Raw genomic sequence first — 72,089 nt, 5'->3', positions numbered from 1 at the left:
ACATGCAGAACTACTCTGGGAAACACTGACTCTATCTCAAACATGTGGAAGACAGCGTTCAGAAAAAAGCACTGTTGTTCCAAAGACAAGAAGTCAAATAAATACTTTTTATCCAAAAACTTTGTTATGCTACATATTGTTATTTCAGAAATGCATAGCTCTATATTAATAAACTCAATTGCCTTGTTTACTTGATGTAAGAAGTAACTATAAGCTTGAATTCCATTTGTGACTGATTAAAAAGGCTGAAGTGCAACTAAATTTATTCAGCTGAGACCAATGTAACATCTGCTTTGTCTGCAAATTACTTGCTTTAACACTTGTTCATAGCCACCTGCTTTTCCAGGATGAGTCTCTAAAGTATGTGTATGAACAGTTTGTTTTAATGAGGTGGAGCTTTTCACCTCAGCTATTGGGCTTTTATTGTTGTTTTAGTTTGAGGTGGGGAAGTGATACTTTATCATCTGATGGTATCTGGCCAATCTATTTTTTCCTTTAAAACAAAACTGAGTGATCAACAACAAGACTGGTGACAGAATGAATTCTCTTTCCACTTTTTTGCTTGTTTGATATCTTTTGTTTTCCTATTGAGTAAAAAAATTACATAGGGAACAAAAACAGTTCTCACCCTAAACTGCTTGGGAGTAGCTACTGCGGTGGGGCCAAGAAACATAAGAAGGACAAACTTTGGATACTTTGCAGTTAACAGCTGCTGTAAGTCACCAAAATGCAAAGTCTAGTGAATGCCGACAAGAAAAAAAAAATAAAATAAAAAAATCATAGTTGTCTTCAGTCAAGGGAAACCATCACTGCAAAAGACCTGATGTATATACTGAGAGAATGTTTTTTTAGATATGTGAACAGAAAAAGGAGAACCAAAGAAAACATAGGTCCGCTACTAGATGGGGAGGGTCTCCTCACAGACAATGACATAGGCAAAGCAGAGACGTTTAATGCCTTCTTCGCCTCTGTCTTCAACACTGATGATGGACTTCAGGACCCAGGGTGCCCTGAGCTGGAGGACCATGACAGTGGGAATGACAAACTCCCAACTGCCCCTGAACGTGTGCGGGAATTGCTGCTCCACCTGGATCCATACAAGTCCGTGGGTCCAGATGGGATTCATCCCAGGGTGCTTATAGAGCTGGCTGACGTCATGGCGGGACCTCTCTCAATTATTTTTCAATGATCTTGGGAATCTGGAGAGGTCCCATTGGACTGGAAGCTGGCAAATGTTGTGCGAATTTTCAAGAAGGGTAAGAAAGAAGACCCTAGCAATTACAGGCCCGTCAGTCTCACGTCAGTGCCTGGTGAAATTATGGAGAGGATGATCCTTGAAGTTATTGAAGCGCACCTGGGGGACAATGCAGTCATTGGTCCCAGCCAACATGGGTTCATGAGGGGTAGGTCCTACCTAACAAATTTGATTTCCTTTTATGATAAGATCACCCATCTGGTCGATCAAGGGAAACCAGCTGATGTGATCTTTTTGGACTTCAGCAAAGCTTTTGACATGGTTTCCCATAGGATCCTACTGGACAAAATGTCCAGCATACAGCTAAACAAAAACATCATCCGATGGGTGAGCAATTGGCTGACGGGTAAGGCTCAAAGGGTTGTGGTAAAAGGGGCCACATCTGGCTGGCAGATGGTCACTAGTGGGGTCCCTCAAGGCTCCATTTTAGGGCCAGTCCTCTTCAATGTTTTTATAAATGATTTGGATGTAGGACTAGAAGGTGTTTTGAGCAAATTTGCCGACGACACCAAACTGGGAGGAGTTGTGGACTCGGCTGAGCGTGGAAAGGCCTTGCAGAGAGATCTGGACAGATTGGAGAGCTGGGCGATCACCAACCACATGAAGTTTAACAAAAGCAAGTGCCGGGTCCTGCACCTGGGACAGGGCAACCCTGGCTATACGTGCAGACTGGGCGATGAGACGCTGGAGAGCAGCCCCGCAGAGAGGGATCTGGGGGTTGTGGTTGACAGCAAGTTGAATAAGAGCCAGCAGTGTGCCCTGGCAGCCAGGAGGGCCAACCGTATCCTGGGATGCATCAAGCACGGCATCACTAGTCGGTCGAGGGAAGTGATTGTCCCGCTCTACTCTGCGCTGGTGCTGCCTCACCTCGAGTGCTGTGTGCAGTTCTGGGCACCACAGTACAAAAAGGACATGAAACTGTTGGAGAGTGTCCAGAGGAGGGCGACAAAGATGGTGAAGGGCCTAGAGGGGAAGACATATGAGGAGCGGCTGAGGTCACTGGGCCTATTCAGCTTGGAGAAGAGGGGGTACCTCATCGCAGTCTACAACTTCCTCGCGAGGGGGAGTGGAGAGGCAGGTGACCTATTCTCCATTATCACCAGTGACAGGACCCATGGGAACGGTGTCAAGCTGAGGCAGGGAAAGTTTAGGCTGGACCTCAGGAAGAGGTTCTTCACCGAGAGGGTGGTCGCACACTGGAACAGGCTCCCCAGTGAAGTAGTCACTGCACCAAGCCTGTCTGAATTTAAGAAGAGATTGGACTGTGCACTTAGTCACATGGTCTAAACTTTTGGGCAGACCTGTGCGGTGCCAGGAGTTGGACTTGATGATCCTTATGGGTCCCTTCCAACTCGGGATATTCTATGATTCGATGATTCTATGATCATAGAGAGGGTTTTATTTTGGACTAGTGCTCAACGTGGTCCCAAGGGTTCAGTGACCATTAGCAGCTGGATTAGATTAAGAATGAAACTTCTGGTCAATTTTATGAAAGCAAATCTGTTCATGTGCTCTGAAAGGACTAACGATGTCAAGGAAAACAGCAGTAAAAAAAGGCCAGCTGGGATTCACTTGAAAATTACACACCTGACCCTACCCGGAAATGCAGATGTAGGCAGACCAGTAATCTTTCTCGGTTTTTCATCCCAGAATAATGGCTGAGAATATTATTTCTTTTAAAATCATCTTCCATTTTTGAAGTATCTTTCCTTCCTGAAATATTTTGTTGTCAGTCTGACTTCTGGAGTTGTCTCCAAGAAATACGAATCAATTAGTTTCTTTGAATTTTGAGAATGTTTACCTTTGATGGATACAGTTAAGGTTAATCAGTTTAACAGGATACATAATCTTTCAAATACTATAGACCAAGACCAACACACACACAAACACACACAAAAAAAAAAAAACAGACAAAAAAAAACACTTTTTAAGAGGTGACTTTAGAGATATCGAAGTTAGTACACCATCTACTGATGGCATTGATGACAATGGAGTTCCAGCAAAAGTCAGTGGTAGTTATAAGGTACGTTTTTTTTTCCTTAATTTAGTTGCGTCGTGATTCTATATGAATAAGTATGGTATATATCTATTTTTTATTCCAGTGCAGGTTTTTGTTTTTGTTTTTCTCCTAGAAAGTTGTTTACAGTTACAGAAGGAGTTGAGAAGTGCAAAACGTAGTGGTCTGTTTTTTTTTTTTTTTTTTCTGGTTAAAAATTTTATTTGACATAATAATTCCTGAGAAATTATATTTCCTAAATAGTATGACATTGTCCTTAATAGTATGAATTCCAGTCCTTATCTCAGAGAGTTGTCGTCGATCTACAAACTGTTGTCAGACACAGACTTACGCACAAAAGAGTAAACATATACAACATCTCATCTAGTAAGGGAAGTTTAACTCAGTTCCTTAAGATACCTCTGCAATGCACTATATTCTTTATTCTTTTACTCAAGGGATAGTACACTACTTAACTAACAACATGATTACAATACAACCAAAGGTGAAGAAAACATGGTAATTGTTAGTTTTTGTGGGGTTAGTTGTCTATTGAGAATCAGCTAGCAAATATTATTTGTTTTCAACTATTAAAGAACTCAAATACAACTGGAATTTTGTATATACAAAAAAAAACAAAACATTTTCTTAAGGGGCTGGGAAATTCTCTCAAGAAACTCAAAGCTTCTCGGGAACGTTCAGTGCTTTGACAGAGACTAATACACATTTTGAATCTCATTCTGACTCTAATCACTTGCATGTAGTTAGGCTGTACTGCTTTGTATATTGCATGAAAGAGGAATTTGCCACAATAATTTCAGAACTCCTCATCAGTCTGGATTAACTTTTTGGCTTCACGAAGAAGACTAATTAAGATTCTCTCACCAAAGTCCTCTTTAAATGAGCTGTTACACTTGGCTGTTAAAATTGCTGTGAAAGCCTTCTGTCAAACTTAGCAGGTTGTTTATGGACAAGACAAGCAATGATGTCTTTTATTCATAACTTTCTTATTCTGTTCTTTCAGGAAATACTGTCAGGTGATTAATAAAGAAAATAGACTGCATGCTTAGTGAAAAAAAAAAAAAAAAAGAGTGACAAAGTTTTGCAAAAAGTGAAAACGCAACCAAATATGGTATATAATATTTTCTTGTCTCCCCTGTGAAAAAAATGCTGTCTTTTAATTCTATACAACAGCATATTTATAAAAGTGTTAACTTCATTTACTAGTTGCCCCATTCTGTCTTACTCCAAAGTTCACGTAAGGCAAAACCAAATTTATCTTTTTCATGACTATTCAGTTGAACTGTATATGTAAGAATATCATGGTATTTTTTCATAGAGAGTTCATGGTTACTAGAGTAAAGAGATGAACTATAAGTAGGACTATTAATCTATCATCTTTTATGCTGAATCCTAATAGATTTTTTTATGTTGGTTTTGTCTTGGGTTCATATTTTACTTAATTTCAAAATAGCTATTTAAATTCCTGAGCTTTTATAGAAATCTTCACCTAAGGTGGCTTACTGTTGTATACATTCTGATTCTGGATTCAGACCTTTGATGAAAAGAATAAAATATTCACTATGAAATTAGCTGCTGTCTCAATTTTATGCGATTGTATTATTATTATATTTTTTCGATAAGCCAAAATCTGGCTAGCTAAAATATAAAATTCAATGTTAAATGCTGAAGGATTCAGATACGTAATGTTTGTTTGTTTGTTTGTTTGTTTTGTTAGTTTTTGTTTTGTTTTGATTTGGTTTCCTTCTTTTTTTTTTTTTTTAAGATTTATTTCTTATTAAATATAGTGCAGATAAATATAAGATTATTCCTACTCTCAGAACAAAAAAGAAGGCTCAAGGTGACACTAGCACAGCACTAAGATTAAGCTGATGGACTCAACTTATCCAGAGGCTTTGCCTGTTTTCCTTCTTACAATGTCTTTTCAACCAAAAACACAGACAAAATACCAGCTAGATCTGCATGCGGTAAACAATATACAAAACTTTATTTTAATGTCCAGCAACGTATCCAGTTCAGTTACTTTAAACTCAAGGTATTTTAATCAACATGTTAGTTGTAGCAGTGGAAGAACTAAAACAAAGAAAATGTGTAAGCCTTATAAATCGTAAAAATCGTAAAACTGTATCAAGGCTACTCTCTTCATTTCACAGAGAGCCATAAAGCCAGAGACAGCTATCTCAGCTGAAGGGGACATTGCGTCCATCAGTGATTCAACCCTTGATCTCCTGACTGACGGGACCCACAGCCTCCACCTCTGTCCCACCTTGTGCCTCTTCAGCAGTTCCTAGGGGAACAGCAGCTTCCACTCAGTTTCCTCAGGGTTCAGTCAGACCCCAGCAATCTCTGAAAGGACCAGAACACAAACATGGGAAAAAAGGGTAAAACCAAATTTACAAATGTTCTGATCAGACCAGGCTTTAAAACATAATACTGAAAACAGTATTTTCAACTTTTCTCTTAAACGTACACATAGGTGTGTAGCTCTCAACAAGATGTCTAGTGACCCAAAAGGTCTCTAGTAAAAGCAGAGTTAATGTGGCCTTACTGATTTTTAACAGAAGTGATGTCTATATCTAGCTAGCTGGCTTTTGTCTTGTGACAAATTATACTGTTTTTTTTTGTTGTTATGGCAAGTCTGTTTTATGTTGTCAATAAATCAGATTACTAAGTTACTAATAATTTTGTTTGTGGCTTCCACCAATCTTTTATGCAGTATGCTTTATTATTTGTTCTTTCATATGACTTAAAAAAACTCTTGGTTATAGTTTTAAAATATCTCATTTGTCTTGAGACCTGTGCAAGTCATTTTCCTTCTCTATTGGAAAGGATACTTAAGTATAGTTGTTTTTTCCACAAGGGTAAAGTCTCAGTTTTCATTAGGTCTTTTTTACTTTTACAATGTCATTTTTATTGTGATAAAACAGACTTTGATTTAAAAAAAAAAAAAAAAAAAAGGTTTTCTTGTTTTTACCAGCCTTAAAATTGCTTCACGGTACATGAGGGAAAACAGATATGGAATAACTAATGATGAAACAATGCATGGTTTGTACCCTTCACCTTTCTTAGAACAAGAAAAACTCCAAAGCAAATAGATGTATTTTGTGGTTTATTGCTCCCTGTTTTGTTTCATTTGTAACTTCTCAATAAGTAATACTATCCCAATACTTTCATGTAATACTTCTGAAATTGTCTTGAAACCGAAAAGAAAAAAAAAAGAAAAAAAAAAAAGAAAAATTAGCAATTAAAGACCCAATTCAGCAAAACATCTAATTAAACACTCACTTTAAGCATGTCTTTAATCGATAGACTCTGGTGGGATTTAAGTATAGGTTTTGAAGTTAAAAAATAGTGGGCCTAAACAAATAACAGCGCAATTGCTACAAAATGGTAAAATAAAAATGGACTTTCAAGGAAGCTAAAACAGAAAACAAAACAAACAAAAAACAGAAACACTAACAAAGACAAAACAAAATAAAAACATCCTTTTTTCTGTCTTGCTCAATAAAAAATAAAAATAAATACAGATAAGGTTACTTGTGTCTCGTATTTTTGTTTACTTGTGTGATTCATTTTCACTATAGTAAATAACAGGCCTATGATAAAGGATATGAAAAATGGAGAAAGATCAGAATTTCACTCTAAGTTGACTTAAATTGGGGCACTATATATTCATTCTGAATTTGGAATTGCACTAATATATTCAACAGCAAAATTTTGAATCACAATAGGATCAATTTTTTTAATTTTTTTTACTATTCTAGAAAATATCCTGATTTTTACAAAACTGGTTTGTTTGTGGAACCCCAGCTGGTTAAAAATTAAATTTCCACCAGATGTTTTAGGTTCAACAAGCTTTTCATAGAAGGAAAAGACATAGATATGAAATGGCATATTGTTTTCATCCAAGGAAAATAAAATAAAAACTACTGGTTTTATGAGTAATATATTCAATTGCCCATCTGCTCTGAAACATTACAGGAAAATACAGACATCAGCATTAAAATATTGCAGTGCCTGGAAAGTCACATTATTTTTGGATTAACCTGTTAAGGCTGAAGACCAGTGGAGTGGTGCAACGAAGCTATACCTTGTAATGTTGGACCTAATTTTTAAACTAGTCTTATGGAACTAAAGTATTCACACTCTTCCTGAAACCAGCCCTACTTAACCATCTGATTCACTTACATGCCAAGAAGTGAACTGAGACTTCTGCAAGTGCATGCTCATGTTTGAAGGTTTGGCTGGCAAGTAGGAGTTCAGTCCAGGAAGACAACTGAAAAGCTAATTGTGGGAGTGTATTATATTCCTCGATAAGGAATATAATAATGAAGTTATGTCCTCAATATGAGAGATGAAGTTAGGCCCTCAGTAAGAGAGAGCTGAAGTTATGTCATCAATAAAGAAGTAGCAGTTACTGATCCTAAAAGAACCATGGTGTCCGTGTGGTCATTACGCAACAGCTAAGGAGAAATATACAGATTTCTTGTCTGCAGATAAATGTTCATTATTCAAGCACAGCTCATAGAAAATCTGAGCAGCCTGTATCACAGGGTGACAAGGCACCTAGCTAACGCTTCTTTCGTATGAGATATTTGGTATCTGTCATTATAAAATCCACACCTGCTGCAACAGCAAATTTGTCCATATGTTCTATTTTATAACCTGTTTTACTTTTATTGCCCCTGGGACAAGTAAGCATAGAAAGCAGGGTAAACATTCTGGTTGGTACATGACACTTCAGAGGCTCCTCCACAGCCCATCTTGTTTTACTACAGTTATAGATGGAAAACAGGAACCCCTCTATAAACATCTGTAAGTAATGACCTCCATATGCTTGAATAGCTTAAGCAATATTAGCTTATTAGTGAAGATGCTTATACACTGGCATATGTAGAGTAACTACTATTTAGTAAATTATTAGCAAAAAGCTATATTGTGTTTCAAGTAACAGAATTATATTCTATACTGTTAATAGATAAAAGAGCAGTGTAAACTGTAATGTATGTTGAAGCTTTCACTTTATACTGTTCCTGGCCCTTAGTCAGCTGAAAGAAAATGAAGAAGAGGAGACTCTAGGAGAGGGTACTCGAGGGGAGGGGAGGGGAGGGGAGGGACAAGCCCATTTGCATGACATTCAACAAAGTGCTGGGTCCTGCACTTGGGTCATAACAACCCCATGGATGGGTATAGGCTAGGGTAAGTGGCTTGAAAGCTGCCCGGCAGAAAAGGAACTGGGGGTGCTGGTTGACAACCATCTGAAAATGAGCCAGCAGCATGCCCAGGTGGCCAAGAAGGCCAATGGCATCCTGGCCTGCATCAGAAATAGTGTGGCCAGCAGCACTAGGGAAGTGATTGTCTGCTTGTATGCAGCACTGGTAAGACCGCACCTTGAGTACTGTGTTCAGTTTGGAGATCCTCACTACCAGAAGGATACTGACTTGCTAAAACATGTTCAGAGAAGGGTGACGAAGCTGGTGAAGGGACCAGAAAACAAGACTTATGAGGAGCAGCTGACAGAACAGGGGTTGTTTTGTCTGGAAAAGAGAGGAGAGACTGTGGAGAGACTTTATCACTCTGACCAACTGGAGAGGTTGAAAATAAAGCCAGAGAGGATAAGAAAAGATAAGAACCAGAGAGGTTACTTGAGTATTCTTTACAAGACTTTGTGATGTGTTTCTCTAAATGAACAGTATTCTAAAGGCAAGTCAGTCAACAAAAACAGCATGAAGCCAGGAAACCTTACAAATACCTTTAATATAACACTAGCCAGCTAGTGCAGTGATATGACCTCTTAAATGACAGCTGTCTCATTGCTTTCATATAATATGCATTGTATATTATTCTTGTTACTTGTAAACCAATTATGTTATATTTCTCATATATGTTTCTTTATAGAGAGAAAGCCTAATACAAGCAACAATTACAAATTATTATATCATCCTTACCATCTGTTATTACCCCAGGGAAAATTCTCACCAGCAAGGCTGATAATGATGAACAGGAAGTCAGTTGTGCCCCTTAAAGAGTGAATATCTGACTTAACGGTGAACTCTAATTTTACTAGAATCCTTGCAAATGAGCAAAAAAACCCAAGGGGCAAAAAGCAAGCTAATAGAAAACTTTGCTATTATATTGCATATGAATATGCAGTATTAGAACTAGAGTTTCTAACATTTTAACAATTATTTATTTAGAATCAATATAGAATGGTTCTAAACATTTTTCCAGCTTATTTGTCCTCCCTAAAAACTGACATAGTCACAGATAAAATGTTATATTCAGTTTCTTATATAGGGTTCCTCTTTCAGGGTAAGCCTTGTATCTCAGAGAGGATGTTCAGCCTTCCAGCACACCCTCTGTCAGGCTGAGATGAAAGGACATTTAAATTAGTGAAGAAATCCAAATTTAATTCTTGGTCAATGAGGAAGCACTACAATTTCAGATAGCAGAGTGCATTTATATCAATATATGCTAATATATGACACAGATAAGGCATGGATGTGAATAATTAATACATGCTAATAAAGTTAAATTTATTCTTTTTTGGTTAGTGTTAATGGGAGAATAAATCTGGCACTTGAGAATGCTTATAATAACCAGAACTGTATAGAATAGAATAGAATAGAATAGAATAGAATAGAATAGAATAGAATATTTCAGTTCGAAGGGACCTTCAGAGACCAGCTAGTCTAACTGCCTAACCTCTTCAGGGCTAACTAAATGTTAAAGCATATTATTGAAGGCATTGCCCAAATATTTCTTGAACACTGACAGGCATGAGACATTAAGCACCTTTCTAGGAAGCCAGTTCCAGTGCTTGACCACCCTCACAGTAAATAATTTTTTCCTTATATCTAGTCTGAACCTTCCCTGGTGCAGCTTTATGCCATTTCTGCATGTCTCATCATTGGTTACCAGGGAGCAGAGACTGGCACCTCCTTGTCTACTTCCCCTCCTCAGGAAATTGTGGAGAGCAATGAGGTCACCTCTTGGCGTTCTTTTCTCCAGACTAGACAACCCACGTGTTCTCAGCCTCTCCTCACAGGACATGCCTTCCAGCCCTTTTACTAGCTTTGTTGCCTTCCTCTGGACACTTCCACAGACCTTAACATCCCTTTTGTATTGTAAAGACCAGAACTGCAAGCAACATTCAAGGCTGCACCAGTGCTAAACATAGCACAAGAATCACCTCTTTTGACCAGCTCGCTATGCTGTTATCCCAAAATGCAGTTAGCCCTCTTGGGTACCAGGGCACACTTCTGAGTCATGTGGACCTTACTGCCAACCAGCAAACCCAGATCCCTTTCTGAGCTGCCCTCTGGCCACTTGTCTCTCATCCTGTACATGTGCCCAACATCACTCTGTCCCAGGTGCGGAACCCAACATTTCCCTTTGTTGAGCTTCATGCCATTGCTGATCGCCCAATGCTCCAGTCTATCTAGATCCTTTTGCAAGGCCTCTCATCCCTTCAGGGAGTCAGCAGCACCTTTCAGCTTAGTATCATTGGCTGAGGACACAGTCCATTCCTTCTTGCAGATCTTTGATAAAAATATTAAAGAGAACTGGCTCTAGAATTGATCCCTGGGTAACACCACTGGTGACCATCTGCCAGCCAGATGTTGCTTCATTTACTACAACCACTTGAGCTCTACCATTGAACCTGTTCATCACTGAGCATAACATGAACCTGTTTATCTCACAGTTGGACAATTTGTCCAGAAGGATGCCATGAGGGACAGTATCAAAGTCCTTACTAAAATCCAGAAATATTGCATCTGCCACCTTCCCTTCATCAACAAAGCAGATGACTGTATCATAGAAGGAGATCAAATGACTAAGGCAGGACTTTTCCCAGATGAACTCATGTTAACTATGCCTGACGATAGCTTTGTTCTTTAAATGTCTTTCCATATCCCTCAAGACAACTTTCTCTATACATTTTCCAGGGACCGAGGTTAGACTAACAGGTCTGCAGTTTTGTGGGTTTTCTCTCATGCCCTTTTTGTAGATAAGTACAATGTTGTCTAGTTTCCAGTAAATAGAGACCTCTCCAGACTCCCATGACCTTTGGTAAATTATTGAGATTGGTCCAATTATAACATCCGCTAATTCCTTCAGCACTTTAGGATGAATGATAAAGTAGGGTAACATCACCCTGAATAAGATTAGTCTTATGCGTTTTAATTTATTTTTTTTAAATTATTTTTCTTTAAAAATATATATTATTTCTAATCGAGTTATTAGACACTGTGTCTTAGCAAAAAAAGTTGGCACATACATTTAATTCATTTATTTATTTTGAGAGGCACGACAACCATAAGTAGAAAGATCACAGAATCACAGAATCACAGAGTCACAGAAAGGTTGAGGTTGGGAGAGACCTCAAGAGACCATCTAGTCCAACCCTTCTGCTCAAACAGGGTCACCGAGAGGATGTTACAAAGGATGGCATCCAGGTGGGTTTTGAATATCTCCAAAGAAGTAGACTCCACAACCTCTCTGGGTAGCCTGTTCCAGTGCTCTGTCTCCCAAACCATAAAGTTCTTCCTCATATGGCAATGAAACCTCCTGTGGTTCAGTTGATACCCATTACCCCTTGTCCTATCACTGGCCACCTCTGAGAAGAGTTTGGCCCCATCCTCTTTACATTGTTCCCTCAGGTATTTGTAGAGGTTGATAAGATCCCCTCTCAATCTCCTCTTCTCTAGTCTAAACAGGCCCAGCTCACTTAGTCTTTCTTCATAAGACAGATGCTCCAATCCCTTAATCATTTAAGATGTATTGAAAATTTGAAACCTTCAGAAAATGAACACCAGCCAAGACATTGAAGCAGGTAATGCCAGTGATGGCCTTTAAAAATGTTAGCAACCACTGATAGCAGTCATTCAAATTCAATACTCTCCTTTACAGATATGAAAATATCATAATTTCCTAATTTCTGATGTATATAAATGTGTAAAAGCTGATAACTTTAAATCCATTTTTTTTTCATATCTTGCATAGGTGAATTGAAAATATCCTTTTTTCAGTCTTACTGAAATAGAGACAAATGGGAGTCTAACTGTTATCTAAGAATCGTTGCTAGTTTTGTGTGTCAGATTACCTATCAGTTTCGACTTGGCCATTAGTACCTGCTAGAAAGCATCAGTGGTTATCTGTGGAAATCACCGTCATGCATATAGATGCTGATATTCTTTACATATACTTATATGTATGCATATAAGTTAGTCTTTGAAAGTCGATAATGGAAACTCTTTCTGCAAAACCTGATTTCTCACTCTGGAATGTACTCTAATTGATTTAAAAAAAAAAAAAAAAAGGCATTTTTCTTCAGGCCTACAGAATATATAGCAAGCAAGTGAAATGCATACCTTTAAGTTCCTATTCTCTGATCATTCAAGATGTTAAGTTGTCCGTCTTGACCACAAGGGCACATTGCTGACTCGTGGTCGGCCTGCTGTCCACAAGGATTCCCAGGTCCCTCTCTGCAGAGCTGCTCTCCAGCTGGTCAGCCCCTAGCCTGTACTGGTGCTTGAGGTTATTCCTCCCGAGGTGCAGGACCCTGCACTTGCCCTTGTTGAACTTCGTGAGGTTCCTCTCGGCCCAACCCTCTAGCCTGTCAAGGTCCCTCTGAAGGGCAGCACAGCCCTCTGGGGTATCAACCACACCTCCCAGCTTTGCGTCATCAGCAAACTTGCTGAGGGTGCACTCTGTTCCACCGTCCAGGCCATTGAGGAATAAGTTGAACAACACTGGACCCAGTACTGACCCCTGGGGTCACTGCTAGCTACAGGCCTCCAACTAGACCACTGAACACAACCCTCATGAGCTCTGCCATCCAGCCAATTGCCAATCTACCTCACCATCCACTCATCTAGACTGCACTTCCTGAGCTTGCCTATGAGGATGTTATGGGAGGCAGTGTCAAAAGCCTCGCCGAAGTCAAGGTAGACCACATCCACCGCTCTCCCCTCATCTCCCCAGCTAGTCATCCCATGATAGAAGGCTATCAAATTGGTTAAGCATGATTTCCCCTTGCTGAATCCATGCTCTCAACTCCTGGTCACCTTCTTATCCTCCACATGCTTGGAGATGACCTCCAGGATGAGCTGCTCCTTTCCAGGGATGGATGTGACTGACTGGCCTGTAGTTGCCTGGGTCCTCCGTCTTGCCCTTTTTGAAGGCTGGTGTGATATTGTCTCTCTTCCAGTCCTCAGGCACCTCTCCTGTTCTCCACATCTCTGTTTTGAAGATGATGGAGAGTAGCCTAGCAATAACATTGGCCAGGTCCCTCAGCACCCATGGATGCATTCCACTGGGTCCTATGAATTTGTGGATGCTTAGATGATCTCTAACCCTGTACTCTTTGGCCAAGGGAAAGTCCTCCTCTCTCTGGACTTCCTCTCTTGTCTCCAGGGTCTGAGAATCCTGAGGGCTGACCTTAGCAGTAAAGACTGAATAATAAATTTATTTTAATAAATAATCAAACTATTTTCACTCTTACATAATGTCAGAAAAATGTGATATTTTTACTAGCTAAACAATTTCAGCAAGCACTGCCCATAGTCATAGTATGAAAATACAAGAAGTGGAATAATATGGTAATTCCCAGACAAAGAAAATTTTCAAAGCCTATACACTTTATTTTTTTTTTCTTTACCTAGAAATAATAGTGACAATTTAGACCAAACTTTGATGTTCAGAGGTGTCAGTATCTTAGCTGTTCAGATTGCTGATAATGCCTTTGGCTTATTATCTTTAATTTCAGTCATACTCATCTTCTCACTGTATGATGACATTTCCCCCTGCATTTGAACTAAATCAAACTAGCTCTCTTAATCTAAAGATAAAATGTTAACTGACTAAGACATGGTATAGAAAGAGTTATAACGTGAATGGTATCAAGAATCTTTTTCTTTTTTTTTTTTTTAATACAGAAGTGTAGAGCTCGTGAACTACTTTATAACGTAAATGCTACTATTTGAATGTTGTATATTTCTGCCCCTCCTATCATAAACTCAAAATTGCTTCATGCTGTGAAAAACATTATGCTAATAAATCAAAACAGAACTAATACCATGTCATAAAACTGTGAGCAAGTAGGGGATCATAAGTACTTCCACCTGCAAGAAGATAAAGACACATAGACAAACTGTGGGTGGTGAGAGGAGGATAGTGAGGAGTTGGGCTTGTTTGATTATAGTCTACACCATTAAAACACACTTAATAAGGAAAATAATATGCCATCTTTTATTTTTAAAAGTGGTTGTGAAATGACATTTATTTTATATGGCTACACAAGAAATAAATTAAAGTTGCTTAACGTAATTTTATTTGTGGCAGTTGGACTCTAAGAACACGAATTTTTATTTTGTGTTAGGTACAGGACGTATCATGTCAATTAACTAGTAAAAGTTGTAGGTATACTGGTAACAAAGACATTCCTAAAACATAAAAATAGCTGAGAATTTGTATTTGGAAGAAGATGGCTGGCTCTGTTTTGAGGTTGAAGAGTTAAGAATATGACAGCACGGAAGAAGAAGATACTTAACAAAATCTTATTAGCCGTTTGTTTTCTGTTTTCATTTTTGTCTGTAGTCATCTCTGCATGAGTTAAGACCCATAAGGCACAGAAGAGAAAAACTAAGGATACATAACGATAGAATATGCTTATCCACAAGGCAAGTGTCTTTCTGACCACAAATGAATTTCCATTCATTTAACTGTTTTATATTTTAACTGTGGTCTTAGACTCACTGCTACCCATCAGTAACCAGTAACTATTATATGTTACAGAGGTATTGAGAGAAATTTCTTTTTCTAAAATAATTCAATTTAACTCAAGGACTTTGACAATTTTTTTATATCATGCAAAATATTAATTCAAGTTTCATTTTTTGCCTTTTGGATTCAAGACACTTTTACAGTCCTTCTTATCTGGTTTGTAACAATCCTGATTTCTTACATCTGGATCGCTTGGGAGGACTCAGATCTATTATAATAATAATAATAACAGGAATTTAATAGCTTTATCTGATGATATAATTGAATAATATTCTCTTCTTATTCATATAAAAATGTGCACTCTTTATTTATAGTCCAGACTCACAGATAATTCCTTTTTTAAAATAACTAAATGTCTCAACCATATGGGAGAATTCAGCAAATTAATCCAACTCTGTAGAAAGTCTATGATAAATCTAACCCGGTTAAAAGCCTCCGTCAGAAGGGAAGAAAGATTGCCTAGAATAGACTATAAGCAATAATGTTGAATTCTTTCCTAAAGAACCAACTGTGCTACTTTTAGAAGAGCTCCTGAGAGCTTCTGGTTAACATTTTCTAAAAAAGTTCAAAAAGTTAGGTGTATACAGACATAGACACCTAAATAAGTGCTTTGATTTCCAGACTTTCCATCCAACACAACAGCTTCTGCTGAAATAAAGTGGGATTGACTGGTTCTTGTGTCTAGTTAGAAAAGAATAGTTTCTGCAACTTCATAATGGTATGGTTCTGCCATTTTCTATTTTTTTTAAATAGATTCATCATTATAATAACTTATTAATCATATTTACTACAGTGATTAAGTGATGCACTAAACATCCAAAACTGAAAGGGAAAAGATGGTTGGTTTTGGTTTTGCTTTTGTTTTTAAATATTTCTCAGGGCTTTAATTTGTTCCTTTAGTTTTTTCCTGAATCTTCATGTTATGATGTTTTATTCGATTGTTAATTTCATATAATGAAATATAGCCCATTATGCAAGGAATGATCCTGGTACTATTGTACTAGGATTCTTATCCCTTGGAAGGCTCAGCCAGTTTAGATACAGAAGGAGACAGATTTCTACATCTGTGAACATTCAAGACGGAGAAAAAAAAAAAAGAAAAAAAAAAGAAAAAAAGTATATTGATGATGATTGCTAAAATTAAAGGAAAAACATACATTTTTAGAGGAGTTCTTTTCCTCTAAGTGGTAGTGTGAATGTCACTGCTGCAAATGAAGTTATGTTAAAGTATGTTAAATATGTTATGTTAAGTATGTTAAATTAGATGATAAAAGAGTTCTGAGTGAATAAGAAGGAACTTTTACTTCTGAGGGACTGTCTTTCAAAAACCTTTAATAATTCTTCATATTTTTATCCTAGCATGCAAGAAGTACCTTTAGCTTTCTGTTTCTAATGACAATTTTGCAATATGTTCTATTAATTTTTCTTAAAAATAACAAAAAGTTATAACATCAGAATTGCAGAGTTTCTAACAATTACTGTCCACAAAACTATTCACAGTCCAAGAAATATTGATTTATAATGCTCCTACGCAAGAATGATTTTTTTTTATTTTCTCTTCTTAAAAAATAATCTTATATAGATGTACATTAAAGTTTGATTCATATCCAGTTTTATTCACTTTTTAGCACACACAAACCAGATGAACCACTTGGTATACATATACATTCTTAAAGTATGTACTTTGAGAAGTGTCTTTTATTGTAGTGATGGATACAACACACTCCTTATGTTCTGCTATAACAATTGGGTGAGAAATGACATAATTCTTTTACCACACATTTCATGTAATAAACCTTAACTTCAAGCAAATGTGAGCTATAAAATTCAATTGATGAGCTTCCCAGATGTTGCCAGTTGTAGTGTTTTAATAGATACCGTTCTTCTTTCAATACACTTTCTTTTTACTCTTTGGTATATATCTTGAATAGAAATACCTGTCAAGTGACCAGAGGTGCAGATGATAAACCCTGATATATCCTTTTTACTACACCTTAGATGCAATAAATTGTAGACAGAGATCAACTGATATATACAGCACTTACTATATATAATAGTGTATCCATGTACTGTTGATAGACACATAAATAAATAGTGGTGGATATTTTTTCAGTGCAAAGGTCAGCAGATTAATATACTGCAGTTTTGTCTTCTGTAGCTAGCATGTATTTTCAATTTGGTTATTATTCTTATTTAAAGCTGCTAAACAATAAGACAAGTTTCACAATAAAATTCAAGAGTAAGAGAAACTGAGTCTGTAAGGGGAAGGGATTGTCATTTTGAACACGTTACTAAATTTCACTCATATTAAGACAGAAGTTTATGGGCATATTTGATGAAACAAGGCATCTAGAAAGTGACATAAACCAAGGATGCCACCTCTGCATACACAGTCTCACATATAATGAGAATTATAAGTTACAAATTACATTTTTTTATTCTTAATAAAAGTTTGTGTTCAGGTAAGTTTCCCTCACAAAGAACACAGTTAAGTCTGTGCTTAAATTTAATGAATACAGTGGGATAAAAGTGTATAATTAAAAATAAATAGCATACTTCTTTGTTGAAAAGGGTTATAGCTACATAAGTGATCGGGTACTATCCTGAACAGAAAATAGATTTCCAGAACAGCTGCTAACAGGGCTTTCTTGGGAGACCTCTGGTAACTGTTCTTGATTCAAATCCAACAGTGCTGTGAATTCACAATAGTCTTACATTCTAAAACGTCAGTGATTTGTATAATTATGATAAATAATTACATCTCAAAAACTATAGTTACATCTTCTGCCTCCCTTTTTGAAAATTTCTTGTATGTTAGTTTTCTGCCTGCATTTAAGACTTTGGATTACTTATATTTTTTCTAACCTTTTCCCCATAAAACTCATTCTAAAATCTCTTAATCCCATTTTTGGTTTGAGTCTGTCCTCATGAAGGTATTTGTATGGAAAAAAATCTTCTTCAGACCTCAAAACCTTCAGATCACAAAAAATTGATTTTGTATGAGATCATGTAGAAAAACAACCATAACCATCAATGAGATAGCATGTACATAGAACTGGAGACTTTAAAATAAAAAAAAAAAAAAGAAAAGAAAAAGTTAAGTTGTTTTAAACATTATAAATAAACAAGGAAATATCTTCTAGCCCAAAGCACCTAACTGGAAAAAAATGCCCACTTGGAGACTGAAAAAATGTTCTTACCTGTAAAAGAATCAACTTTGTAGATACCTTTAAAATTAACCTCATCTGGCTGGTTACCAATACCATTTGGCAATGGAAAACAGAAATGAGATCTTTATGTAGGCATTAGTACAATTAATCTGATTTTTCAAAGCTTTTTGTCTTCTGTTTTTCCTACTAACACGTGTTCAGGCAGTGGGTGTTTTGTCACTAGAAGTGACACTGTTAGAAGACAAATCAGAATAGCACCAAAATATTATAACTTGAACTAAAAATTTACATTTTTTAAATTCTATTGTAAAGAAAAGTTTTATACTATGAATTTATAAATTTATGGACATATCACAGCAGATGGAACATTTTTCCTCTTCTGCTATCTATATGTTAGACATACCCTTGTATATACAGAAACTGCAGAAAAAGAAACTTAAATCTCTGAACAACAGTCTTTAAAGGTCTGAAAAACATTGTGACTATTTCACAGCTTATAATAGGATTTCCAGTGTAACTTACAGTTACATGTATACTTTTTATAGAGGAACACATTTCACATTATGTAATGAAAGCATATTTGCTATAGTAGTGATTGGAATTGCTTGTGGACATTTATATCCTGCGTCATAGGCTGGAAAAGTGTAAGTTAACTGGAAAATGTTGAATAACAGCAGTAATTACTAAGTAGTCTAAAAACAATGATGCTGTATGTCTCTTTAACTGTTAGTTCTTAGAGAGTGCCCATTACTGTGATGAAGGATCCTCAGATCTATATTTAGAAAAAATAATGAAGTTAATACTCTACTTTAGCTTAAAAGATCTTTTTGATAACTCAAAGTAATTTACTTCCTCATAATCCCAGAGGAAGTCTGTTACAAAGCAAAAACTAAATCTAGGTTTCTCCAGTCCTTATGTCTTGACTTAACCCCAATATCTTCTATACTCAAATCATTAACTGCCTGTGAATTATTACTTTTAATGCTGTAGCAGTATATTACTTCCTTAAATTGGACATTTAGACTCTTACTAAGCATCCCAGAGGTGTTGCTAATGTGTCTGACTTTTGCCCTTCTTACTATTATTTCAACACTGGTACTTGCAGTCTTTAAACAGTTCCCTGTGTCTTGCATCAGAGCCAACTTACTGTACTTTTACAACACTTTATCACCTTTATCTGTACACATATAAGCTATAGTTTAACTGCAGCTGTACCATAGTTTATATGGTTTACATACAACTTATCATACCTATTATGGGAGATAAAATTAATTCAATTTTCTACAAAAGTTTAAATTTTAGTTGAGGTTTAAATTGTCAGATATCTGGGGGGGGGGCTGGGGAGGGAGAAGGAGAAGGAGAGGAAGAAGGAGAGGGAGAGGGAGAAAGACAAAAGAAGGAAAGGAAGGAAGGAAGGAAGGAAGGAAGGAAGGAAGGAAGGAAGGAAGGAAGGAAGGAAGGAAGGAAAGAAGGAAGGGAGGGAAAGAGAGAGAGAGAGAGAGAGGGAGAAACACAGTGCACAGAGCACTTCAAGGAGAGATGAAGACCATTCAGTAGGTCCAAGGACTAAAGACCAGCAACAAGAACCAGAAACACATTCATATTTCCTTCAATTTCAGTGGGATTGAGGGCCCTTAAAAACTTTGTATATCTGAGTCAAAATTCTCCTGATCCCATCTAAAGGAGAACACAGACCTTTTCAATTGTGATGAGTCAGATAAATATTCCTTTGTCCTTTCAGAAACTATCATTACAATTTCCCTAAAATCTAGATGTATCCAGCTTGATGGTTGTTTTTATTTCTTCTCTGGTGCAACATACTTTATCACACACAAGCTGTGTATTTGGCACAAGGAGGAACTAAACTATTTAGGCAGCACACATTGAATCAGTTGGAGACATATTAATTACACATTCGGAAGTCATTTCTTCATTTATGATATGTGCTCATAAATGTATTTATACAGTATTCTTCATCTAAAATACAGCTGCAAAACAGTGACCTGATCTGTATACACTAAGCATTTTTAAACATATATATATTATATGTACATATAGAGGCATAACTCTGTCTTTATAGGCATTATGTCTTGGTATCCTTGGAGAAAGAGACCGGTGGCTATTCACAGGTCTTCCAATAAACTTTTTTATTCTTTCTTTTTCTAAATTTGACATGTTGACAACACAGTATAGCTTTTAAATGGTGCTTACTCAGCGCCTAGAACTGGGAGTTGAAATATTTAGCAAAATTTTAGGATAACAATGTGGTACCTACTTTCAAAATATATAGATATTTTTGATAGGCTGCTTATCCTTCACATGGTAAAAATAGGTCTTGTCTCTGAACTGCTATTTCATATGTGGTTATAAACAAAAAAGAACAGGAAAACAAACAAACAAAAATAAGCAAGAAAGCAAACAAACAAACAGAAAAACAAACAGGCAGCTCCTTTAGTGTCTGATTCAAAGTCAGTCACATTGTGTACATTTTTTTTTGTCCATGGTGAACTGGCAAATAATATTCCTATACTTCAAGACTCTCATATTTATCCTCCATTGCTGTTTTCCTTTTAACAAGTGACTAAGGCAAGTTTCTGCAACTCTGTGTCAAGCACATCTTAAGTATGATGACAGTGGATATAAAGGATGAGTTTCTATATCCAGAAAGCCACCATGGACTTAACCATTTTTATTCTTCTTGCACCATTGAAATTATTAGCTCCATGCAAGTTTACATTTGATATGAAACACAAAATACAACCTTTGAACTATGCTTATTATTAATTTTATAGAAATCCTATTTATTCAAGTGATTTTGCAAGCAGAAATTCTTTCAAGTATTTGATTCTAATATCTCTATCCACATGGGCATTTGAGCACTCATTTCTTAAAGCCTTGTATTCAAAGACATCCAACATTATGTAATTACAGAACTGTAACGGGATTTTTGCCTGTAAGTTTCATGAGCAACAATACAATCAAACTATTTGATTTAATCAGCAAACTTTATGTGTATCTGATTAATAAGCATTGAATTGCAGTGACAAGGTCAAGGCAAAATAAAACCAACATGAATTGCTGAAACTATTACTGGCAGATACTACAGCATAAGAAGTTTCAGTTTCAGTTTCATTGCTCAAGTGGACCTGATCCAATTCAGTGGGGGAGAAATCCATCTTACTTAACAGTAGGCATAATGAATATAGATCTTAAAACTAGCTGAGTTAGCCTCTTTAGACTTTTACTTTATTCACTAGAAAGACAAAGGCACCATAATCTCTGATTCATCTATTTCATACATCTGCTTAGAATGAGATTAAATCCTTAATTCTCTTCATGGTATGTAAAAGGAGCTTATCAGTTATCTGACAAATCCTATCCCAAAATTGTTTTTCTTTATTGTATATTTATGCCATTTTAGTATATTTATATACTAAATTATATATGTGTGTGTAATATTTCATATATATATATGAAATATTCAGAATCCTCTAGAAATATACAACTTTTTAATGAGAAATACAGACCATCCTCTCCCTTGTTAATTAATCTTCAAAAAGTCTGCTCTAGAATAGAGGGTGTATGGTGGAAAAACAGTTCTTGTCTGGGTAACTTATTTTTTGTTATAAAGGAAACTGTTATGTAACATTTTAAAAAAAATATTATTATTTTATTTCCCAGCAGAAACTCTCCGTCTTGGAAAATGAAATAAGCTGCCTTTTATCTCATCCACACTGAGACTCAGATTCATCTCACCTAAATACCACAAAGAAGTGTCTAAACAAGGTGAGCTGAGTCTGGCTTTAGTTGATACAAACCATTATTTAGTACACTGTAAATTAATACTTTATATCAATGTAGACAAGTCCTCCTTAAATAAACACCCTTATTGGGCTTCTTCTTTCATTAATCTCCCTTTCCCAACTTTCTTATTTGCATCTCTCAAAGTCAAAAATACATATTGAATAACTGGAAGACAAAGAATTCTCAGTATTTGTTTTTTCCTGTCTTTAATTATCCTAAAAGCACAAAACTTATCCTTCTATGCATAACATATCAATATCAAGGAAAATATCAAGGAATGAAAGGTCAAATGTCAAAAAGTAATGAGAGGGAATACCCTGAATTTCTCTCATTTTCTACCTCCAAAGAGAAGCAATGTCTCAGAGATATACAGGTGGGAATATAGAGGCTGGTTTGGAAGCATGCAGGGACACTCCTTTCCTGTTGTTGCTGGGGATGGCTCTCTATCATGTCAGGTTTGTGAAGACCACCCACTCTGCTCAGTATATGTCTATGACCTAGAAAGTAGGAAGCATGTCAGGCTGTACAAGGAATATGACAGAGAACAACACAGAAATATTTATAAACAGTAAATTATATACTGTAGCCACTCAAGGATACTCTACGTCACATTCACTGTTCAGACCACCTCAGAAATGACTTGGATGAAAAAAATTTCATCTGAAGAGACTGAAAATGCTAGACTTTTATTTTTAATTTTGGCCTAAAAAAGAAGTGCTAAAAAAATAATACAACAAAATTACAAGAATGATGAAAGCTACATGAATAAAGTTTTTATGCTTTCTCTACAATAATTTTTCTGTTTCATAAGAAGGTATCTGTATCAAAAGAGATACATATGAGACCATTTATCAAAATTATAATACAGCATATGCTCAAAGGCATATCAAAGGACACTCTTGGATTTTCATTTTGACATGATTTCAGAGAACAGAAACTTGGTAAATATTAAGAATTAAGGGGGAAATGGAGAAAAAATGCCAAATAATAAAATCTTATTTTGAAATAGCTTTAGGCTTCTATTTATTTATTTGCTAAGTATTATGAATTTTCAAAACGGATTGCTTAATCTAGATATCAGGAAAGAGTTATTTTTTGTCTCATTTTTTACATTCATTCCTATTTAGTATGTCATTTCACATAACATGATGAGTGGAAATATGAGAGTTTTAATAAATAACTCAGTGCTTCAGCTTTGTTTGTAATTGTGCAAAATCTAGCACATTTAGTTGTGAAAATGCATTATAAATACTCTTGTGAAAAACTGCTGGTATTCTCAATGCATAAATTTTAGCTTTGTTACTATTAGGCTCCCCTTCAGTTGCCTTTTAGATATAACCATAACAGATAGGATTATGTGACATAACTACCATATTGTAAAGTGTTTCTTCAAAGAACAGCACACAAGGGAAACAGAAAGAGTTTAAGTGACTTGGCTTTTACATATCCCTGTCAGCAGCAGTCTCTGGGGACAGCAGGAGATGTGTGAATGCCAGGAAAATGCAGAGCAGAAGAGAAAATTGTTAAAAGGAGAGAGAAGGAGACCCAAGAAAGAGATGGCTATGCCTTTACAGATCTCACTGCCCAGGGATGGACAAAGCTTTCTTATTTTTCAGTTAATTGCTCCTAATAACTAAGTCAAGAGCATAAAGTGAGGCAGAACGGTACAAAATGTCCTCTCTATTAGTCCCAAAAAGTACATAAGTGAAACACTTGGAAAATGATTCTTCCTGGTGAAAGAAGAGTATCCAAACTATTGTTGAAATGTAGAAGAATAAAATAGATATAAGTCCTTGGATCATTTTTGGAGAAAATGCATCATCTGCATTTGATATAAGGTGGTTAGGTTTAATTCATCTTCCAGGGCATGAGGGATATTTAACAGGCCACTGCAAAAATGTATGTCCCACAATATCTGAAAAGAAAATGTGTGCAAGAATAGCCTGAGAGTGCTTTAGAGTAAATTTTTCTATTTGTATAATTCCTAGAAAAAACAAATTTGTTGTGAATTCTTGTGAGTTGTTAAAGTATGAATAAACAATTCAAAAATTCCAAAAACAAGTCAAAAAAAAAGTCTTTCACCTCCTATTATTAAAGTGTGAAAATTACTGAAATAGTGGCAATGATTATGTACACCATTTAGTTAAGGAAAAAACTGTGTTACGCTTTGTTTTCTCTTGCATCAAATTTGTTTCCACTGTAAGACAGATACACCTAATTCATGAGTTTACATGAGGAGGATAGTGTCAGACATGTTCTGTGTCACTGAAAAGCTGTTCCACAGTCTCTCAGAATGCAAGATTCAAGAGAGCCACTAATGTATGTCCTCTACACAAAAGAGAAAGTGGCCTTATGAATAGTAAATTGAAAGTCTTTTATCTCTAATGTCAACTTAATGATTTAAATGTTTCATCTTATTGCAAGAAATCCAAGTAAATGTAATCCTATAACACGCTGTAAAAAAAAGCCTAGTATATATATTTTTTTAAGATGTAAGCATTTTTGTTGAGAACCAGGGACTTGAAGAGGGTAAATATGAATCATGACCTGACATCAGCAAGTGCTTTTATTCATTTGAAACCAATGTTAAGCTTCACTTAACCACCATATTAAAAGAGTTCTTGTCATAGTAGGTCACTTTTACTCTTCATGAACATAATGAAGTGCTCTTATCTTTGAAGCACTTCAAAGCATTTCTGAATGAGAATGAAAGAAAGTCTTTGCAGTGCTTTCCTCTACTATGGCAACACAGAAATCTAAGGCAGCATATAATATTATTCTGTGTGGATATTCAGACTGAGTGGACAGATTGATAAATGGTGAAGATGGAGTGAACCTTCATGTTCAAAATCCTGCATTAATAAGCAAAAGAGTCTGATGTATCATCTGGTTACATTGTGAGCTAAAGAATGGTTTCAATTTGAGAGGCTCCCCTGAACGCTCAAGTCAGTTTGCACAAAAAAAATGTGACAGAATTTTCTCAGAACCCATGAATGTGAAATATTTATAGTGGGGCAATACGAAAGCCATAATAACCTTTGCCCTCATTTAGATTGATTTCTTCTTCTATGCCCAGTGACATCTGTAATCATCAAATGAAACTTTTTTTCTTTCCCTTGGTCCAGTTCTTGAGAACAGGACTCTAGCCAAGTGCCAGAATTATTTTATATGAGCTAATTGTATGAAACTAATTTTATGAAATTATTTGTCACCCTTTGGCCAGGGTTCTGAGGGCACAAATGGGCCTTAACTGGTCTGAATTTGTCCTCTTCAGAGATGCTTACCCTAGTCCATGGCTTCTGTATACTTCCCCTAGTCCATGGCTTCTGTATACTTCCCCCACCATCATCACTGCTGCAAATGTGAGGAGCACCCACAGGACATCACCATATGATGTGTCCCGTTGAGCCAGCCCTGGCACCTAGGCATCCCTTGTCATGCACACCTGCCCCTTCCCTACCATCCCAGGCTGCCCTGGCTGTGGAAACACAGTCTCTTCCTTCACTGCCAAGTGGGAACCTTGTGCATCCCTCCGGGAAGGGGGCACCCAGAGCCTGAGGGCAAGAGCCAGCCCTGGGAATCTTGGGGGGCTGTTTTCCCCACTATAGTGTCTGAGTGCCTGTCATGGGTGAGATTTAAACTGTCAAAAGAATCACTGCCAAAGATAATAGCAAAAATGTTGTAGTAAAATATTGCAAAAGTGAGGCTTATCAGACTTCAATGGCAAGGTTCAACTTGTTACTTATTGCACAGAAGATATAATGACTCAAAATTACCAATACAAGATCTTAATGCCCTGTGATATAAGTTATGCATGATATCAGTTACTTACCAAAAATCTCCAGGGGTAAGAGGCCTCTCAACCTCAAGGAATAACCTTGAGAAGTATCCCAAATGAAGGGCAGATCACTGCAATGCAGCCAGTGGCTTACCAGGGAGAGCTTCAAAAAAAGCTCACCCATATTATAGCACAAAGTGTCATATTATAGAACAAAGTGGTTGACTTGTAGACAGATTGTGTAAGATGGAGAAGGTAAGCAAAAGGCTCCTTCTACCCACAGCTTCTTTTGTTCTTTGAAAATTAGTCTTGGAAGAACCTCCTGCTATTCAAGTGATAATTGCATGATCGATTTTCTGGTTTCCACACATGAATATGAAAGCACAATAGGCAACCTGAGCTTGTGTGCGTTTCAAATAATAGTTTGGAATTAAAGAAGTTCATGGCCCATTCAGGTTATAGGCCCACATTATAGGTTTGGTTCAGGCTCTTTACTTCCTTCAGAGCCTGAACCAAACTACTGCTAGTTTGGTCAAGGAGTTAAGTGCATTTGTCACAGTGCCCCAGGTACTGCCCCTTATGAGCAGCAGGCTGTCTGTGCCATTACCCTGACTGTGTCTGCTGCCAAGAGCACTTCTGAGTGTGGCAGTCCTCCTTCACCTGGAGGATTTCAAGCCAGGAACATAATAACAAAATTACCCATACCAAATGTAATATTTCCTGGTTGTGGCATGTCCTTACCCCAACACAGCCTCAGCCCTGAGATTCTTCAGTTCTGCCCAGCGCCACAGGCTGCAGCACTGAGTTGTGCAGACCCCAGGATCATCACCCTGCCCTAGACAAATGGGCCTCCCCCTATTCAGTGCTCCCAGATGAGTACAGCAACTTTGCTTATGTCTTCAAGAAAGGGGAAGAAACTCTGCTATTCCAATGCCTACATAACTTCCCATTGCATTGATTTCAAGAAAGAAGGAATTTTCTTTCTTAGGAAGAATGAACTTATTGGGAAGAAGGAACTTTCTGAGAAAGCGAGTTCCCTTCAGGAGCATCTGTGCTTTGTCATATCCTAAATTAGCAACCCTGGAGAAGTACCTCAAGGACAGTCTGTCACAGAGGCTGATGTGCTCTTTCACTTTTCCTGCTGTGACCCCCATATTTTTCAACAAAAAGATGGATGGATGGGGATCCCAGCCTCAGAGAAGACTGCAGACATGCTGTTGAAGAACCAGTGTCCCTTGCCTCTAACTCAGGGCCTTTGAATGTCTGCAGGTGCTCAATGACTCACAAGGCTGGACATGTGAAGGGCTTACAATTTGCTCCAAATCTGGCAGTGAAATGCATGAAAATGCTTCTCATACCAGTCATGGACTCTACAAGTATTATGTGGTGCCATTTGGTCTCCACAGTGTTCTAGCCACCTTCCAATAGTTTTTGATTTCTCAGCAGACCTGTTGACCTTGAAGGAAACTGCAGCATCCTAGTGACTGTAGACCTGTTTACCATTTAACCCCCTTCAGAAGGTGCCCATGGCCCCACATAACTTGTCCTACTGAGTAGTCTCATGCCATGGCCTCCCATAAAGTAACATCCTGTTCACAGATAGGTATTGGAAGGAGTTCATAGTCTTCCTCCACATGCAAGGCAGCTTCAGCTCCTGTCATTAGACCAACATCCAGACAGTAAGAATCAGATCCTGAAGCCATATCCATGGTATTACAGTAACCTTCTTCAAGATGCCTGGAGAAAATCATTCTCTTCCCACTGGCAGCCTTTTTCTGTAATAATTTCATTCACGTATCCACACAGCAGACACTCTTTGCTAATTCACAAAGTCATCCAATTGCCTCACGCATCTACTGGCAGCTAGAGACATACTTCAGCAAGTCAAAACCTTCCCCGCTACCCCAGCTGAACAATGCCAAAACCATCTTTAATAGGTCATCAGACAGACAGACAGACTAAACATGACTTTCTCCGCCATTTACCAGGTTTATTTTTCTGGTGAACAGCTCCAGACAGTTCAAACTTTTGCCAGACTGGACCATAGCCAACAGGACCTTTCACCACTGCTCACTGCCTTAGCTGCTGCCTGGAACTCCCATGAACCCTGAAGATTTACCCGCCCAATGTTCCTCATATACCTTGTAAAGCCATATCACCAGACTTTTTCACAAGCTAGCCAGAGTGCAGGGGCAGCCAGGGGATCTTCCAGAGGATCAAGTGAAGCAAATTTTGAAATCTAAACTCATTCAAGGAAGTCTTCACCAACATAGTGCTCAGAAGCACTATGGACCTAAGGAGCTCTGTATGAAACCAGCAAACAATTCTCCAGCTGAAACTAGGGCATTTTGCAGTGAGTATGTCCCAAACCCAGCCCTTGTAAGGTGTGAGAACAGGCATTGCTGACAGGAGAGGCTGTTTTCAGGGCCCCGAGGACACCAACTGTCCTTGTCCAGCCTCACATGGGGCTATCCCACACCCTTGCCCATGGCCCAAGGCCCCATTTCAGTGCAGGCCAGGGCTGTGCATACTTGGAAGAATAAGGACTAAAAAGGTTTTTATAGAATAATGCATATGTAACAGTCACCTTTGTGTTTGCCATAGTTACTGTATAATGATGGCTGAAGTTTACACTCTGTCTTCATTAAAGTATGAGATACTTGGAATGGAGAGAAGGGAAGAGTGTCTCTCCCCTACCTGTTTTATGAAGAATTGTACTTAGGAAATATGATTATTCTGTTTTAACCATTTTAATAAGCTATTATTTGAAGTGGACTGAACAAGCAAATAGCATGAGGAAAAAAATGACTGGATTTTTAATGTTAATATCCAGGATCTCATTTAATATGATTTTTTTTTTTGAAGATATGTTCGTGCAGGAAAATACCATTCACTATAATAATACTATGCCATAAACAAGAAGATTAAAGATCTTGTAAACAAGTGTTGCTTGCAATAAAGTTAGTACTAGATAATAGCTAACTAAAAAAAAAATAATAAATGGTTCTCAATTTGCAGAAACAAAAATACTGGCAATGAACTATAAACCACAAAGAAAGTCACTCTTGTATTAAATTTCTCCCTTAAGTACAAATTTTAAGCTGTTTTTGCAGGATTGAATATCTTTATGTCCTCCATCTATAGCGTTTCTAATTGTTTGCAGTTGAGGCTGACTTATAACAGAGTGAATAGTAATAAAGTGCCTACTTCATCACTACTAAACTCAATCCACAAGCTGCTCTCAATTTTATAAGATCCTTTTATTTCCTGCAATAGTTGGAGTGGAGGAAGAAGTGAGAAGAGGCTAGAGGGATATTCAGCAGAGGCCTTTCGTGGTTACCAAATAGATGTATAATTAACTAGACTGTGCCTTCTCAATATTTTCAGCCTGGGACAGTACAGAGAAGCATGGCCTCCCTGCAGAGAAAGCGGTAGGGAGAGATTGTAGAAATTGCCTCCAGGTACCTTTAGGGGTTGCAACCTGTTGCACAGGGTAGACCTGTCTGGTTTTGCTGAATGCAGTAGGAAGTTGGTTGGATTCTGTGCTTATACATTCACATGGATTCAGCTCTGACAATGCCCTGTCTATAGGGTATTGCCTAATTGCTGTTCCTGCTGGCACAATAGTGTTGTGCAAAGCACAACCACAGGATAGCGAAGTGCAAAAGGATTATAAAAATTGGAAAGGAGGAGGCTGTCCTAATTCAGACAAGTCATCCTTACACCAGCTGAAGGAAAACAGTGCAAAGCAGAGCCACACTCTCTTTGTGAGTATTAGTTGACACTCACTAATAGGTGTACTAGTTCAGATATGGGAGAAAACGAAAGAGTAAGTAGGAGGGAAATTGACTTTGTCATTTCAGCAGATTTCAGCAAATTCCCATCAGGTTTCAGATGATTTTATCTAATTTATATGTGCCTCTGCTGTGTATTACCATCCATCAAGCACGTTTTCCTAATAGGGTTGTAACCCAGAAGGAATATGTTTTGCAATGAAAAGGACCATGAGGGAAGGTGAATGACACCTGAGACACCTATCTTTAGTCAGACATCATAGCTGAAGAAAGAGACTGTATTTCAAAAAATACTCCTCCTCCATATTCCTTTTGTCTGACATAGTTGCCTTAGCCAGGAGCTATGCAGCACATTTAAGGTACCTGCTCTGAGGTACCATCTTACTATTCAGACCTTCATAAATCATATCCATTTCCTTAATTTTCCATTAGTTATTTTGTGAACTAGAGTGATATTATCACAAGGTGAAAGTCTTTGCATTGTAGCAAACTTCTTATAAAAATGACCTCATCTTTTAAATAACTTTACTGTAAAAAGGTTTCATTGTCTGCCTTAAGGGAAAGGAAACGATAACTAGCTTTATGCCATTTCTCAGGGGAAATACAAGCAGGGGTACAGAATATACAGGTTTCTTTAGCATTCAAAAGCAGGGAAATATTCCACTTCCTTGTTATGTAGGGACTCATATTCAAGTGAGCCACCTCAAAGCTCTCCAAAACAAAAAAAAAAAAAAAAAATCTTAGGATTTGTACTCTCTGCATCTGCTTTGGTTAAAATGCATGTAGTGTTTTGCTACCATGGTGACAAACTTGTCTATCCTGATTTTACTCTTGAGAGCATGGAGGATGAAAAAGCATTAAGTTACTATAGCTATAGGATGACAAGTGTCACAGAGAGGGTAAAAAAAATATCCATTGTTTGGCATTACAGATCTATTCTCAGGAACATACATGTATTTTATAAATTGTTTGCGAACACTTGCAGTCAATGCCTTAGGAGAATATGAAATTAAAAATGATCTGAAAAAAAATAATCAACAACAACAAAAAAAACAGTGACTAAGTAACTGCTCAGTAGTTGGCTTTTATATATTTTTTACCCACCAAAGAGTGGTTTGGGGGATTGGGGATGGGAATATGGGAACAAATGAGATATTGGCAAAGTTCCTTTTTACCTTGCATAAAAAGTAGTAATTCAGCTGGAAAACATTAAACAAATTGGAAACAATAGCCTAAGGTGTTCCATTTGTAGATTAATATGGATGTATTACACTATTTAGGTTGGCTGCTAATTCTGCAAATGGAAAACAAAATACTGGAGGGATCAAAAATAGAGGTGGGAAAGACTGATTTGCTTTCATTTAAAAGGAATGGCTTTTGTCTTGTTCTTGAAAGATAAGATATATTGAAATATCTTTTAAAGACCCTGGTTATTATTTGATATGTATTCTTTCTAATAAATTACGGATAATTACAATGTTGAATGTATAAGTATTGATGGGGTAAAGGATTTCTATGTGGGATAGACATTATCTAGCCGGAGCAGTCCACTGGGAGCCAGACACAATTTAATATTAATACAATAGTATATTATTCCTATATAGCATGTCAGGACTTAGATATTAAATGAAATAAAATATTTCCAAAACATTTCTTACCTGAAATACTGCCTGGAACAGTATTGTGAAGCAAAATAGTGATATGTAAAAACAGATTTAAGGTTATAATAAACAAAATATTTCTTTTTCTGTTGTGCACTCTTAGTTAATCTTTTCTCCCGGCCATATATCTTGTACACTTAACAAATGCGGAGGTTCTTAACTGAAATTTTATGATGTGTAGTATCACAGAGCATTTCATAACGTGACTTGTCCTTGTTGCACCCCGTGCCTCACAAAGGTTCCTCTTCGGTGCTTATTCTTGAAAAAAAAAAATAAATCTGATTCCCTGTACTGAAAGTGTGGATTTCACTGAAAAGCTTGACAGCTATTACTCCATCAGAAGCCAAGAATATCTGCAGGGCAGACTTTTTTTTTTTTTTCCCTCTCAAGATGTTCATTCTCTGTTTGTAGCTGCTCCAGATATCCTTTAAAGTTAGCTGGGATCAACCTCAAAGATGACCCTAGCTGACAGGTAAGTCCCCACCCAGCAACTTCTTCAGTCCCTCACAGTGGGATGGAGGAGAGAATCAGAAAGGCAAAAGTGACAAAACAAAACAAAACAAAACAAAACAAAATAAAAAATTCAGGGATCAAGATAAAGATATTTTTTAAGAAGTAAAGAAGAAAAGAAAAAAGTGATGCAAAAGAAATCACTTGTTACCAGTAGACTGATGTCCAGCCAGTTTCCAAGCAGTGGCTACTCTGGAGAAACTTCCCCACCACCACTACCCCACCCCCCCCGGTTTATTGCAGATCATGATGTTATACGGTATGGAATATCCCTTTGGTCAGTTTTAGTCAGCTGTATTCCCTCCCAACCTCTTGCCCAGCCCCAGCCAACTCATTTGGGCAGCCAAGTAAGAAACAGAGAAGGCATTGACACTGTGCAAGCATTAGTAGCTAAAGCACTGACATGTTATCAACACTGTTTGTCCACAAATCTAAAACACAGTACCATATAGACTGCTGTGAAGAAAGCTAACTCCATTCCAAACAGCACCAATGCAGTTAATTTTAATGTTTAGGAAAGCTTCTTTGAGCTTTCAGGCTCAAGTCAAGTCAGGGTGGATTCCCTATGATTCTAGAAAATTGAGACATTTTCTTAGCAGCAGGAAAGAATCTATTTGGGAAAGGAGATTGGAAGGTCACCCACCCCAAAGCACTGCACCACCTTTTCTGAGGTTTGTTTCCCAGTTCCTGTTCCTAATCCAATCCTCTTTAGATATGAACCAATAAATGTCAAGGTTAAAAAAAATGTCCATGTTGTTGCCAGAGGAAATCACTGATGTCAATATTGCATAGGTTTGACAGGAATTTATTTTCCAGATTTTTTTTTTTTTGTTGCTGTTCCCAGTGTAAAGGTAAAATTACAGATGAGCCAGAAAACCCACAGTCATAACTAGAATTTTCTTTGTAGATTTCATACTTGTGCATGGACATACCCAGATCCATAAATAACTTCAGAATACAACTGCCTGCCATGAAGTGGTACTGAAATAGAATATTTGTGAAGGGATGTCTTCTAACCAAAAGATGGAATATGACTGCTTTCATAATCCCTGGACTGCTTAAAATAAGTTATTTTGGTTGATAATCTCAAAACGTTTATTTTATAACAGAAGTTTCATATAGAATGGAATAAAGTAAGAACTGGCTACAAGTTATTTAAAACAAATGAAAAAATCTAAACAGAATAGAATCAATCAAAATAGCTCGGGTCTTGATAGCTCTTAGGGAAATCAAAGTTTACAGAAAGATAAATGTGGCCAGGATTTGATCTTGTGTCTCTTTGTCATACCTCATGGATGATAATCTTATGTTACATACGTAAAATGCATAATACCATTTTATTAAATAGGCAAAGAATTTTTTTAACCTTGTGAAAGCTCAATAATATATTGTTTCAGTGCAGTCTTCTATAAATTATTATTTCAGATAACATCCATTTTAATATTTTTCTCCCCCAAAATACATACAAGAGTGCAATTACTGTAACTTCAAAAGAATAGAAATGAGAATAGGCTTAAACAAAGTACAGAAAATATTTTTTTTCTACACATGAGTGTCATATACAGTTGTTCAATTGTCAGTATTCTGATACCACACTGAGAAACTAATAAAGGACGAAAACAACCATCCTCAAATAGAGATCTGATTTTTTAAAAGGTGCTGAAGAACAGGGTCAACTTCTTCATACTGCTACAGTTTCATGACCACTGATTAAATAAGAAATAATGAATAATTATATTCTTATTATATTACATAAATATTATAATTATTATACATTAAGAAATAATATCACAGGTGTGACAACAGTTTATGTGTTAGTGTAAGGAGTCCCAGAAGATGTTGTTTCTTTAAGGACTTACATAATTATGTTATTAAAATAAGAAAAATAATACTGTGCCCCCAAATATCTCCCCAATGCTTTCCTCAGGTTCCTTTCTCTTCACTGCTTTAAGGCAATTGAATCCCTGTTCTCCTGATGAGTGACAGTTAATCCAAATTCTCCTGATACTGGTCTGATCATTGAATGAGGCAGAAATATTCAGGCTTTTCATTTCTACTTCTGACTGCCTGGTTTTCTGTCATATTTCTATTCTCATTTTAGAACCACATGATTTTCATTCTCTGATTGTTTTATAACTTCACAAGCCAAAATATATTGTGTGTAAGCTTGATCCTCAATTGAAACTGGTAGATGAAACATAATTTCTGTTTTCTGCATTTTATTTTCAACCTGAGTTCTCCCAAGATCACAGTTCTTCTTTGGTCAGCTGTAACACATCAAGAAGGTATTAATAGTCATATTGAACAAATAAAAAACATCCTTCTTTACCATCATGTATTCTGAAGTCTAAAGCATGTTCCTCATCCAATGAACTAATAGGTTGCAGCATTTTCTGAGTGGGAAAAAGCACCTGCAAAACTGCAAAACACCTATAAAAAATCTACAGAATAAAGAACTCTTTTAATTTATGTATGACTGTGGAAATGTTAGTATTATTCCTGCCATTGGTCAACATTACACTGTACAGGAACCTATCATAGAATCACAGAATCATTGAATAACCTGAGTTGGAAGGGACCCACAAGAATCACCGAGTCCATCTCCTGAGTCCCCAAAGGACCACCCAAAAAATCAGCCTGTTCCAGTGCCCAGCCACCCTCTCAGTGAAGAACCTTTTCCTGACATCCAGCATGAACCTCCCCTGTCACAGCATCAAGCCATTTCCTCGGTCACCAAAGAGGCCAACACCTGCTCTTCCGCTCCCCCTTGAGAGGAAGCTGTAGACCACGATGAGGTCTCCTCTCAATCTTCTCTTCTCCAGGCTGAACAAACCAAGTGACTTCAGCCCCTTCTCATATATCTTCCCCTCCAGATCCTTCACCATATTCATAGCCCATCTTCATATCTGGTCATGATCATAATTCCCTACCATTGCAGTAGTAATAAGATGACTACAAGAACCTTTATATTTCAGATTATAGTGAGAGAAATACTAGTATATGTGGGATATTTAAGTTTACTTAAGCTTCCAGACTGACATCAGAAACTGATGACTTTACATCGTAGTTACATCATAAACCATAAATTAATTCAAGATTAAAAGCCCTGGACCATCTAATACCTCTTATATTTGAAACATTTAAACATGTGGAGACAACGCACAACTTCTAGACAAATAAAATCTCAACAACTTTTATCTCAGAAGGTTTCCACATATCTCTGATTTTAATAAAAAGAAATGTTGAATGATGCCGGAATAAATGTCTGCTCCAGGAGCAGTGCTCTTTAATGTGTTTATAACAAAGCACCCAGCTTAAAAAAGTCAAACACAACACCATTTGTATAGCAGTCTGAAAGAGTCATATTACCTTCCAACACCCAGGAATGTCTGCCTTTGTATTTTTTGTGGATTAAATTGTTTTTATCTTTCTAACAAAAGTGTTGTGTGTGTTTTAATAGCAGGATCCTAGAGAGAAGTCAGGAATTTCTAAATTCAATCATGCTTCAAGTCATATTATGTCGGTATTTGTTTGCTAAAGGTTGGGAGATTTGTTTCAAAACATTAACTAAAACATATTCTGTTAACTTTTCTTCTTATGTAGAGTTTAGAGAGACACTTGCAGCAGATTCTTAATGGGTTTTGATGAGTTCTTGTAATGGTTTAGCTGTTTTTAAACATGCAAAGTTAAATCTTTAGACCAAAGACAAAGTTTATGCTGACTTTATTTAGTATGAACTAGTTTCTAAAATTTACTGACTAAGCATTTATTTTTCTTTTCCTATGGCAGATAAAACAGTGGGTTATCAAAACAGGGTTTGTTGTTTTGTTTGTTTGTTTTGATTGCAATACCCTCAGTTTTCGTCAAAACAAAGTATGTTTTCCCTCTTGACCTTTCCTTCTAGTCCTTATTTCAGTACTAAAGGGGATAATTTACTCTGGAAGGGACCTCAGGAGGACTTTAGTCCAAACCCCTGCCCAAAGCACGGTCAGCTCTGGAATCATACTGGCCTGCTCAAGGTTTGGTCTATTTAGGGCTTTCTGCTCAATTCCAGTTGAACTTCAGCTTTTCTGATAGCATCCTTATATGCCTGAACAACATTTCTAGATTCCTCCTGTGCAGTCTCTCCCTACCTGTGTTGTTACCTGTCTGCCTCAGGACTCCAGCCATTGGTCCCATCTTAGCCAAGACAGTCCCCTATCAGGAGTCTGCTTATCTTTCCAAGTATCAGACTAGACCATCCTTGCAGTGGGACAAAGCTTTCCAGCTTTCTGAAGCTCTTAGCCTTTCAGAGCTGCCTGCTATTGTGATGCCAAGTACCAGTTTCATGAATAATTCAAAAAGTTTTCCTGAAGTGCAAAGTCTGCACGCTGTTATTCTCCTTCCTCACCTCAGGATGGCTGACTTCCATATTTAAGGTCACTAAAGCCAAAAATTCCACTTATTATGTCATCCCCAATTGGTTCTTCCTTGCCAACGAATACCAGCACAAAATGTGCAGTGACTTTACCAATGCTTATCCCAATGCTTTCCAGAAACTTTCTGGACTGTTTGTGTCTCACTATATTGCCCATCCAGCAGATGTCTGGGAGGTGAAATTCCCCCATGAGAACCAGATCCTGTGATTCAGAAACTTTCTCAAGGTTTTTAAAGAAGGCTTAGTACATTTTCTCAGCTTTATCTGTAGCGTTATCAGTAACAAAATCCCAATAAGATGTGACAATTACTTGTCTCTCCCCAGTTTGGTCCTCACTCAAACTCTGAACTACATGGGTATGGTACCCGGTTGTGGTAGTTTTACTCAGGTGGTCAGATGAGCTCCACCACAGCTGTTCTCTCGCTCCCACTCCTCAGAGGGAAAGGGGGAGAAAATACAATGCAATGGGCTCAAGTGTTGAGATAAGGACAGAGAGTTCATTCAACAATTATCGTGACGGGCAAAACAGACTCAGAGTAGGGAGATACTAAAATTTATTGACTGCTGCTAACAAGCTACAGAAGTGAAAAACAAAAGAAAGAAACCAAAAACGCCTTCCCCCCATCCACCCTCTTCCACTTCCTCCCCCCCAGGCAGTACAGGGGAACGGTGGAATGGGGATTGCGGTCAGTCCCTAACATTTTGTCTCCACTGCTCCTTCTCAGTCACCCTCTGCACCTGCTCCAGTGTGGGGTCCCTCCCACGGGATGCCATCCTTCCCAAAGTGATCCTGTGGGGGCTGCCCACAGGCAGCAGCTCTTCAAGAACTGCTCCCACATGGGTCCATACCACAGGGTCCATCCGTCAGGAGCAAACTGCTCCAGCACGGGTCCCCACAGGCAGCAGCTCCCGCTTGATCCCCTGCTCCAGTGGGGCTCTCCATGAGCCGCAGCCTCCTCCAGGCCACATCCACCTGCTCCACCGGGGGCTCCTCCACAGGCTGCAGCGTGGAGATCTGCTCCATGTGGAACCCATGGGCTGCAGGGGGACAGCCTGCTCCAGCAGGGGCCTCTCCACATGCCACAGGGAAACTTCTGCTCTGACGACTGGAGCACTCCTCCCCCTCCTTCTTCACTGACCTTGGTGTCTACAGGGCTGATTCTCACTCCTCACTCTCCTAGCTGCTGTTGAGCCGCATTTTTTTTTTTTTGCTTTCTTAAATCTGCTCTCACAGAGGTGCAAACAACATTGCTTATTGGCTTGGCCCTGGACAGCAGCAGGCCCCTTATCTAACATGGGACAGCTTTTGGATTCTTCTCACAGAAGCCACCCCTATGGCCCCCCGCTACCAAAACCTTGCCATGTAAACCCACTACACTGGTGATGAGTCTACCTGAGAAAATAACTAACAAAGGAAAAAGATATGAACACCTTTCATAAGATAACTAGGTTGAGATTAACTTCATTTGAGTATCTAGACAGTACACTTTTAATGTTGAGCTTGCTGCCTGTATTATATTTTTAGCCAATGGCGGAAAAAATAGCCCATTTCAAGGCATCATTCTGCTGACATATCTGAAATAGACCAGATGAACTGCTCATTAGAACCCTTTTTCTTTCTATTTACTTAAAAGAATATTAATAAGTAGCTCAGATGTGAATCTCTGTACTGTAACTACCTAAAAATGATAAGAACCTCTTTCTCAATGACTGTGTATGTTCACAGAGGTGGTAGTACTTAAAATTAGTTAGCTGTGTTTTTCAGCCAGGATGAATGATGTATTACTGAGCCTCAAGCAGATTATTTTCCAGCCCTCATGTAAAGAAAGAAATGAAATATTCTTCAGTTCAGAGAAAGAGTGATCAAGGGAGAACTTGAATTTTAGACAACTGATTGTTCCCATACGCCGTGCAGACTGCTTACAAATCTTCAGATCAAGCAATAATTTAGATCTTAGATTTTAAGTATAGATAATTTAGATGACCACTGGAGGGTATCTAGTCAAATCTCCTGCTCTAAGGGTAGTCATCTTTAAATTTACATTAGATTGCCCAGGACGTGTCCAGTCAGATGCCGAATATCTCTAAGGATGAAGATTCCATAGACTTCTGAACAATAATTGACTACTATCAGTGTGAGGACTCTTTTCCATGTGTTCCCCTGGAATTTTCTTTGCTGAAACATTTGTCTGTTGTCTTTTGCTATGCCCCTCCACAAATTGTTTTCTTCTGTCGTTGGTCTAAGTACTAACTAGGCAGTTAAAAGCAGGAATGATTCCAAGCCTTCTCCTGGCGAAGCTGAACAACACCAGGTCTTTCAGTCTCTCTTTATATGACATGAGAAAAATTTGAAACTACAAGCTAAGGTACAATTTTCTTTAAATATTGAAGTATACAGTGTAGCAAAGAACTCCAGAGTTTTTGCCAGTCTATAGTTATGACTATAGTTATATGAATTTTATTTATGGAAACTGAGCAAAAAAATTAAACATGTTTTAAGTTAGATGGCTTGACTACACCTTTTACAGATTCACCTTACCTTAATTTTCTTCCCTGCCTTCCTGTTGAAGTGAACTGTAATTTGTTGCAGTTGACACTATTCCATATTGAGCATTTATAAATCTTCACTTCAGTGATTCATATTAGAGAATTTTATATTACAGTGCATATCTAATAATGCTGTAATTTCTGAAGTTTAAGATATTTTAAAAACGTTGCATTCATTTTCAATGAATGCACTTAAAACCATTTTTTCTCCAATATATGATTTTTGTTTTTGCATTTTTTCTTTTGCACCCATTTTTTCTTACTTAGTGTTTTATTACACTGAAGGTTCTTAAAACTCTTTTACAAACATTTATTCTTGACTGTACTTAAAAACGTATTGAAAACTGACCAAGGATTACTTCTGCGTCCTGAAGACTCTGACCTGTTTGTACCTAAAATACTTATAAAAGGTATTCATGGTACTTTTGAGAAGGTCTGGGTAGTAAGAAATACATTTGTATTTAAACCAATAAGTTATTTTGCATTAAGAATTTCTAGGGTTTCTTGGTTAGTACTGCATTTTCCTTTTACTGTTTTGTTTCCAGTGTACTTGAACTTATTGTGAGATGTTAAAATGACCACCCAGATGCAGACAGCTTCTGTTTAAGAAGAAAGATTGTCCAGAAAGAAAACTAGCAGTTTTCTGAGATGTACTGCTTGTTCTTGAAGACAGAAAGGAGGAAAGGAAAGTATTTCAACAAAATGTATAAATATTACTATCAAGGGAAAAATACAAAGGGAAAAGCCATAGGAAAAAAATAAAACATAAAACAACAAAACAACAAACAACAGATAAGAACAACAACAAAACACCATATTCTCTTTATTTAGGTGGGGGGAAGAGAGAGAGATACAAATTTGCCCAGCTGTCAAGAAACTACTACTATATAACAAAATAAGATATTTATTCTACTACTTTTAGTCCTGTTTTTAATTGTTTATGCTAGCTTTCTAATATTCAGAGCCAACTGGTCAGCATGTTCATAAGGATTTAATTTAGTTCTCCCTGTACAAGGGAGTCTACTTGTATGTTCTTTGAACTGAAAATAAGCTTAGCTAACTCTTTCTGATCCTGCCATTTTAAAATGTTTTTAGGTATATTCATTTGAACCCATTTCCCTATCGAGACGTTCTCCACCTCCTTTTGTGAAACAGTGAAAGAGATGACTTTCACTGTTGTGTTTTGTTTTGTTTTGTTTTGTTTTGTTTTTAATGGGCGAAAGGGTATGGATCTTACTGGGTTCAAATTGCACTGAAGTTAACCTTCATCAAAAATAGGAAAAAGTGTATGATTCTTTTTAGCTACTGGTACTGAATTGTTCTTTGGGTGAATTAATCTTTCTTGGGGGAAAAAAGTCTACAATCTAATGTCATATATATGTATATATGAATATATATATGAATATATATATGTATATGGATATAGCATAGCATTTAAGATATCTTGTGATGATACTAGGTTTCTTTCATAACACAGCTTCTCTAGAAGCAAAAATTCCCTGGTAGAGCTCACCTCTTTTACAGAATAGAATTACAGAATGGTATAATTCCAATCCACACAACTACATGCTGTGTGAAAGCCTCGTGTACATGCACAGTGTGCATGAGATGGGAGTAGGTGGGCCTTTGCAGAAGTGTAATTCTCCACTCAGTGTAAGTTTTCATATTAGCTTTGGAACCTAGGCTTTTTGTTTCTAGATCAAGAAAAATGGTGCTATGTTACTTCTGAAGGTTGCTGGGAAGAAATATCCTCTGCTTTTAAAAAAGAAGATAAATGTATCCCTTTTCTGTGGCACATGAGCCAACAAGGAGAGTTCTCTGAAGTATACAGCCTGCTCTCAACTCTGTCTCAACAGACAACAATGGGGGCTTATAAGAAGGATGGAGATAGACATTTTACAAGGGCAAGGGATAGTGGTTTTAAAGTAGATAGGACAAGGGATAGTGGTTTTAAACTGACAGAGGGGAGATTTAGATTAGTTATAAGGAAGAAGATTTTCATTTTGAGGGTGGTGAAGCACTGTAACAGGTTGCCCAAAAAAGCTGTGATGCCCCATCCCTGGCAGTGCTCAACATCAGGTTGGATGGGGATTTGGGCAGTTTAATCTAATAAGAGATGTCCCTGCCTGGTCCTGATGACCCTGCTGGTCTCAGTATGACCCTGCTGGTCTCAGTAGATAGAGAGCAGCAAACATCAAATGCATTTTTAAAATCACCACTCTCTCATTGTATATGGTTGGATCAAAATAAGCAGAACTGGAATTTGCTCAGCTCAGAGCATAGATACATTCTGCTGCAAATCCAATTGCACTGCATATTTCCGCAAACAGCAGATATTTTCCAAATTAACAAGTTTGGCACATCTCTAAATATGATCCACAGGCCCCAGATGTCAAATATCATTCACGTCATTTTACAATATAATATTGAATATTTTAAACCCAATATAAATCTTGGACTTTTGGATGTACTGTGATAGAAGAGACAGATACATTTTGACAGTAAATCTGCAATTAGGTGTCACTAACGAGAGCTAAAACAGCATCTTGGAGAGGCAGAATTTGCTAGCAAGAACATTTGATGCAGTCCACCCATATGTTCTGTGAAGTGCAGCACTGGATCACTGTGGAAATGGAAGTGTATTCCCATTATATCCTGTATATTCCCATTTAACATTTCATGAAAAGACAGTTCCCTGAGTTTAGCTTGGCTTAGTCCTTTCTGACTCAAGTAAAAAAAAAAAGGTGGGGGGGGGGAGGATTCAGATCAGGTAGGCTTTTATATTTACTGTCAGATAAAAACAATGGAGATGGGATTTTTCTCAGCACATTTGTTGGTCTCTTGGTTATCCTTACTGAAGAAAACACTAACATCATTTTAGTAAAAATGCAAGATCTTGTTCTTTTTTTTTTTTTTCTTCTTCTATCAGGGCAATCTTATTTTGCATTTTATCTTTTATCATAGCCACAATCTACCCATATTATGGGAAAAGACAACAAATAATTTTTTTAAATGTCATCTCTGGCAGTCTTTTTGCTAGTACCACAGAACATCAGAGTTCTGCTGCACTACCATGACCTTCATAGTCCATAATATCAGCTCCCAGTCGAAGGCTGATTATTCAGCTGAAAGAAAGTAACATTGCCTCCTGATTGCAATAGAAACACGAGAATTTACACAAGGGGAGGATCAACACTCCAAATTCATTCTTGAGTGTAGTAAATAAACAGTTTATCAGAAAGCCACACATGTGCTCCTGAAACTATTAAAGAATCCTTCCAAACTTGGGAGAGAAACAGTGAAACCAAGAATGGTCATGGTTATGGAGAAAGGCTAACATGATCCCACTCAAGGAAAAGGCATTCAGAGATTTCAGTGGAAATCAACTCAGTAAAAATAGTGCAAAACACCTCCTTGAAGCAGTTAGTGTATGCTTATCTGTGTTATTTTGCACAAGAACAAGTTGGGGAGTAGCTTGTCCATCCTTTTCTTTAGGGATGACAAATGCCATTGTGGTATAAGGTTTCACAGATTGGTTTCAAACAATACCCCATTTTAGTCCTCAAAACATTCTGTGTTTGGGAACTGTGGGAGTGTGGCCATGGGGGTCGACAAGCCCCATGGGTGGTGATAACATCGGGCTCTTAACGATGAGGCCATCAGGAATATAGAGAGTTTAGAGGGGACAAAGAAGGGTGATTCAGGAGACGCCTTGCTGTCTCGGGTTGCTTGTTCTCCAGCCGTTAAGGCATGGAAGTTGTGGGGTTTTGCTGTTGCCGGGCAAAGTTATTTGACCAATGGAATAGTTAGTGGAAAAGTACTGCTGTGGGGCGAATGGTATAAGAAGGGAACCTGTCCAAGATAGGAAAAAAAAAAAAAAAGGAAGTTATGTCATCAATAAAGAAGTAGCAGTTACTGATCCTAAAAGAACCCTGGTGTCCGTGTGGTCATTACACCACAGGAACTACCTGGGTAATAGAGGGTTATGGATTCTGAGAGACCCCATAACAGCTCTACTGAAATTGTAAATACTCTGGTGGATGAAAAGCTTGACATGAGCCAGAAGTGCACGCTTGCAGCCCAGAAGGCCAACTACATCCTGGGCTGCATCAAAAGAGGAGTGGCCAGCAGGTCAAGGGAGGTAATTCTCCCCCTCTACTCTGCCCTTGTGATGTCCCACTTGGAGTGCCGTGTCCAGGTATGTGGTCCCCAGCACTAAAAGGATGTGGAGCTGTTAGAATGTGTCCAGAGGAGGGCCACAAAGATGGTCAAGGGGCTGGAACACCTCTCCTACAAAGAATGGCTGAGAGAGCTGAGGGTGTTCAGCCTAAAGGCTTCAGAGTGACCTCATCGCACCTTTTCAGTACTTGAAGGGGGCATATAAAAAAGATGGAGAACAACTCTTTGCTCAATCAGATAATGACTACGGGGAATGGTTTTAAACTAAAAGAGGGGAAATTTAGATTAGAGATTAGGAGGAAATTCTTCACTCAGAGGGTGGTGAGGCACTGGATCTCTTTGCCCAGAGAGGTTGTGGTTGCCCTATCCCTGAAAGTGTTCAAGGACTGGTTGGATGGGACATTGAGCAACCTGGTCTAGTGGGAGGTGTCCCAGCCCATGGCAGGGCAGTTGGAACTAGATGGTCTTTAAGGTCCCTTCCAACCCAAGCCATTCTATGTTTCTATGATTCATAAAACTGGTGACGAAACCCATATCCAAATGTGGAGAATGAGACAGATATAGGTCGCTAAATAACACAAAGAAAACATGACCACTCAAGAAAAATACTCACACCTCACTAAATGCAGAGACTTGGTATAAAGCAGAGGGGACAAATTAAGTGCAGGATGGGTTTATGTTAGTCTGACTATGTACAGTTCATTTGCTAATCTCCAGAGAAAAAAAAAAAAAAATCGCCAGCCTCTCCCTTACTCATTCCATCCCCAAGAATAAAAGATACCTGACTTCTGTGTCAATCATGTAAGTTCAGAGACCACCAACTGACAACAAATCCCCAGGGGAAAAACAAAACAAAACAAAAACCTAATTCCTGCCAAAGGTGAAAACTGCAATTGCAATGTTAATTGCAATGTCCAGATCAGTATTGCCAGTGGAATAAAATATTGTTGCAGCTGAATAAGAGTGTTTTGCAACAGAGATTGAGAAGTTATATGCAAAAAGTCCATCTGGTACACTTGAGAAAGAGAAAAATCATTCAAACAGAATGTGACCATAGGCCACAAGAGAGAGCTTTTTTGAGAGCCACTGCAAGCTGCCCCCAAAGGACTTTAGCATATGCTTTGAAACGCCACTGCTAGCCACTGTACACCAGAAAAAAAAAAAAAAAAAAAAAAAAGAGAGAGAGACTAAGATGCACATCAGTGATTTTTTATTCAGAGTTGCCTTAGAGCATGAAAATAAAACATTTGAATGAGACTCAGACAGACAGCATGGAAAGACATAGAAAACACAGACAAAGCAGTTATATGTGGCTTCAGGCTTCTATTTGGACACTTTTTGAAACTGTGTTTCTATACTATCACTGCCAGCAAACAAACAAAATTCCAGTCTACTGTTCACTAATTGTACTTATGACCTGCCTGGACAATATTAATAGTTATGTTCTGTAAGAATGTGAGGGTTTTCCACCACTTCTGATTGATCATATAATACATTATAATCAAACTAGCACATTGAGAAAGTCCTATGTTATCTTATCTTTTTACATGGTCTACCACAGGCAAGTCAGTTTTTCTACCTTTGAAGAACTCCTCTATTGCTGTTTCCAACTGTGAATCAGTGTGGATGCATACAGAAGTGCTCTACATGGGAAAACTGAGTCTTATATGGATTTGAACCATTCTCCCATCATTTACATCTTCCCTGACTGCACTTGCTCAGTACTCATGAGTGGTTCACTTTAAGACACTTCACTTTACATAAATGACAGTCTGTCAAAATATAAACAGTAGTATTGCTGACAGGTGTACTAATAAAATATTTCAACCCTAAACTAAGTTAAAGGAGTGCCTGCACCAGGAGCTAGCCTTGGTTTCATCTGACAGCTGAAAGTTCTCTTGTCTTAGACTACTTCCATAGTTATGCCCATACTGTATGCATTTTTCATTTTGAGTAAATTATTTTGACTATATTTTTATATAATAAGAATAATAAAAATTTATGGCATTTTGTTCTCCAGTTTGCAGCCTAATGCTCAGTACAGTGTTCCAAAACTATGGCAGGAAATTTCAGTGCATACAGTTAGTATGCAAAAATGTAAGATGTTTAAAGGAGTGATCTAGGTTTATGTGACAAAAAATATATAATGGAAGCAAGTGATTTATGCTATTTCATACAGAAGGATGTACTGATATTCCTCTTAGTAGATATTTATTCTTATGTAAATTTTAAAATCTCTCTTTTGAAAATATAAATAGGAAAATTATTGTAGTGAAATAATTGTGTTAATTCCTTACCTCTTCCCCTTTAAAAGTTGGACTGAAACAGCCAGCAATTGCAACGTTAGTTTTGGGCTGAGATAAAAATGAACTTTTACACTCAGGAACAGATCTCCTTATTTCTGACTGAGACATGATCTTTCATCCAGACTCTTTCATCTGCTGTGCCTGTTGAATGTTGCCCTTACGAGTAAATACAATCCTAAGACTAGTACACCTGTCCCCTCAGGAAGCTTATATCAACACAGTGGAATATTTTATCCAAAAGATGAATGTCTACTCTATGACTGAGAAAAAGGTACAAAGACTTTCTCAGTTGATTGCTGTCTGCCCTGGCAGGGAACTAGGCATCTACCTACCATGGAGGCTGTGAACATCTATCAAGTGGATGAATGCATGTAATCTGACTGAAAGTCACTCTTGCACAATCAGTATAAATGATTTATATTCAGTATTCCTTACAGCTGAGGAACAAGCTAATATTGCATGAAAGTTTCTTCAAAATCCTTTCAGCAGAATGGAATGATGTCAGAAGTTGCCACAGGGCACTTCATACTAAACAAAACATAAATGTATTTTCTAATGTGCTTCATCAGCAGCGTTTTCAGAAGGCACTGGATCTGTACAGCCTGTAGAGAACAGGGGCTCTAGAGGAGCTGGCTTGACAAGCCTGGTAGGTAACCCAAAGGCTAAGCCCGCATTCCCCTCCTTTCTGGCCCTTGAGCCCCAGCAGGTTGTGAAATCTCCTTTCCTGGAAGTTTTCAACCATATGTCTAGTCAAAACCCTAAGTGACCTGATACAGTTGCCAGTAGTTCTATTTCTAACAGAGTCTAAAGCAGAAGAGCCCTGGAGGTCCCTTTCCATCAACATTTCTATAATTAATTTTGTAGTACGATTGTCTGTGGATACATGGTGACAGAGAAAGAAAGCACCAAGGAGCAGCAGATCTGTGCATACTAAAGGGCAGTGCTACCCCAGAAGCAATTTTTTCTGGCTTGTTATAAATACATTTAGTCTGAAAGTTAGAACAAAGTTTTTAAGCATGAAAACAATGGGATTCTGGTACAGTCTTTCATTTGAAGTAAATGAAGTTAAAATTGTACCTAACATTAAAATAGGTCTTCAGAAGTGTATGGAACTTGTCTCATGGTATTTTTGGTGGTAAATGACTGAAACTGATTATAATCTGTGTAGATAATACATGTACTGGCAGGGAGTTTATGTGTTGTCCTTTTTGCAAAACAGCATGCATGAGAGTGTGCTGGAAGTGAGAATAAACCATGCTGTGTTAGTGGAAACACCAAGCTGCCTAAAGGGGGATTTGTCAGTGCAGACAGTTCTGAAAAGGAAGATGACCAAGATGACCAACATTAAGATTAAATGGGGACAGGGGAAGAATGGGGGCATTAGCTGGAAAAGGAGTGCAAAAGAAGCATGGCAAATCGCAGAAGTAGAGAGAGGGAATTGGGAAACCAGGCTTGACACTGCACAAAGTGGCCCTGGCATTGCAACCTCCTTTCAGCTCAGAAAGGACACCATCCCATGGAGTATCTGCGCCTACCCAGGGGCTGAACATGTGGGCCACGTCACAGGGAACTCCCCAGGTGTATGGGGACTCCTTCCCCTGTGGGTCAATGGGCTCAACCAACGCTGGAACACACATTTCTTCCACAGGGAGAATGGGGGAACCGCTATGGAGGATTGCTGGTGACCCACACCTCCTGAGGAGGAAGGTGCACAGTGACCTCTGTGTGTGTGTGCACGTGCACATGTGTGATTGGAAGTTTGGGAGATTAGTTACAGAACAGTGCTTAGAAATTTGTAACTGTTTATGAACCTTAGGTAAGACCTCACTATGGTGATTTACCTGTTATATTCCCGATATTGATCCTGAATATATATTGCTCTTTGCTGGTTAATTACATGTCATTAATAATTCAATAACACACTTCAATACTGATTTGATTTAAACTGTGTGAGTTAAGAGGCATTCTCTGCAACAGTGGTCACTTGTCAATTTTCCACAAATAAAATTGTCAGTCTTAACTCCAAAAACTGATTTCAATCAAAAACTCTTATTGCTTCTTACAGGCTTTAGATCAGATTTGAAATCATTACCACTGAAAGAAAATGCATGAGTTTAAGAGCCATTATTGGGGGAATGGAATGAGGTGGAGGAAATGTTATTTAAATGTTATTAAATAATTATTAAAACTATATACAGTTAATGCCCTTGGGCTCAGCATCAAATTAGTATATTGCTGCAGCTTTTACATTCATGCTAGTTCATGTTTGTCCACATCATAAAGAGTAGCTACCTATTAGAGGTTTTCTTGATATAACTTGAATTTGGCCTTTAAATTTTCATTAACAAACAAACAACCAAACAAACTTGGAAACAATTCAATTGAAAAACTAAAGACAACATTTAAAAAACATCAAGATATTAAAATGTGTTGCAAAAAGTCTCTAACTGTATAAATATCTTGCTAAATTACTCATGGCTTTTCTCATACCCATTTAAAAATACATATTATCACTATTTTTCTTTATATTTTTAACTTTTCTTTGCCTCTTTGCCTACGACATAATAGGCTCAAGCTAGAAAGCAATTGCTAATTTAAATCATGACTTTACAATGCAGTGATGACTCTTTGTTGGCAACCGTCTTTCTTTGAGTCTTGAAGTTTCCACTTAATACATTTCAACTGAGGTAAAACGGGTGGCTTGTTGTCTGCTTTCTTGTTTTTACATGCTTAGTGAACTACAAATTTGCCTGTTCTTGCCCTAGTCAGTCACTGACTTCCCAGCATTTGTCCGATCCCACTTCATAGGAAGTTTGTCTTGCTTTTATGTGGTGGGAGAAACAGCGTTCAGCCACATTCACTGCTCTCTGCCAAATGTCTCAGAAAAAAACAATGGTGCTTTTAATTCTCTGAGACTATGCCTACACTAGCAGGGATAGAGGTGCTTCTGAGTTTCTGGCTATAAGCTGGAATAGACCCTAATTACTATCTCTTTCCATACTGGGACATGACCTGGGCATGCACCAAACCTTCCCTCTTCATGTCCGGTTCTACACTGGAAAGAAAGGTGGCTTCTGCAGCCAAAGGGAAGCCAAACAAATCATCATCTGTAGGATCAGGTTCCAGACTATTTACAGAAAAATGCAGGCAAAAGGTCTGCAGCCACAGCTTTTCTCTCTCTTCAGAAATCTGAGCACCTAAACCCTCATATCCCCTGTGACTTCGATGCTAAATGGCAGTTCTTTCACATCTTAGGTTAAATTGAACACTTTGAAGTAAAACACACAAATGCTTTTACCTGTGAGGTATTAATTACAACTCTAAGGACATGGTCACATGATCTAAAGAAACCAAGTCACTGAAATGTGACAAGTGACTGCTTGTCAACTGAACCATTGTATCAGACAATGTGTGTGCACTTAGTTTTTCATGTCAATAGTGAAGTGAACCATTCACTGATGCTACAAAATCCAATGAAATATACAGCTATTACAGCCACTGTGAAAAGATATGTGCACTGCAAATCACCCCACACTTTTGCATTGAAAAGTCAAGATTTAAGAATATTACAGGAATTGGACTAGCCATAGCTCTTCTCCAGAGTGGCCTTCTCCAGATCATTTTCCCTTTTGTCCAACAGAGAGCTGGAAATTGACTATTTCAAATGTAACCATTAAAAACCATATCCCCATCCTTTGATTTATTCTTGGATGACTGCCATAATTACATTGTCCCAATTCAGCAAGCATGATACCCCATATCTATTAACAGACTTCTTGGGCTGAAATTCAGGCTTCTCAGAACATTTCAACCTATTACTGTTATCTATTATGGCCTTTGCACATTATATTAGAGCAAATAATCACACTATTTCCAAAACAGCATATTCAAATTAAAAGCTTCAGCACTATAAATGGCTTATAAACATTTTATGTCTGTGATTAACTCTTTGAACAGCATCTTCTCTTTCTTGGTTATGCATGTTTTCTGCTTCTCTCCATTTCTTATCATATGCACTCTTTGGAAGATGCCTGGTTAGTTATGCACTTTGCCTGTCCCTACAATAAGGCAGATCATCTACAGATCCTATCTCTCTTCTTTTGGAGTCCTAATGTAGTCCCAAAGCTAGAGAAAAAAAAAAAAAAAAAAAGCCTTGAAGAAAATAAGGAGACCTGTAGCTTGTGTAGTCTTTCTATAGCTTGTGTAGTGTTTTAGCTGAGGAAATAAGAAAGAGACAGGTAGCCTTAAGCTAGCAGAAGCAAGGAAGATAAGGGATAAAAGGTAAAAAACAAGGAAAAACAGCTCCAGACTGACCTGTAATAACCTTTTGCTCATTAAGGCTCATTAACATATTAAAAACCACACCCATCAAAATGCTAATGTATGGTAAAGTGAGATTTGGTGTCCTTCCCCCCTGCTGTTCCTCTGTAATGAGCAAACTCAGTAGAGGTAAGTTATGTGAGCTGTAATAGGCAATCAAAATTAGCCAAAAATATAGTTTTCACAAGTTTGCTGTGTATAAATGATGGTGATTCGAGTCAGAGGTGTGCTTGCTTTGTGGAAGATCACCAAGCACCTGACTCTGAAGAGTTATATAATTAATTAATTAATTAAAAGACCTTCATGTGGATTCCAACTCTGTGTGCTTATTGGCATGGTGCACCGGGCACGAACCTATGGACAAGACTAACTCAAAGTAATCTCAACACTAGTTGAGATCATTTATTTTCTATGTGAATTTATCAGGGAAATCAAAGCTTTAACAGAAAGCTTCAGAGACACTAACATAAGCTTGATTCATCAGCGCTTACCAATTATCTTCCTTAATTGTATGGGGAGATCTTGTAAAAGGAATTGTTTGTTACCTGCACAGCTTAAATGTGTGTTGTTGTTATTGTTGTTGTTGTTGTTTTCTGATGATTTTCATTAAAGAGGGCTTGTAAGTATTCATATGTTTTTAAGTCAAAACTGAACAGTGCCATTTTTCCCCCCTATTATTCATTTATAACATTATAATAAGCCTATATAATTTATAACTAATTATTATTTGTTAGAGGTATTCTGAAAAGATGTGGTTTATTCATTTATTCTGCTCTTTGCCTTTATCAAGGAAAGGATAGCTTTATCTTTCCTGATATATGTGAATTTCCATCAAGAAGTTGGAGGGCCCCTTCCAGCCCCTGTGATGCTGGAACTACTATCATGGTGATTTTCTTTACGCCACTTTTTTAACTAAGCTCTGGAGTTAAAGTGAGTGAAATTGACTTCAAACAATTACAATATAAGAATTACTGATGCTCTGCTTAAGTACATTTTCAATCAGCTGATGTAAAGACACTCAGGTACCAACAGTTTTACTAATTTGAAAACCAATATTTATATTTTTAGGTGTTGGGGACATTTCTAGACTCAGTGGTAATCTTTAATACCTTTAGATTAGGAGAAATTCTCTGGTTGTGGTACTTAATATATTTTCACTTCTGTCTTGTGATGACTATAGCTTACATTTATTTTCCATAAATCACCATATTTCCATAAATCACTATATTAGGTTTATCTCAGAACACAATTTTAGTAAGTGGTATGGTGGAACAGGACAAACCCTGTTATGACAGAGGTGTGAAACAAGATTTTAGGCTTGTCAAGGGAATTTTTTTCCTCTTTGCATGTCCTGTTCAGGTGGTTGTTTTACTCACCCCTCACAATAGCACATCTGAACAGTCATATCCTTATAGCAGATGGCTGTGGAAGTGGTGCATTCCGTGCTTTCGCTGCATACAAGTGTTTTTATTTTCTTTTCCAAAACTTTTCATAGTTTTGGAAAAACTATATGTAGTTTTATATAGTTTTATATATGTTTTAGCCAATATGTAGTTCTGTCCCCATTTTCTGTCCAAGGTTTTGTCAGCCTCATATTTATCATTTTCCTGATTTAATTTTCTGATCTTTATTTCCTGACTTCCATGACAAGCTTTGGCATCAAATTGAGTTTTGTGTAACTGGAAGAAAACTTTTATAAATGAATCCAATCATTAGTCATTTAAAGCTATACTGACCTATAGCTTTGTCTTGCTTTTCTTAAGTCTAGAATAACTAAATGTCCCAAGATGATAATTCTCTTTATGGTACTCCTTTATTTTTCCTGATCTTCTTTGAGATATCTTTTCTTCTCCTTCTCCTTTTCTAAGAAGCTTATTACCTTAGAAAACCAAATAACTTTCTAAATGTTTCTCTAATGTTTACTCATTTTCATTTCCCATTTTCAGAATTAAGTTTAGCACATTGTTACAACTACACTGTTTATCCAATACATCTGTTGGATTCAAACATAAACAGCCAGGGGAAATATGATCATTTCTGCAATCTATGTGTATGTTACCTTTGCCTATAAAACACACTCTGGCTATTGGCAGATGGCTCCTAGCCAGAATACTAACATCCTACTGTAAAGTACTTACTTATGTGTTACTTCTTTAAGTTCATCTTCATTAAACCTCATATTTCTAGGTGTTCTCATTGTAGATTCTTAATGTTGAAATGAGAAATTTTTCCTCAGTTTTGCCAGTATTATTGAAAGGAGAATACTTCTAGATGAATCTCAAAAACTAGGTTTTGAAGCCTGACACTGCAATTGTTCAGTTAAATCAGAAGTCCCTCAGTAAGATGGAGTATCTTTAAAGCAACCTCAAGCCTGGACTGGAGATATTTTTGTGTGGATTATATTGAGGAATGAGGATGATGACAAAGGAAAGCAATATGACAAAATCTCAATAAAGATTCCAAGTAATCTATTCATAACTATTCTCAGGAGTTACTGATTTTTCTATTCACCTTAGTGACTTCACCTTTAAAATAAAAGAAATCTCAGTGGTACGTATTTAGTTCTTTTATTTCCCAAAATCATGAATCACGCAATAGCGTCATAGAATGTTTTGAGTTAGAAGGGACCTTTAAAGATTATCTAGTCCATCCCTTTGCCATGGGAAGGGACATTTCTCACTAGATCTGGATGCCCAAAGCCCAATCCCACCTGGCCTTGAACACTTTCAGGGATAGGGCATTCACAGCTTCTCTGGGCAACCAGTTCCTGTGTCTCCCTATCCTCACAGTAAAGAATTTATTCCTAGTATCTGATCTAAATCTACTCTCTTTCAGTCTAATACCATTACCCCTTGTCCTATCACTACATACCCTGATAAAGAGTCTTTTCCCATCTTTCTTACAAGCTTGTTTTAGGTATCGGAAGGCCACAGTAAGGTCTTCCTGGAACCTTCTCTTCGCTAGGTTAAATAACAAACTATCAGCCTGCCTTCATAGGCGAGGTATTCCGTCCCTCTAGTTATTTTCATGGTCCTCCTCTGGACCTGCTCTAATAAGTCCAGTTCTCTCTCCAGAGCTGAACACAATATTCCAGGTGGGGTATCCCAAGAGCAGAGTAGAGGAGAACAGTCACCTCCCTCAACCTGCTAGCTACACTTCATTTGATGCAACCAGGATATGGTTGGCTTTCTGGGCTGCAAGTGCTCACTGGTGCAAGTGCTCATATCCGATTTTTTATCTACCAGTACTCTGAAGTACTGTCTTTGCAGGGCTGCTCTCAATCCATCCATTCCCCAGTCTGTACTGATGTTTGGGTTTGCACCAACCCAGGTGCAAGACCTTGCACTTGGCCCTGAACTTCACAAGGTTCACATGGCCCTACTTCTCAAGCCTGTCCATGTCCCTCTGGGTGGCATCTATTCCTTCTACTGCTCCGCTCAGTTTGGTGTCATTCACAAACTTCCTGAAGATGTACCTGATCCCATTGTAGGTATTAAATAATACCAGTCACAATAAAGACCCTAAAATTATACCCTTAAATACAGACTCTAAATTTAGAGGTCCAAAACATCACTGAATGTAAAGCATCACTTTAACAGCAGTAAATCAGTAACTCTGAAAAAAGTGTCCTGACTTTTTTATGAATGGAAGGAGGGGGTTGTATTTTAACAAGTTCTAGCTCACTTCTGGTTAAGTAGAAAGGTGTTGCCACATTGCTAGTAATTTTTCAGGCTGCTGATGTTTCAAAAGAGTTATACATGACAGAACTTTATGTTGTTCCGAATGGATTTTGAATGTATTCAAACATTTTAATTGCTTTGGAAATAAAGTACTTATTTAATTTAAGGTATTAATTCACACCTGAAATCACATCCTTATCCTTGTTCCCATGTTGTAAACACCAGAGCTAGGTTACCATGGGGAGCCTGAAAGTTCAGACAGGACCACAGTCCCTGCCACTGATTCCAGGAGTTTATCAAGATGAGCATTTGGACAATCTTTGAAGAACCAGGGGAAGCACATTGGAAATTGCTTTTTCCTCATGTAGTGTTGCTAAATAATGACGATTTTGCAATTGCTCAGTCTCCTCTTCTATAACATTATGAATACTCTGCATATACCATGTATCAAAGATCCAGTGCCATGACTTTTCTGACCACTAGAAGACTGTAAGTCCTATAAATCAGTTCAGTTATAATATAGAAGTGTTTTTGTTTGTTTGTTGTTTGTTTGTTTGCTTTTCAGAATGGCTGTTACATTTTTTGATGAAATAATATTTAGTGACAAGCGTCTCAAAATAATTCCTAAATTATTTTTTTCTACAGTGCTCCTGCATTACTCAGATGAATCAATATTCAAGATGCCAATATGCAAAGACCAATTTAAAACCATATATGCTTGTGGGAAGTTGAAACATTTTACATATATAAAATGTTCTTAAAAGTGACGTGATTAAATCCACAGTCTTTCATCCCACTGTCAGTCAAAATTATAGCTTACAGCTATACCTTTGTGGGACTAATTTATTTTCAATTAATTTTTAAACTGAGCATGACCTGAAATCATTTTGAATCACTGATGGGCTGGGGGGTGGAACATGGACATTTCATTAGGAAGCAAGGCATGCTTTATATTCTAACATATTCTTTATATTCTATAACAAGCTTTATATTCTGTAACAAACAAACTTGGAAAGAGTTCATGTTCTCTAGAATTATTATGTTTTCTTCCTTATAATGAGTGCAACAGCTATTCAGATGGAAAATGTGTGATAGATTTAGAAAGAGACAAAATCTCTCTTGAAATGTGAAGACAAGGTGAAACACACTAAGGAGCAAATAAAGCTTCTCCCTTTACTTTACACAGAAGGAGCCATCTACCAAACAAAGAAATGGCCATTATACACAGGGTACAGAAAGACTTTTCATTTCAAAAGGCCAATTCTCATTGACATTTCTAAATTACACAATTTAAAAATTATCATGCCTTCAATAACACAAGTAAATTGGGATATTTTAGAAACTGTACCATGGATTTATCAGGAGACTTCTTACTGCTGACTGTCAAATGAAGTCTCAGGATCCTGAGGGCTCTGGATGTTAATAATGCCAGCAGCCCACAGAGGGAGGGTTTGGCTATAGAGGAAATGTGTCATTGAACGGAAACACATTTCCAACAGGAGCTATATGTGGAAGATTTTTCTCCAAGAAATAAACCATCTAAGGATGCAATGTTTCCATTTGAACATTCAGAGCTCCTTCTCCTTCCCTCTCCTTTCCCCCATGCTTGCTTTTCCCCTCCGTTAAGAGGGTAATATCAAAGTCATCTAAGTGATTTGAAGGCCTAAAATTTACTTATAGGAACTGAATGTGAATGTGAAAATCTTATTCTTTTTTTTTTTTTTTTTTTTTTTTTTTACAATTCAGGAGAAAGAGAAAAAGATTTTCCTTATTAGTTTCCCCACCTTCACTATTTCTAAAAGAAAAAGACAAACCAGCTGGGAATATCAAGAATGATATGTTGTAACATTGAAAGTTACAAAAAATCCAAACAAACAAACAAACAAAAACCTTCTTTTTAATTTACTAGGAAAAAATCTTTAAGATCTTTTCTTTAATTACATACAGTAGATCAAGACCAGGGTCAGCGTCTGTCTTCATTTATTGGATCATTCTGTGCGCCAAAGCAGTAGGATATGTTTGGAGTTATTCCCTCACAAATAACAGTTATTTGGCAAATAGCATGTCCAGACATTTTCCCACTTCACTGGTGCCATAGACACTTAGCAGCATGTTCTGCTCTCCAGAACATTGTTTTGCTATCTCTCCTGAATATCAGTTTTCAGTTAGGGAACGCAGGCCCCAGAAATGTGCCTTTTCATCCAAAGTGAAGCTATTTCCCTGTTATGTTCCTTTTTGTTGAGAACACAGATATTGACAGTTACTCTTTTGTTGCACTGTGCATGCTTTTTATGTTAGAATAGTTAAAATACTTGGAAAAGTATTCAAAAACACGTTTTATATCTGTATCCTTCTGTTACATTTGTCCTAAAATGTTTCCTGGTTTTGTAGTTGTTTGTAAAAATACCTGTTTGCAAAGAAAAAAATTTGAAAGTGCTTCTTACTTATGATCCAAAAATGATTCCAAAGTATAACAAATTCACATATTAAAAGCCCATTTTTATGAGTCCAATAAATGGTTATCAGTTCCTAATTAATAGTCAGTTCTGGTCAGCTATTCTTCTAAGATGTATTATATAAACTAAAAATAATATTCACATTTTTTAAAGTGCTAGGTAAGGTTGGGTATCTTGAAAAAAAGTAATTGAATCAAAGTAGCATAGCCACGCTCAAAGTTTAGACAAATATCTCATTTCTCTCTGAATTACAGAAGAGCCTGTCTACCCCACAGTGTTACTGAAACCATGCTGTGTCTCCAGCTGTGGGATAAATAGTGCTTTCCAAATTCCCAGATGCTCACCTTGGCCCTATCTAGCTGTACACGGAGTCCAGGTGTGAGTCCTGCCCCGATGACTGTGTAGGTTCTCTTTCAAGTGAAGATATAGATATACCTGGAGGGACCATATCAACCTCTACAGATACCTGAGTGGACAATGTAAAGAGGATGGGGCCAAACTCTTCTCGGTGGTGGCCAGTGATAGGACAAGGGGTAATGGGTGTAAATTGAACCACAGGAGGTTTCATCGCCAAATGAGGAAGAACTTATTTATGGTCGAGGTGACAGAGCACTGGAACAGGATGCCCAGAGAGGTTGTGGAGTCTCCTTCTTTGGAGATATTCAAAACCCACTTGGATACAATCCTGTGTAACATGCTTTTGGTGACCCTGCTTGAGAAGGGAGGTTGGACTAAATGATTTTCAGAGGTCCCTTCCAACCTCAACCATTCTGTGATTCTGTGACTCTGTGACTTACAGCTCCCTGGTTATTTGGGGAATAAGAGCACAAGTCACTCTAATCCATCAGTGCGAGCACAGCCCTAGAATCCAAACTATGAAATATGCCAGAGCAGAACCTAGAAGTTCCTACGTGGCAATCCTATGTCCACCTTCAAAAAATTACAGCATAAGGACCAAAAAATTGCTCTTGTTCCATGTCAATACAAAGTCACATCATTTTACTGTTTTCTTTCTTGTAATTTTCTCCTTTCTTGTTTGTTGGTCTGGCATGGAATGCAGGTATAGTAAATGATAGTTCTGTTTCAATCTCTGGTATTTAATTTATACATCACGCACATTTTAATAATCTTATTTAATCTGAGAAGAAAAAAATATCCTGAATCATACTGATGAAAAGATCAGTTTCAAATTAATGTTACAAAAGTCAATAGAAATAAATGAGAATCAGTATATGGCTAGTGTCAAAGATGTGAGAAACTAGAGGCCTACAGTCTGACCTCAGTAGTGATAACTTCTTGCAAACTAATTTATTTAGGGGGGGATATCTATAATTCTTCATGTTTCATTATACTGGCAGGCACATGACCTGCCACTATAATTTGCAAGTGAGCATGATGTCATTTTAATGAAACATCAGGCAGGGTAATTCAAAAGGAAATTCCTGCTATAAAAGAGCTATTAAATAATACTTAGCAATTATGGTGTGATTTTCTACTTCAAAGCCCTTCACAAACAGTCTCTAATGAATTTGCATAACCTCTCTGTGAGGAGAAGGAGGTGTATCATTGTTCCCTTCTACAGGCACAGAGTAGAGAAGCGACTTGCCCAAGACCACAGAGGCCACAAGCATCAAAGCCCCGATTGGTACTCAGGACTTGATGACAGCCAGACACAGAGCTAGATCATTACTTCAGGCTCCTAGACTATCAGGGGTCTTTACGAAGTCCTTAATTCCTTTAAGCAAAGGTTAGTATCGATAGCTTGGCCTTAACTGCCAAGCTGGTGCCTACTCCAAGTTATTTTATTGTCTTGGCATATGAGTGTCTGGACTAGGATCCCCAGTACCTGCAACCTGCAGCCCCAGGTCTCTGTACAAAAGAGCACTCAGGAAAACAGTATGTACCACAGAGACAGTACCACAGTCTCATCTTGGTAGTCTGTCAGGATGTAAACTTACATGTGTATTCAGATCCAGGAATTTGGAAACACTCCTATTTTCCCCAGTTTAGACATCTTCCTTGTCATGGTGTTAGCAGTACAGTAAAGAATGAGCATTGTAGCAACTTGACTCTTCTGGGGTGTGAGGAGGCACATATTTAAATGAGCAGTTAATGGTGAAACCCATCACCTCTGCACAAGTTTTCATTTTTATTTTAATACCAAAGCACTCTTTTTTGGCAAATATTACTGACGTATAAGACCAGATGCCAGTTGTCATGCATTTAGTGAGGCCTAGCTTGACTGTTTGAATTCCCCTATTCCGATGATAGTGGTTGCTATTAAGATCCTAACTGTCACTAGTTGCAAAGACTTTGTAATTTTTCTGTGCCTACAATAGAAAGAACATAGCCACTTTGAAGAGGAACAAAATGTCTCACTGTGGTAGATATTAATAACTATACCTTAAATTTTTTGAAACTTACAGTAGCAATACCTTCAGGTATAGAGAGGTACTCTGAGTCAGATTGATCTACTTATCTGATGGTCTTGAGAATAGAAGACAACGTGTCAACTTTGTTAATAATTTTAATAATTCATTACCCTACATTAGGGAGTATTTTTATGACAATCATTTGAATGCACACAATGCATTAAAAAGCAAATAAAGACTTGTTGATGAAGCCTTTGAATTACTTTGGAATGGTCAGATACTTAGCTTCTTTCAGCCTGTCTTTCCAATTCCCTCCAAAATTCTTTAGATCTGCCTCTATTTGAGAAAACTTTATTTGTATAGAAACTCACTGCAGGAAAAACAACAACAACAAAACACATAAACACAAAAGAAAAAAAAATGAACAAACAGAAAACCAAAATTATGGACTGAAATTCAGCCTAAATGGTTTGGAAGTAGCATGAGTTTGAGTACCACTGAAATTCTGTAGATGTTTATTTACATTAGTCATCAGCTAGTTACTGTGCATTTTACTGGTTTAAGAAATCAATGGCTAAGGAGAAAATTGAGTTCGGGAGACAACTCTGAGTATCAGCAATAATTGTTGGTCACCCAAAACAGAAACTGGGACAGGCATTTTAGAAATACTCAATACAGATATTTTCTGATAAATATTAATTAAAATACACAAATTAATTTTGGATCTTTTCATTTGTCTGCCAGGTATTTCTTGACTTGTAACAATACTTCAGATCCATTTGAAATATTTTTTTTTATTATTACAAATTTGAGAACCAAGTAAAATTTTAGAATTTATTTCTACTTCAGAATTTTTAAACTGATTTCAATATTATCACTATCAAGCATTTGCAGAAGAGATGCCTGAAATAATGTGGGCTTCTTTATATCAAGGACATGCTATGCTGATTTAATGATTAGTTCTTACCAAGAAAGAATGGTCATGCTGTAGATCGTGTACGATAAAGGTACGGATAGTTATTAATATTGGTGCTATAACACACATTCCCAGACTATTTTGTGGGTTACTTTCACTATATATGTACCACAGGAGTATTTCATAATTCACACATCAGCTATCTCTTTACAGGAATAATGCAAATTTATGCTTTTGAAAATATGGTCTGTGTGAGCTCATGCCTGAGTATTATTATCTTTTTGTAAAACTTGCCTTCATTCTAGTGAAATCTAAACTGGAAAATCCTGGAGCAGCTCAATAACTCATTTGCCTCTCCAGACATACCCTTCCAAACTTCTGGAATTCATCTCCCCCACTGGAAGACTGAATAAACAGGCCCAAGAGGGCTCACAGCATGGCTACAATAAAATGTTTGACTTGAGTTAGGACATCTGGGAACAGTTTGGGGACAGCTTCAGGTCTGGAACTATCTATTTGAACTAAAGTAATTTTGTTTGGCAGTTTGGGTCTTGATTTGAACTTTGCTTTCTGCCAGCTGGGTAAGTCTACTCATGGCTGGGTGTACTGCGGTGTCTGTGGTTTGCAGATGTATGTTCTTCTTGATCCCTCTTCATTGACACACCCTGTATTGTCTTCTTCACTTGGAAGACAGCTAAGCTTTTTGCTAAGCATGAGAGCTTTTAGAAATATAACCTTTATTTTCATAAAGTAACATAAAAATTATGGATTAAGGTCAGCATTTACTCTAAAATATTTCAGGTTCTGGACTATCCATGCCACAGGTAAACCTTATTAATTTCTTAACTATGTTAAATTTTCTAATATTTCATTAAACTGTGAGTAAACTTTCTTGATCCTCTTGTCTATACTGTTTCCATTTTGTCAAATTCATTTTTTCTAGTAGTGCATTATAAGTAAAGTTGGTTTTGTGTTTTATACTCCATTTTGACTGTAGTTTTAATGTGGTTGTAAAAAGGCAAAGTAGGGAGAGAAAAGTTTGGAGGGAACCTAGAAAAGGAGACAACCTGTGTCTATTTTTTTATTTTACTTAATCAGGTTCTACAGCATTAACATGGAACTCTCCTTTGTTTTCATGAGAATCAGAGAAGAGGAATAAATTATTATTCATATAATTAAAAATGTGCTTACAGATTTATCTACTAAGTGTCTATTGAATTTGCTGTTTGGGGGAAACTATGGGCCAACATGTATCCACTGAAATTGAGATCCTCAATGGCATTGAAAACAATAAGAATTGGACCCTAAACTGATTGAATATCTAATGAGAAATGCTATACAAAATGTAACACTAAATTAGACTAATATATGACTGAGAAAAAATCTTATTTCCTTATAAATTATACACATAAGGGTGCATCGATAGATTGCAGAAAGCAGAATATTGAGAATCCTTAGTCTTCTGACTCCATAGGTATAATGTCCTCCAAGTATGACCCTCCAAGTATGTTATCATTCTGGTGAAAAAGATTCTTTGTTTCTCATCATAGTTTACAGGACACTCATATCAATCTAACTTTTACTGCATATGATATTTTCTATTGTTTTACAGAAAACAAAATATAGTGGACATTTGTCCTTGATGCAAATGTACTGAAGTCAGTCGCAATGAGATTCATCTGTCTTAAGTAAACATTTATCACTGAACCAATTTATATTAAACAGCCTTTATAGGTAAAAGAATGAAAGACACATTTGTAGTGTGGGAGTTGCCTCATCTCAATATAAGATTAATTTAATTGCAGACCTCTGAAATTAGATCACATGAATCCCAACCTTGGAGTCGTGGAGTATGATGCTTTGCATCAGGTCCATCTGTGAAGGGCGAATGGGAAAACATATCTTATGCCTGTAAAATGGTGTCAGGCTCTTCATGACTTAACATTTAAGAACAGCTGTAGGGAATCAGAGCAAAGTGCTGCAGATCAGTTTATGTATATCACTGGCAATTTTTTTCATTACATATTTACATGAGCCATGGATACCCAATGCAGCTTTACTTTTTGGAACACCTCAGGTGCTAAGTTTAAAATCCAGTGAGACATACATTAGCCATGCCCTGAATGTGATACCCATTAAATCATAATTTGAATATATCTCACTAAATGCACTTTCCTTGCTCTTGAGTCATTCCAAATTACAAGAACACTTCCATAATTTATCAAGCTTTTTTTTTTTTTTTTTTTTTTTCGCTCTGCTCATGCTTTAAAACAGCTGAACTGTCTTTACTCAAAATGTCAGATAGAACTTTCTCTTTCCCAGAGCTCACTTCTGGAAAATTTCAGATCCAAAAATAATAATACCATATACATAAACCATTGTCATAGTAGGAATTGTTATTCTGTCTTACATGTAGATGACACATGAAAAGGCAGCCAGCACACCGTGAGCCTACCTGACAGAGGAATTAGTTGCTGACATGAACTTTAGACAACAGTCCAGCATTGTTATTTTCCCACACTAAACCGTATAGATAAACCTTCATATGAAGTTTAAAGTTTGATGAATAATTATGTTTTGTAACCCACAGTGTCTAAGAATCATTATTCTTATAATGTGTGTTACTGTGGGACACTTCTTTCCCAAATACTGGTCCATTATTGTTTAGGTATGCATAAACCTCCTTCAGAAATCTGAGAGAAGCACTGGAAAGTGGGAGTAGGCTGCAAGATGCAGACCCACTCAGGAAAATTACAGTTCCATCTCCCCAGAAACTGCCATAGCAAATGCATGGTCTCTCAACTAAGAGCATTTTTTTCATCTTTCCCCTTTGATGGAGATATGTTCAAGCAGCAGTGCTAGAATAAGTACCAGACAGAAAACAGAAGAAAACCTGTTTGAGCACAGTGGGTGGGGTAAAGCACTCAGATGTTGGCTCCAGAAACGTTCTTCCAAATTCTTCCCTGTGCAACATGCCCCCAGGAAGGGAAATATCCTTTGCCTTATTGCTCTTAGTGGCTCTGTGTAGCTTAACACAGGTATACACATTCATGATGACTGAAACAACCCATAAAAAAAAGTATACAGATACAAAAATTAGATTGAAGACTTCTCCAAAACTTATTTATATCCTCATTGTTCCCAAATTAAAGTATTTTTCAAAAACTTTGAGATAATTTCAGTTTGACACGAGGAGTTACTGCTTATGAAGCAGTCTATGAATATGTCTTCTGAATTACAAAGTTAAAATTATACTATTTTTCCTTTTCAAAAAGGAGTACAAATGCCAACAAAAGAATCTGTTTCAAACTCAGTTCCTTATATCTAAGGCTGTATGATTCTTGCCAAAAGAAAGTCCATTACAGAATATTTTGCTCTGCTTTGGGAAAAAGTACAAATACTATCAATACATATTAATTAAAAATATAATTAAAATGTAATCTTAAAGCATTTTGTAATTTTAGTCTAAAATACATCCCCACAGATAAATATTTCCCCACATAACGACCAGTCACTCAAATGTGTATGTTTTTCCCAGACTAATTACACTGGTATTTGATATATACATGGATTCTTCTCTCATCAGAGACTCTGAGGAATTTCCGATGAAGCTGCCAAATATATAAGCAAGCAACTCCAAAGCCCAACTACCCAGTACATTTCAGATCCTTGGGAACTGGAAAAAAAAATAATTTTACTTAAATGGATGTCAGTTTATGTTTGAAGAATAAAGATTTAATTATATATACACACATTAATTTTCAGATTTATAACTGATGTTTTAACCATCTCCAGTTTGCAATGGACTTATTAGGAGTAAGTTCGATCCAAAATTCCAGACTGAGACAGCCACAAATTAGGGGAAAGTTTAGACCTTAGTCCAGAAACCTCTGATGCATTCGGAAGAATTAATGCTTGGATTATGCTCATAGACATTTCATTGGCAATTTTAAGTTCCTTTCCTTTTTGAAAGAGATCAGATGGGATGAGGACATTTCTTGACTTCTCCATTCGTCTCCCAGTTTGGATTTACAGCTGTAGGTCTGCACACTGTTGTGTGGAATGCCCTTCATAACTTTGAGGGGAACTGGTTACCAGATAATTTAGTACCCATCAAAGATGGTATTAAAGTGTGTGCTTGATTTGCAGACATGGCTTATCCCTTTGAATTGGCTGTGTCAGGCTTCAAAATAGGAGAACATATACTTTTTCCTCTTTTTTTTTTTTTTCTTCATTTATAAATGAATTATGCTCTAAAGAATTAAAAAGTTAAGACAAAAGAAACAGGTTTCTAAACTTTTTTTTTTTCAGTGTAAAACACAATTAGACTTATATTTGTCCTTAAAGAGATAGATAAAGCCAAAGACAATACATAGACTGAAAAGACATTGATTTCCACTGTGTTGTATTGCTTTGTGATGAATGTTTTTACTTTTCTATAACTTCTCATAAATAAATTAATTAAAACATTAAAAAAGTAAATAAATACAATCCTTTTCAAATTCTGGGTTCAGTTAATGCATAATGGTATTACAATGATGTATTTCTGCTTATTATTTCATTCTCTGCAACATCTTTTAAAAAAGGCTCATTATTATGATTGCTGATGTAGCCTGGAAAATGTGTTCAGTATGTAGCAGCTAAAGTAATATCTTCCCAAGTTTACAAAACACAAAAGTTAACCTACGATTTTGAATAAATGTTACCTCATACCCTCATATACAGGCAGATTTGAGTTGTGATAGCCCATTGATGCACTGATTGTAACAGTCTTACAATTAGAGAAAGGAATCTTCAATATGCATCTGATTACTGTAAAACCTTAACCTCTTCCAACCACATCCTAACCTGCTATGTTGATTGATGTTTGTTGATTGATGATATTTGATCAGTTGCTATTTCTCAAGACTGAATCTCTGACAATATTTTTTTTTTCCAGGTGAGCATATACAAGAGATCTACATCTAACATATGACTTCATGTGAAATCCAAAGACTGCAGATACATTAATGATTCTTTTATTGTTACTGAGTAAATAGCTCCCAGGATTACAGTTTTGTTTTCGAAAAGTAGTCAAGATATTCTTTGAAACCTCAGTGATAGACACAAAGACTGTAAGATAAAATGAAAAAAAAATGACAAAAAGAAAAGAAATATTGTCAGAAACAATATACTTGGACATAAAAACTCTCTTATTTGAAAAAAATAACAATTCTAACTTGATGTTCCTGCTGTTGTGAAGATTTTATTAAAAAAAATGGAAAAGAATATTTTTAAAATCTGTAATTTTATTAAAATGTGTTTTTTTTTTTTTTGGGGGGGGGGGCGGGGGAAGATTGTTTATGTTTAATCAATCTCTATGTTTCGTAACCCAGTTTTCCATTTGGTCCTTTCAAAAGCACATTCACAAATTATGCTGTAAGCCTGATGGGACAGATAATCCCATAGTTAATTTTTTAAGGTTTGAAAAACTTCCAAATGATAGCTAGATATAAAAAACTTTTTCAAATGTTGAACAATTGCAGAAATATAATTTTAAAAACTATATTGATATTATGCTAATTTCTAACCTTGTTATTTCCCCAGAAATACATTTTTACCATACAGGCAAGGCAACAGTTACAACAGTTACCAACATTTTTATTCTTTTTATTACTTTTACTTTTGTTTTTATTTTTAACCTATCTGGAATATTTTTCTTTGAACTTCATTTCTTCAGTCTCCTCTTTCTAGGAAAAATATTAAATAATTCCCTGTATTTAATTATAATATGCATTGTGGATTTATGCAATATCCCTATCAGAAAAGTATCCACAGTGGAAGTAGAAAAATATTCACAAGGAAGAAGTTACAAATGATATATGAATTTGTCAATGGAACAAATTTTTATCTTGAGAAGACGGCAAATTTTCTTTTTTTTTTTTTTAATGCAACTTTTTTTTTCCTTAAGAACAGGGAGACAAGGAGTAGAAGGAGAAAATATTTTCCATTTTAAGCTTCAATTAGACCTAATTTTAAGAAAAAATGCTGCCTGTGAACACCTCTATTTTGGGTGTAAAACACAGAATAGAAAAATTTTTATTAAATTCTGTTGCACCACTAACTTCTAGGACTGTCATAATATTCCCATTAAAAATAAATAAATAAATAAATAACTATCAAAGAAATCCTTTGTAGATTGTTTCCATGAATACATGACAATATTTTTCTCTGCAATTGAAATCTTATCTAGAAAACTCTGAAAATCAGTTGCTACTTCTCAAAACGCTAACCAACAACAGGTGACAGTTGCAAAAAGATGGGAAAAAAAAATCTTTTTTCCGACTACTGGACTACTAAGACTGATGGTATATATATATTTTTTTCTCTATTTGCACTAAAAAAAAAAATAAAACTAATAGTGGTTTCTCTCCTCTGAGACATTTGTTCCTAACTTTCTGATTAATTTAGTTAAATATTTAACTTTCTAACTTTTCTAACTTTCTGATTAATTTAGTTAAATATTTTGTTTCTACAATTTTGGTAAGCAGCCATTAATATGGTTTCAACTGAGTGTCTCAAACAGACAACATTTGGGAAGTCAGTCATTTTTGTAAAGTGCATGTGCTCCATTTGTGAGCCATGATCTTACTTTATCTACTTGTATGGGTCTCTTTCATACCTGATGACAGCTAGCATCACTCTGATATCAGGGCCCAACCCCTGAGGCCAAAATGAAAAAAGTGAAAAGGTTGCACAGTTAGGCACGGCTTGACGTTGTGATTTATCCTCTTGTATTCCAAGTTATGTCTTTTTTCAGCTATTACAACAAAGATTTAAATTTAAGGAGACTGTGACTGTCTTTTAGTAAAGCAAGAGATCCATCAGGTTTTACACAATAGACGTTCATAATTTTTCAAAACTTATTTTAAATGAAGATATGCCAGCCTTTTGAATTTTTTAAAAGCAACAAAGAACAGATGTTTCCTGAGAGCATTCACATCTCCTCCTCCTATTCAGCCACAAAGTTTGTTTAAAGCATAATAATCCTGTTTTCAAATCTGCACAAAATCAGCCAGTGTTCTTACTGAAGATGTTGCCGTTGCACATGCTGATGAAAAGCTTCATCCGTATTTCAAATATTGTAAATAAAACAGTTTGGGGAAGGATATTTCCATATGTAGATTTACAGATCTCAGCTTTTGGGAGGCTTTATTTGGCTACACATATTTATGTGAGCAAATTATGAGATACAATCAGGAAGTTGCTCCAGACACTTGGAATTAAAGAGTTAGAGAAATATTTCTACTACATGAAAGAACAAAGATACACAGACATTTTGTACTTTAAATGATTAAATTATTTCTGATGATGTTCAGCATAATGGTATGATGTCATGTTATCAGCCAGAAGAAAAATAACTTCTAAATGAAGGCTAACAGTTTTTCTCATTTATAAACAAGCAAAAGTCACATCAACAACAAACAAAAAGCAATCTTTGAGTTGGTTGCAGTAGAAACTAATGATAAAGATTTCATTCCAAACTGGTTTGGAAAAGTTTTGTTTCATTATATATATATAATGAAATATATATATAAAATATATATATATAAAATATATATATATAACTCAACTATGATATTTAACTAACTCAACTATGATATTTAACAGATGTATTGTCATAACAGCTTAAATTCATATAAAGGCATATCAACTTTGGGGTCTAATTTCAGAGCTATTCCATCACCACCATGTATATATATCCAGATATGTACTGTGCTGCTAAATCTGGTTTTCCAATTTGTCTCAGCTACTTCTCTATGTTCTCAGCAGTCACTTAACACTTCAGTCTGGTAGTTGCCCAGGTTTAGACATACGAAATCCCTAGCAGTCTAATTTGCTTACCTTATACATGCACACAACCTCCCTTGACAGCTTCAATCAACAAAACTTTGAAATACCCACCCAAATCCTATTGCTATTTTTCTCTGCTTTTGTCTTAATTCTGCCCACACCATCTATAACACTTGTCCAAGCCTTGGGGTTAGAGGGCCATGTAAAAAAAGGGATATGAGAAATAGGGTTAGGATGAATTTCATTTTTTTTTAGATGAAGAATGCATAAATTACATAGCAGCAGACATTAAGCTATACAGAAATGGATAGGTAGGTATCAAACATGGTGGATATTATGGTGAAGGTGAAGTCTAATAGGAACAGACAAGACAGGTTGCTAAAGAAAGGTACACATCCCATTTCAGTAATTCCATGTTATTTGAAAAGGGGAACTGAGGGAGTACATGGGGAAATTCTAGGGAGAAGTTTATCTATTAAGCTTTCATATTTACACCAACAAATTCTCGACAAGTATGAGGCCATAAAATATTAAATCTTTCAATCTGTGGCTCAGTTTCTTTGCATTCACAAGGGAGATTATTTTGCATTCTTCCTTTAATGAGGATGATCCCAAAGGATATTCCTAATGTAGATAACTTCCCTGGGGCATCTGTGATTATTCTCATCAAGATCATCTCCAGCTCCACCAGCTCTTTTCTGTCTGCATTTATAATCATATTTAGCTATTTGATAATCTTCAGAGTCTAAAGAAATGTACAAATGCTTTTGAAGAATATACAAAGTTGTTCACAATCCTCCTCACAAACCTGAAAATCTATAAGATTTTCCCTTTGGAAAAAAGGACTACTTATATTGCCAGGCATAGATGATAGTACCTAAAGGTAAACCTATATCTGTCACTCACCATAGGCTACTAGGAATTACTAATTGCTGTCTCTCCTCACTGTTTCCAAGGACAAGGTCTTGTAGACATCCTGTTGCAAAGAAGTTGGTGGAAGCAAAGAGCAACTGTGCACTCAGAGCCCTTCTACAAGATGTGACATTTTTTCTGGGCATGTGATATTTTCTTCAGGAGCTGGAGAAAAAAGGTGTTCATGGGAAAACCAGGTGGAACCTGCAGTGAGCAAACATTAGTGACCATCTTGCATGTCTAAGTCTGCCCAGCCAGTCAGGGCAAGATAAACAGTATGCAGACAGGGAAGGTGACTGACTGGCCAGGGGATATTCTGCAATTAAGAGGAAATGGGTAAAAGGAGAGAGCTGACTAAATGAACTTAGCTGTCTAATTTATAAAACTCACACTGAAGACATTTTTGAGTCCTGGAATATTTCATTTTTAGCTTTCCTCAAGTAAACCACTTGCCATGCAATAAAAGACAAATTCAACATGTGCTTTTTTTTTTTTTTTTTCTAACTAAAGAGGAAATTCAGCTTCCTTAGTGCATTGTTTACAAGCAAAATTTTCTCTTCTCAAGTAGCAAAGCAAAGAGAAAATAAATGAATTCAACAAAATAAGAATTTGAGAAAGTAACTAATGTTAATTTAATATTAATCAAAACCTTTGCAGTATTTTGATTCAGCTATAAAAATTAGGCTCATTTGTTTCAGTTTGACTCAAAACAAGTTTATTTTCCAATTTTCACCTAGACTACAGAATCATTTATTCATGCAGAGTTATGTACATTATGTAGCTGTAAACTATGCATCTTCTGTAAACAGATGTCAGAAACTATGCCATAAAGTCCCACATTGCAGTGTAATCAAAATGTTTGTAAAAGGCATTGCACATGACAGGGTGACAATAGCCCAGCAAAACAGAACTCGTTACTATACCACTATTAAAGATATTGGTCAAATATGTCCCTAAGTTAAAGAGATGTGATAGCAATAGTAACAGCAAGTGTGAAGCAAGTACAGGAATCCTTATATGTATAGTTTCCTAAACAACAATTTTTCAAATCTTCTTAATGGGCTTTCCTCTTTCCTCACACTTGCAGGTTCCGTTCTACAGAAAATGTAGTGGCTACGAGAATGTCAAAAGGACAGAAACAGCAGTCAGAATACTATTTTTCTTTCCAACACAATCAGGCAATAGTAGCAATTATTTACTGTAGATAGTGTGGTGGTTTTACTCAGGTGGGCAGCTGAGTTTCACCACAACCGCTCTCACTTCCCTTCCTTAGATGAAGAGGGGAAGATGTATGCTTGGAAAAAAAAAAAAAATCGGCTCACATGTTGAGATAAGGGTAAACAAACAAACAAACAACAATTAAAAAAAACAAAACTACAACAAAAAATAAAAATAAAAAAAAAAAAACAAGCAAAGGCTGTGCAGAAGCAGAGAGAAAAAAAATTACTCTCTAATTCCCATCAACAAGCGATGTTCGGCCACATCCCAGGAAGCAGGGCCTCAACAAACATAGCAGTTGTTTGGGAAGACAGATGTTTTCATAATAAGAGACCCCCCTCCTCTTCCCCTTTCCCACATTTTATTGCTGAGTGTGATGTCATAGGGCATGGGATATCCCTTAGGTTGGTTTAGTTCAGCTGCCCTGGTGATGTCCCCTCCCCACCTCTTGCCCACTCCCAACCTGTTTGCTTTTGGTGCTGGGGGAGGGGAGGAGGAAGGGAGGATTGAAGGGAGTCCTGATGCTGTGCCAGCAGCCAGCACTGCTCAGCAATAGACAAAATACTGGTGCGATACCAATGTTGTTCTTGCTACAAGTGCAGAGCACAGCACTGTATGGGCTGCTGCAGGGAAAATCCATCCCAGCTAGACCCAACACAGATATAAAATCAGCTCTACTATTTTACCACTCAGGGCACAACAGTGGATATAGTACAGAAATAACTTTAAGTTCTGGAACAAATCTTTGGTCTTCAAAGAGTTTTTGTTTGTTTGTTTGTTTGTTTTGTTTTTGTTTTTTTAATATATAGAGAATTTCATGATCAGACTAAAATATAACAGCAACTGAGATACAAAAATTGTACAGGCTACCTGGAATTATAGATGAAAAAAATAACTCAATTGTGTTAGATGTTGTGTCGTGTGTATATGCATAAGGGTCAGTTTTTTTAATTTGTGGTTGGATGCTGTGCTGCTGAATATGGAAATGTTTGGGTTTGGGGGCTTTTGATATGACATGTTGGTATTTCAAGTGACCCTTACAAAAATATTGTCTGTCTTTTTCTACTGGATATATAGAATATAGAATTCAAAGAAGGAATGAATTCATTCATACTTGAGACACATTGCAGGGTAAATATCATCTTAACCATAGTGAATTAAAAAGCCAGAAAGCCAGAAAGCCAATCGTATCATGGGCTGCATCAAAAAAAGCATAGCTAGCAGGTTGAAGGAGGTGATTCCCCCCCTTTACTCTGCTCTCATGAGACCTTACTTGGAGTACTGTGTTCAGGTCTGGGGCCTGCAGCAAAATAAAGATCTAGACCTGTTAGAGTGAGTCCAGAGGAGAACCAGGAAGATGATCAGAGGGCTTTTCCTGTGAAGAAAGGCTGAGAAAGCAGGAATTATTTAGCTTGGAGAAGAGAAGGCTTTGGGGAGACCTTATAGCAACCTTCCAGTACTTAAAGGTGGTCTACAGAAAAGCTAGGGAGAGACTTTTTATCAAGGAGTGTAGCGATAGGATAAAGGTCTCATGGTTTAGCCCTAGCAGACAGCTCAGTATCACACAGCCACTCTCTCACTCTCCGCAGGTGGGTCGAAGGAGAGAATCAGAAAGGTAAAAGTGCAAGAACTACGGGGTTGAAATAAAGAGAGTTTACAAGGTAAAGCAAAAACTACATGTGCAAGCAAAGCAAAACAATTAATTCATTTTCTACTTCCAATGCACAGACATATGTTAACCCACTTCCAAGAGAAAGAAGCTCATCATGCAAAACATTTTCTTGGGAAGATAAATGCCATCACTCCCAATATCCCCCCCTTCTTCCTTCTTTACCCCAGATTATATTGCTGAGCATGTCACCATATGGTATGGAATATCTCTTCGGTAAGCTGGAGTCACATGTCCTGGTTGTGTTCCCTCACAGCTTCCATGCTGGCACCCCAGCCTCCTTGCTGACAGAGCAGCATAAGAAGTAAAGTCCTTGGTTCTGTGTAAACACTGCGCTGCAACAACTAAAATCATCCATGTGTTATCACCACTATTTTCATCAAAAACCCAAAACATAGCTTTGGGTGAGCCTCTCTGAAGAAAGTTAACCCAGTCACAGACAAAATCATGACAAAGGTGTAATGGTTTTAAACTGAAAGAAGATAGATCTAAATTAGATATAAGGAAGAAATTCTCAATATGAGGGTGGTGAGACACCGGAACAGGTTGCCCAGAGAGGCTGTGGATGTCCTGTCCCTGGAAGTGTTCAAGGCAAGGTTGGATGGGGCTTTGAGCAACCTGGTCATAGCAGGGGGGTTGGAATTACATGGTCTTTAAGGTCCCTTCCAACCCAAATCATTCTACGATTCTATGACATAACAGAGACAGATTGACTTGCTGCGTAAAGTTTGGACTTTCCTAGAACTATATAACAATCAAGTTCCTATATTCAGCTCAGCCAAAACCCTTAAAGCCAAAATATACATCCTCTTTTTATGAGTATAAATTGTGAGTACGCAATATGTGTGAAGTTAAGTAAAATTATAGTTTTAGCATTATGTAAATATGACTAAAATAAATAATTTGTCCCATAGAAGATCATGAAATTAATTCCAAATCAGAATTCTAGATGACAGCTATGAGGGTGAAAGCATTAAAATCTACATGACAGTGAAACTATTATTTTCTTATGTAAACCCATGTGAAACAAAAGCACATTAAAAAAAATATATGTATATATAGTTTTAATAGCACATTTTGTTAAAAAAAGTGTCTTTTCTCACCACTTAGCATTTAATCTACAATTGAAGTTATAAACCTTAATTTGCAACTTCATACTATTACTTTTGTTACAGTTCTGGCAATTATACATTATTATTTCACAGTACAAGGAAACACACATAATACCAAGAAAATCCTTGTAAAATATAGTAATTATTTGGAATAAATATAATGACATGGGAATGAGAACACGCTCTAGAATACTTAAATGCTGTTATTTATATTTTTTATCATTGTCCTAATTATTCAATTGTTCTTGTCTTGATCACAGGACTTTATTATTCTGATGAGAATGAGTCAGCGTTTAGCTACAGAGCTGCATTTGGACAGTTATGTTGTTTGGTAACAGTTCAAATATGGGAACATCCTTCTTTCTCTGTAAGGATG

This window comes from Cygnus atratus, chromosome 1, assembly GCF_013377495.2.
Source record: "Cygnus atratus isolate AKBS03 ecotype Queensland, Australia chromosome 1, CAtr_DNAZoo_HiC_assembly, whole genome shotgun sequence".
NCBI lineage: Eukaryota > Metazoa > Chordata > Aves > Anseriformes > Anatidae > Cygnus > Cygnus atratus.
Note: the sequence above shows the minus strand (reverse complement) of the source record.